The sequence below is a fragment of the Lissotriton helveticus genome, chromosome 7 (genome assembly GCF_964261635.1).
Source record: "Lissotriton helveticus chromosome 7, aLisHel1.1, whole genome shotgun sequence".
Taxonomy (NCBI): Eukaryota; Metazoa; Chordata; class Amphibia; order Caudata; family Salamandridae; genus Lissotriton; species Lissotriton helveticus.
In genome coordinates this window covers 929571846-929643934 of record NC_136068.1, presented here as the reverse complement: position 1 = coordinate 929643934, position 72089 = coordinate 929571846, and the positions used below count along the sequence as shown (strand labels likewise).

Sequence of the window (72089 nt, the reverse complement as noted above, 5' to 3'; positions counted from 1 at the left end):
TAGCTTTTCAATAAGTTCATCGATTCGAGGGATCGGATACGAGTCAAAGGAGGATACCGCGTTCAGGGCCCGAAAGTCCATACAGAAACGGCTACTGCCGTCTGGTTTTGGCACCATGACTATGGGCGAGGACCACTCGCTCCGGGACGGCCTGATAACTCCCATTTTCAACATTTCTTCCACCTCTCTCCTTATGCTCTCTCTCTTGGCTGCGGGTATCCGGTAAGGTCGTTGTTTGACGGTGGTCCCAACCGGTGTTTCTATCCGGTGTTCAGCTAGGGAGGTCGTACCGGGACGGTCGGAAAAGATGGGAGCAAAGGGGCGAAGGGTCTCTTGTAACCCCGCCCGTTCGTTCACAAAGAGTTCGTCGTTCACCACCAGATCCCCCAACGTGGTTTCAGGGGTGGTCTCTGCAGGCGTCACCAGGTGGGCCGCCACCGGTTTAGGACCCAGCCATTTCTTTAATAAATTGATGTGGAAAATCTGTGTTTTCCTCCCGGCGAGTCGCAGGCGATAGGTAGTCTTCCCGACGGTCTCTAAGACTTCGTATGGACCCTGCCATTCGTTCCGGAATTTCTTCGCCGTTGAGGGCAATAGTACCAGGGCCCAGTCGCCCACCAGTAGCGTTCTCCACTTCTTCCCTTTGTTATATTGCACCTGTTGACGGATTTGGCTGTTCTCAAGGTTACTGAAAGCGAGTTCCCTTATTTTACCTAGTTGGTTCTTTAGGGTCGTGCTATATTCCAACAGGGTTCGGGATTCCCCCGTCTGTTCCATCTCCCACACTTCTTTTGTCATATCAAGGAGACTCCTGGGTTGTCTTCCGTATAACATCTCGAATGCAGAACAACCCAAGCTGCTTTGTCTTTGACCGCGAATGACGTAGAGGGCTAGAGGCAACAGGGAGTCCCAATCCGTGTTGTTCACGGCCAACATTCTCTTTAACACGGCTTTTAGGGTACCGTTATAACGTTCTACCAGACCGTCGGTCTGGGGATGGTACACCGAGGTTTTGATTTGATGAAGTCCTAGCAGCTGGCATACCTCCTTCATCACCTTGGACATGAATGGGGTTCCCTGGTCCGTGAGTATTTCCTTGGGAAACCCCACTCGAGAGAACAACTCCATGAATTTCTCCGCTATGTTACGAGAGGTGGGAGTTTTCAAGGGAAACGCCTCCGGGAAACGAGTGGCGTAGTCCACTATGACCAGGGCATATTTATGTCCTCTTTTGGTCGGTTGTAGCGGACCGATCAGGTCCATCCCCACCCTTTCGAAAGGGGTTCCTATTATAGGTAGGGGTTGCAGCGGAACCGCTGGAGGTCTCTGTGTGTTTTTCCTTTGGCACAGGTCACACGTCTGGCAGTGCACTTTGATGTCTTGATATATCCCTGGCCAATAAAAGTTCCGTAGCACGTTTTGGGTTGTTTTTTCACTCCCGATATGCCCAGCTAGCAAGTGGGTATGGGCATAAAACATGATCTGTTCCCGGAAACAGGACGGTACCAGCAGCTGTAAGGGGTCTTCCGGCTTGGCTAGTCGGTATAGGAGGTCGTCTTTTATTACAAAGCGCGGGTATGTTTCCGGCGTGGTGTCCGTCTCGCTATGGGCCTGTTCCCAGGCATTGAACAGTGAGGTATCGTTTGCCTGGGCAAAGCGGAAACTCCGATCCCCCTCCCAAGGTCCGGCAGCCACTAGGGCGGGGACAGACGCTTTGTCTCTACCCTCGCGTTGTGTCTGGTCTTTGAAGAGATCCAGGAAATGGGGATTGTCGGTACCCAGGATCAGGGGTTCAGGGAGCGTGTTCAGGACCCCCACTTTCACCACCAACGTGTCTTTTCCCTCCACTTCAAGGGGAAGAAACGCCACCGGGTAGTCCTTCACATCCCCATGCACACATTTTATGAACACCACCGCCCCCTGCATTACCTGAAGGGGCTTCACGTAGCAACCCCTAATGACGGACTGTTTACACCCCGAGTCCAGGAGTGCCCTCACTACCATCCCGTTGACAGTAACACTCACGTGGTAGGCTCCTCCTAGTTCAGCGGAATACATGACGCTCTTGGGTAAGTAGTGGATGTCCATGGGCTCTTCCGGGGCCCGTTTCTGTGGGCATAGCCGAGCAATATGCCCCCACATTCCGCAGTCAAAACACTGAGGGCCTCGGAAGGGGGGTTGTTCTGGTGCAGACGGTCTAAGGTGAGGGAGGGGGAGCCCCGGTGGAGCTCTCATCCGTCGTTCTGGCCTAGGTGGAGGCTTGTGAGGTTTCTCCGGCTCGGGATTGTGGAGACGGGGCTGTGCCCGGGCGTATGTGGATGCCATTTCCATGGCTTGGGCGGTGGACAGGTTTGAGTGTTGCCTAAGCCATCGTTGTGTTCCATAGGGGAGAGCCTCGAGATATTGCTCCAGGTAAATCCTATCCATGATCTGTTCCTTGGAGCTGGTTGCTGGGGCAAGCCATTTGTCTGCTGCTGCTTTGAGGCGAAAAAACAGGGTCTTCGGGTTGTCGCCTGCCTGCCCCCTTTCCTTGCGGAATCGCACTCGGTATGCTTCCGCGTCCAGGCCCAGATGATCCAGTATTATAGTCTTAATCTGTCCGTAAGGGGTCTGGCCGTTTCCGTTGGCCACTTGATAGGCCGCCTGAGCCTCCCCGCACAACAAGGGAGCCAAAAAGAACGGCCATTTCTCTACGGGCCACCCACACGCCAAGGCCACCCTCTCAAAATTAGTCAGGAACGCATCTGGGTCCTCACCGGCTACGTATTTCTGCAGGGAGATGCCCGGTGGTGTTGGAGAGGGTCGGGGGTCACGCACTTGCACACCGGCTTGGTCGCCCGTAACGCGCATACCCTCCAGCTGTGTAACCAATGTATTGCGAAAGGTGTCCCGGTCCAATTGGGCGGCGGCGAGTTGCTGTTCCACCGCCCAGGCTAGCTGTTCTTGTCCCTTTACAAGCGCCTGTATCATCTCGTCCATCTTTGTGTCCTGGATGGATCCTGTTAGATTGCCCGCATTCTCCACCACTTGTGGGGGTTCCACTGGTGTATCGAAAAGGTTGACAGACACGGGGGCTCGTGGTAAGGATGCTTTTATTTTTGTACACAAACGCCGTTTCTGTACAGGCACTCTGTAGAATGGGAGCGGGGTTTCAGGTTTCTCCGACGTGGTGGCTCCCGCTCCGGACCGCCGTTCCCACTGCCTCCTGGGTGTCGTAGGCCGTCTCTCCGCCGTCTCGATGAGTCTCGGTACCGGCAAATGAAATGAAAACAAGTGTCAGGCAATCTGTCCTCAACCTCGGACTTGGTACAGGGGAAAAGGGGTGAGGAAGCACACGTGCACACAACTACCCCTGGCCAGTGGTGGGGTTTCGGTGAGGGTGGGGCTTTAAGTGCTTAGGATGAGGTAGGGTATGTGTGCTCAGGACGACTTGTTCCGCCTAGTGCCCGCCCACCCGCTGAATCTTGACCGTACCTGGTCAAGCCACACTTCGCGGGAAGCGTGGCTGGGCGGTGAGTTGTCCCGTTGGCCTCCCGGCTTGTTGGTGTTGCCGCCGTCTCTGTCTCCCGCCTTCGCTGGCCTCGGTGTCTCCGCCCTCGGATCAGCTGCACTCCGCTCCTCCTCAGGATACTTTTCCGCTGCTCTCCCCTCCTCTCGCCTGTCCTCTTCCTCCGTCCTCCTCCAGTCTTCCTCCGTCCTCCGCTGTTCTTCCTCCGTCCTCCGCTGTTCTTCCTCCGTCCTCCGCTGTTCTTCCTCCGTCCTCCGCTGTTCTTCCTCCGTCCTCCGCTGTTCTTCCTCCTCTCTCGTACTCCACTCCTCTTCGCTTCCGCTCCAATCTCGCCACCAGTCTCCTTCGCCTCCTCCGGGTGTCTCGCACACCTGTGTGCTTTCTGGGACGGGTTTTACCGTGTTGCAGGGGGTGTGTCCCAGGACAGGTGCCGCCCAGTTAAAGGTGCAGGGTCGCAGCGCGGACTCCTCCGGCCGGCCGCTGATGACGTCAGGGGTTTTCCATGCCTCCGTATGCTGGGAAGAAAAAGGGGACACATTACTAGGTAGGCCAGGGGGGCCCGCATCCGGGTCCCCATCGTCACAAGAGTCTTACAGCCACTGGCACCGTGCTCTCATGATTACCTCCCTTCACAATCATATCCATCAGCTCCATCAATAGCCATGCTTTCAAACCACTGTTCCTTCCCAATGGCTCCTTGGCTCATCTCTGCCAAAAAAATCCAAACTTGCAAAAGCACTCTCTTTGTCAACAGCCTCAACCTTTATTTTGTCCACTTCTTGCAAAGTTAGGGGCAATCTAGAGAACACGTCCGCCTGTGCATTCTTCCTTCCTGAAATGTATTCAACTTTGTACTTATATTCCTGTAAGCAGGCTGCTAGCCAGGCCTTTCCTGCCCCACCTGGAGAAAGAATCTTCAACAATGGTTTATGGTCCGTACGTAACATGAAAGGAAACACCCCACAGATACATTTTGAAATACTCTGTTGCTCATGCAGCAGTGAATGCCTCCCTCTCTATCACGGAATAATTCCTATCTAATTCGTTTAAAGAGAGGGAGGCAAAAGCCACTGTCTTTTTGGGCTCCTTATGCACCTGCACCAGGACAGCCCTCACTCCCACTGCACTGGAATCCACAGTCATAATGGATGTCGCCTTGTGTCAAACCGTTTGCAGCACAAATTTCATTTTTTATATTTTCAAATGACTCTTGTTGATCCTTCACCCAAATATATTTATACCCTTTCCTCAACAGTTTTTTGATTTGTTCTGTCATTTCTGCACCCCTCATACAAAGGCCAGAAGACAACTGACCACAGAGAGAATCCAACCCTGTCACAGTACAGCAGCACCCTATAACATGAGTGACATAACATTCTGTGTTAAAGATGCACATCATTTATACACTTAACCATCACCATATAGTGCAAGATGTATTAGTCTAATACATAAATACAACATGATGTTTGTACTAATTAAATATTAAACACATATCCCAAATAACATGATGCATTCAAACCCAAACTTCTTTGTTGAATGCCACACATTTTACTACACATATAAGTGCAATACAAATGTTGTGTTTTTTTATTATTTAAATAATGAAGCTTGAACAATATTTGTGAGTAAATTTAGGTATATTTGTAACTGTGGTTTGGCATAAATTGGTTAATTAATTTTTGTGACTGCTCCATTACAAAAGAGTGATGAGCAGGCTTCGAAGGTTTAATTATACGTATATCAGAATTATTAATTTGTGGATGGTTTTTGGATCAAGTTCCTTGAATTCTCTGAGATTATATTTGAAAATAAAGCACATCTCGTTGGACAATGGTCTACTGCAGAGGAAGAATGTTCTCCCTTCCTTCATATGAAAGGATGTGTGCAGTGGGTTTGCCTTATGAGAGATCAGGGATAGGTCCTGCAGTCTGCTTCCACTGTGCATGGCAAAAGGCCACCTGCAGCGGAAGATGGCAATGAAGAAGGGATTAGGCACAGACACTGACTTAAAGGGAGGTTGTCATGACAAAAGCTGTTTTTTTCTCTGCAAATGAGGTAGATGCAGTATAATATTTTAAAAAACACTGGAAAAAAACATGGTCCTGCCTATTGTACATTAACGCATGTTCAAAAAATCTCAGAAATGTGCTTAAAATACTCCTAAAATCAAAACAGAGTTACAAAAAAATGAAAACCCTGAATTTACTCAGTTATGGAAAGGGCTACTGGAACTATGTGGCATGGGAGGGTCAAATTATGCAGCAGAGTTGAGTAAATCCTGTGGCAGGAAAAGTCAATGTATTTGGCATTATGCAGCACATTTTGTGATAGTATTACTAACACTGTCTGGGCATTGCTTGCACCTCATTAGTACCAGTTTAACACACAAACATAGCATTAAGCTACATAAAGCTGACCAGTCAACCTTTGCAAAGGACCTTACATTGCGTGGCAGCACAATCTGCTTCATTTTTACTAACTTATGAACTGTATGAGCTAGAATTTCTTTTGAGGGGTGGTTTAAAATCTGCAGATTATGTGGCAGATAAATGATATGCCACATGCGGCAAATATACAATGATGTGAAAATTGGTACGCCACACAATCGCAAAATTCCAGTGGCTCTGGTTATGGCTAACTATTTAAATGGTAATGCCACACTACAATATCACTGTTGTAGCTACAGATGCAGGAACCTCGCCCGTAGAAGAAATTTCTGATGGCATCTCAAATTTCATCATCAATGACATCACTGCTGACATATTGAATGACACTATTGATTAATTTCTTAAGGAGATCACACACGACCCTCTAACATTGTTAGTAAGGCATCATGTATATATTATTTAATTGGCAAACACTATACAAAGGGTTGACAAAATGTTATGTATTCATAGGATCTATGCAGTACATTGGTTTTCAGTCAATAAATAATATTGTTTTTATTAACTACTTTCAAGAGAAAACATACATTTGCCCCAAAAATTAAAGTCATAAATCAAACAACAATTTCAAATTAAGTTTAGTATTTACTAGTTGATAGAACTGGAATTACGGCTTACCGTCTCCATTTGGTTGCTACTAGGGGGCCCAGCAGGAGTATCTTGTCCTATTCCAGAGTCATCAGCAGAAACAAGGAGATCGGTTGGGACTTCTTGGCATGGCTTAAGACAATTCTGAGAATTCAAAGCAACTTCATAAGAGTATGGCAATTGCAAGGTCCCATTTTGGTAGTTGGAAATAAACCTTTGGTCTAGGTAAGGGTGGTTGGCAGTGTACAGAGACTCAACAACTTTTTCATTATGGGCATTTCGACATTTAATAATGATCAGAAATACCACCGTAAAAAGAAATAGGAAAGAAATCAAGGATAGCGCTATCACAAGATACACTTCCAATTCAGTTTGACTCTTTGAGTCAAGAGACTTGTTAACTAATGCTGGAAGTGCCTCCTGAAGGTTTTCTGTAAAGATTACATTCAATGTAACTGTGGCTGACAAAGGTGGTTTCCCACTGTCCTTCACTGCGATGATTAATTTCTGCTTCACTAGGTCTTTTTCCTGCAATACTCTTGATGTCCTGATTTCTCCAGTGTGGAGGCCAATTTTAAAAAGAGAGGAATCCGGTGCCTGGAGGTGGTAGGATAACCATGCATTATGTCCAGAATCTGCATCCACAGCCACCACCTTTGTGATCAGGGAACCCGGTTCAGATGAAGGCGGAACCATCTCAAACAAGGTGGAATCATCAGACTCTGGGGCTGGGTAGAGGATTTCTGGTTGGTTATCATTCTGATCCACAATAAACACCCTCAGGGTGACATTACTACTGAGAGGAGGAGATCCAGAGTCCTGAGCTCTTACCTGGAACTGAAACTCCCTCAGTTGTTCATAGTCATAGGAGCGCTGGGCGTATATCACACCTGTCTGCGAGTTAATTGAGACATAGGATAACACTGGTACGCCGTTAAATATGCTGTTTATTAAAGTATATGCAATTTGAGAGTTCAGGTTCAAATCGGGGTCAGTTGCCTTTGCTTTATACAAGAAGGCTCCTGATGGGTTATTCTCTGGAACATGCACAAGGTACGATGATCCTTGGAAAACGGGAGGGTTGTCATTTATATCAGATATTGTTAAATGAATAGTTTGTCTCGTGGACAGTGGCGAGATTCCTGCATCTGTAGCTACAACAGAGATATTGTAGTTTGAGACCACCTCCCTGTCTAGGGGTGCTGCTGTCAGGAGTTTGTAATAGGTACCAGAAGACGAGATCAACTGGAAATTAAGAGCATCCTCAACATGGCACGTGACCTCGCCATTTTTTCCTGAATCTCGATCATTGACATTGATTAGAGCTATCACAGTTCCAAGCGGAGAGTCTTCTGGAACAGAACTTGAAGCGGATGTTAGGGTTATATCGGGGGCGTTGTCGTTTTCGTCAATAATTTGAACATTTACTGTGCAGTGAGCAAAGAGCCCACCACCATCTTTGGCTTCAACGACCATAGTATAACTCGGAGTCTCCTCAAAATCAACAAGCCCCTTAATTGTTATTTCTCCACTGGTTGGATCTATATTAAAAATACCACGAGCATTATTTGGGATGCTGCTGAAAGAGTATGTAATCCGTGCGTTTGAGCCTTCGTCGTCATCACTTGCTTCCAGACGAACCACCGTGGAGTTATAAGGCGCCCCTTCTCTGAGGCTGACTTTGTAGCTCTTCTGGCTAAACTGAGGTACATTGTCATTGGCATCAGACACGCGGATATTAATGCGAGCGGTGCTCGATCTGGTCGGAACTCCCCCGTCATAGGCTGTCAGAATTAGATGAAGGTTGTTCTCCTTTTCGCGATCCAGGGGCTTCTCCAAAACCAGTTCGGCGTGTCTATTTCCGTCGGTGTTTTCATTTTCTTCCAGAATAAAATATGCATTGCTGCTCAGTTCGTAGTTCTTCAGCGCGTTCGGTCCAAGGTCGGGGTCCAGTGCATTTCCCAGCGCAAACCGTGCCCCCGGCATCGTGAACTCGGCGATTTCAAGACCGATGTTATTTTTAAGGAAACTCGGAGGGTTGTCATTAATGTCCTCGACATCCACTTTCACGTGGTAGACATGCAGTGGGTTTTCCGCAACGATCTCGAAGCTGATGACGCAGCGGGGTGCTCCTCCGCACATCGCCTCTCGGTCAATCCTGTCATTCACTCGCAAGTTCCCGTTTGCTAAATCCACAGAGAAGTACAGATTTTTGGTACCAAAAACTTCACGGAGCTTCCGAGCGGGCAGATTTTTCACAAGCAGCCCCATATCCTGAGCAATATTCCCAACAACCGAGCCAATCTTCATTTCCTCAGCGACAGAGTAGCTGATCTGTCCCTTGGCTGCGCCATAGAGGCAGCTCAACAACAACAGTACCTGCCGCCTGATGCCGTCTGCCGATGCTCTTGTGCCCGGCTCTCTTGCAGCTGTCATTTCTAGACGTGTCTGGTCCTTTGTATACAGCCTCGTGGTAAAGTTAGTCGAACTAAAAAGAATGCCACGAAAACGAACTCCAAACAATGCAGATGGATAATCCCCAGAAAAGTCAGTCTTCTCCAGCTCTATGCACTGAAAACCTCGCCCTGCGATGTCTTCTTGATTGTGAGCAAGACCGCAGTCAGATTGCAGAAGTATGCGATAGATGCACAGCGAGGCTGCCATTATTACAAGGCAACACTGCCCTCTTGTGTCTTGATTTAAGAACAGGACAAACTATAATTTCTCCGTTGCGTTTCTTTATTACCAACTTTAAATTCTCCCCATCCCTGGCTTTGATTAAATATTTCATTTCGTATACACCCAATAATTTATGATATAAGAGTATATAAAATACATCGATTGTATATGTTGTGTTGTACACTTGTTTGAATTGCTTATTGCGTACATAAGTACGTTCTATAGGCAATTTAAAATACACAAATAGAAATAGAAACTGGCAAACGAAATGAATCGTGACAGGTGCAATATCACGCCATTAAAAGTTAGAGGTGTCTTCGCCCCTTCTGAACGGGGCAAAAACATAGGCAAGAAACCATCTGCAACCAGACTATATAACCTGATGCACGGATCAAACACGTAAATGTAAAACAACGTGCTGAGGGGTGAACAGTTTGTGGTGACTACTCATAATACGTTGAGGTCTGAGAACCCCACAAATAAATGGCGTGGATAGCAGTATGTTTGAAGACTAATCGTGGAATGTGCATCACCCCATGATGATCGGGACCAACAAGCATGTTCCCCATACGAAAAGCGATACCTCTGATAGGTAAAGCAACTCGATTTGCCCATTTATATTCCCGAGTAGGCAAGTGCCTGAGTTTGTGGGTGAAGGAAGGAACTCGTATAATTTGCACTGAAGATGAATTTGCCCCTTTAATGCTTAGGGTAAGGAAATGATTTCGGATATCTAGTTTTCAAGAAAATGCATTTATTTCTGTATCCCAAGCCATCATTGCAGTGCTGTAAAGGAGATGCTATGAAATACTGGATTAAATAGACCATTAGGATTATATTCAGCATATACTGGTTAACAAATGTATTTTAAAAATCTTACATAACAGTTAGTAGGGGTAGTAAACTACCTTTGAGTGTCTTACAAGTTAGTCTTTCATTCAGTCACATATAACATTTTGTAGGGTGGAGCATGGGAGAGCATGCACTAGACTAGCGTATGCATCTTGCATGCGAGACACTATTGTACAGGGTCAGATTGGAACACAATTAGGCCTGGGCACCGAATCAAAAAGAGACGCACATTTGTGAATAATGATGTTTCATGAACCGTTGCTTAGTATCAGGAGTAATCTGTGATAAATTAAGCATTCTAAACTCGTGGGATCAGTAGTATTGGCCACACCTAGACGAACAACTAGACACACCATTATTGCACTGCAACTCACCTACAGATATCCTCACCTGATCTTCAGACCTATACATTTCTCTACTTTGGGTGCCTGAATGTGTTAGTCACCTATTGGTCCCTTAGTTTGTACTCTCCAGCCCCCAAAGATCCCTGCATATTCTGTATTATGTCAGGCCATGAGTCAGAGAACCACGTGCATCCTATGTGTCTGGAGGCTTCTGTTCACCCTCAAGAACCAGAGGTCTTCCTCTTTTGGTTGTCACTCAGGAGTCCCTAGCCAAACATCTCTTTGGAGATTGCATACAACTTTGTACTTGATATCCTTTGTATGTTAAGTAGAAAATTGATTTGAATCTGGAAAAGCTGCAGGAATTCACTCCAAATGCCTTTCACTCTCTCTGTCTCTATACCCCTTTCTCACTTGCTGTGCTGTGCTCTCTCGTTCTCCCTATCATTTTCTGCCCCTCCTAGTCCTCCCACTTTCTCTCTTACTCTACTTCTTTTCCTCTCCTTGGTGTCTGTCATTCTACCTATGTTCTTCGGTCTCTCCCATTTCACCTCTCTCTTTTCCTATATTTCTCTCTGTCCACACATTCCCCTCTCTCTCCCACTCTTGTTCACCTGTGGGCTATTTATTCAGTTATTGGTATATCTCTTGTGCCCTTATTCCCTTAGTCATTTTCTATCTCTTCTTGTCTATGTATTGCAAAACTTCCCTTTTTCCCCCATCTTCTTCTCTCTTGTCAGTCTCTTTCACAACCCTCTGTCCCTTGAATTTATGTGTATAATGCCTAAAGTTATATTATTGTGCGTCCCCTTTATTGCCTTGCTGCGTACTACTGGAACGTCCGCTTGGGCCTGAAGGCAGGGTTTAAACCAAAGGAGAACCCACAGGTGTAATTTCCTTTACCATTCCATCAATGGGATTAAGGACATTTCTCTGGTGGATTTTTAATCTACATTTAGCACTACCTCATGGAATGCCAGCAACCTCTAAACTAAGCCCTAGACTGAGGGAGAGACTTAGGGTAGTGCATGTGACTTAGTAACCATCTTCCATTTTTCATAGACCTGAAAATGTTTGACACCCTCTACTGCATTCTGCTCCTCTCCATCATTTCCTTTGTCATTCACTTTTATTTTTGGAGTTGTATAAAAATCAAGCTATATCCAATTGTATTAGAGCACTTTACATGGACACTAGAATCGGAGGATGTTGAGTCAACACTGAGACTCAAACCTAGTTCCCACTCATCAGCTCTGGCTGTTAGGCCACATCCCAGGCGCGCAACACCCATTGGGCTCATGGGGCTTCAGCCCCCCCGTCGTGTGTGTCAGCCCAGGGGGAGGCAGCTTCGCAGGCTGGCGAGCATCAAATTGCAGCCGCACCTGAGTACTTAACAGGTCTTTAAAAGATCATTTAATTGTAAATGAGGCTTTTGTTGTGTGTTCACCCCTTCTTAAGAAGCGATACAAAAGGGGATGATGGACGGAGCGTTTGAGCAAATCAAAAACACTCACCCCCAGTCAACTGATCTGGGTTTTATCCATCACCATTCTTTAGCCCACTCAGCCACCCCATTTCAGACATGGCTATATGCAAATCAGTCTGACCCTGTGCCTCATGGGAACAGTCCAGCCCGAACTGCCAAGCCATGTCTTCCATGGACCGGAAACAAGCATCCTGGGACCGGTTTCGGATTCATAATGTTCGCACTAAGTGTGGCAGGGTATGCTCAGACGTGAGTCCCTTGCTCACTTGGCCACTGGATTCAAGATAGCCTGGCTGATGAGGATTATGAATCCGAAACCAGTCCCAGGATGCTTGTTTCCGGTCCAGGGAAGACATGGCATGGTAGTTCGAGCTGGACTGTTCCCATGAGGCAACAGGGTCAGACTGATTTGCATATTGCCATGTCTGAACTGGGGTGGCCGAGTGAGCTAAAGAATGGTGATGGATTAAACCCAGATCAGTTGATTGGGGGTGAGTGTTTGATTTGCTCAAGCGCTCCGTCCATCATCCCCTTTTGTATCACCCCTTCTTACAGCCACTTTGTCTGTGGTTGGAAGAATTAGCCCCCCCGAAATATTTTCCAGCCCCCCCGAAATTTGGCTCCAGTTGACCGCCTGCCACATCCTGTAATAATTTCCTGTCTCCCTCTTCTCCACTTTCTCTTTCCAGCATTCTCTCTATCTTTAACAACTTCACATCAATGTATTCCATCACTTCTCCCTAATCTCTTCCTCTCCCTCTATATGTCTGCCTCTCTAGCAAGCTTATTCTCCCACCTCTACCTTTCCTTTCTTCCTCACTTGATTTCTTTTTCCTCTTCACATATTTTTGTCATTCTTCTCCACTCAGCTGTCTCACTGCTCCTTTTGTCTCTCTCCACATTGCTCTCCCCGCTCAATCCATTTTGTTACTGACCTCTCATGTCTATTTTCCCTTCTCTTTGTCACTGTAGCCCAAAATAAACGTTTTTCACAGTAATGATTTAAAAAAAATGTTTTGTATGGTCAAAAACATTTTTCTTTTTGCTCATTTGTTTTTTCCGTTCAGTGGTGAACAGGAGTCCCCTCATAGTTATGTAATCCGTCTCCCTGTACAGCCCCTTTCACCCCACCCCCAGGTAACATTACTGCTAGCTGTGATGCTGAAATAGAGCACAACCACTCCCAGTGGCCTAACTGTCATGCTGAGAGACTGGGACAGAAGGAGACCCACCACATGCTGTGCCTGCTCAGTTTGGTTCATTGCCCTACTGCATAAGACAATGAGCCAGACATTATCTGCACTTAGTTGAAATGGGCTCCGATCTTCCCTCTAAGGCTGCAGCAGCTCGCAGGAAGGCAAATGTGATGTTATCTCCATGTGATAAACCAGACCACCAGCTGGCCTTGACCTCAGGCCCCTCGGGCAATGCCTGATTGCCCGCCTTGCCAATCCGACAAAGCTATTGTATACAAAAAGTGCCTGGAGCTAACCATTGGTTGGCATCCCTTTCATTCTTTACATTTTCCATAATTGTCCAATGCAGGCCAAACGTCACTTGCGATCATTTCTGTGGAGCATGGACCAACTACTGATTGATTCATCTTAATCTGTGCCTCTCCACTGCTCCCAACTTGATCAAGGTACTATTTCTCCCCCCTCTCTCCCATGTTGCTCTGACTTCAAGACATATCGTACTGTACAGCTGCTTGCGCTTCTATTCAACATGTTTAAATAACATTGATAACGCTTCAATGAAATGACCTGGCAACCCTATGGACGCCCACCCAAGAGACGAGCACAGTTGGTTGACTTCGATCAGGCTCTTGCGCTTCCACCAGCAAAGCGGATTTGCGATTTTTCGCGGAGACTTTTTTCCCCCAAATGAATTAGTTTGCCCAATCATTTACTTCTACAAGTTGGAGTCGAGAGACGCCAGCGCACCGAGAGACGCCAGCACACTGATAAACCTATTAGGAAAATTGGGACGCTCCAGGTTGTTGTTGCCAAGTCACTTCTGTTTTTGGGAGAATCAGTTTATTTTCAGAATTGTGTGATTTCTCTCTTGCAGCTAAAATATTTCCATGCTAGCAAAATCTTAGTTATGTGAAGCATTTTTGCCGATATTTAAACATTGTTTGTAGCACTCACTGCTGTACAATTTCAACGCGCCTTATCACTAAGTATATGTTCTCTTTATTAGTTGCTCATAACTCACTTTAAAAGTTTAACGTGAATCAGATACAGCCTCCTATTATTGCCAGTCAAAGGGGCACTGAATAGAAGGCTGCCTCTTCATCAGTGTTGCAGTTCAGACACCTTTCAAAGAAGGTCGTGAAAACAGTGTCCAGGGTACGGTGGGCCATATTGACGGGTTTAGAGGAGCCCATTCACAATAAGGAAGACCGTTATCCCCTCACAAGTTACACATCAGGCTCCTTGCTAGCCGTTGTGGAGAATAAAACAACTTTGCCCGCCTCTCCTGCAAAACTGGAGTTTTTAGGGTAGCAAATGCTATTTTGTGGTAAGGTGCAAATTCGCCCCCTAAATAAACGGCCTCAGAATGCCGGACTCACGTGTGGGTTGGTGGGTTTAAGCATGCTACTCATGCGAGAGGGTCTTAAGGGGCTGGGGGGGCGGGAGGGGGAGGGGGAAGCAGCTACAGGACAGCCTAAGAGCCAGGTCTTGAGGCTGAAGGTTCTTCTACTAATATTTCATTGTGCAACTCAAGAGTTTCATGCAAAACATCACATGAACTATTGGTGGAGGAGTGCCATGACAAACAAACTAGCAACATAAACAGTGTATATATATAAACAAAGAATAAATATTGTTGTAGCGAAACACACTACTGCATAATTAATGGTTTGAAGGATTTTTAAGGGGGGTCAGACAGCAGGTGGGGCATGAAACAGTTTGACATCATGAAGTGAGAACTATTTTGTCCCCCCAAAAAATCCTCTACATTTAAATAAAGAAAATCCGCATATTGGTATGATGGCTCCAATTATAATTCAAGTTTTACTATAATGTTTCAAATTAGAATATATACACAATGTGAAGAAATGCATGTTTTACCTGTCTGTCAGAGGCTAGGAGGTTATGTTTTTGTTTTAAGATAGTAAATCGAGTGAATCTGTTTTCTTATCTACTCTGCAGCATGCTTGGATGTTGAAGAACTTAAATATATGCACTTTATCTTTTTAAGCGTATTGTGCTGGTGGATCTTGTGGAGAGAGCTTCAGCACGTAGACAGTAACCTGCAAGAAAAGTTCTCAACGATACAAGGAATATCATGTTCTGTTTCATTGGGACCTTTTCAGATGACAAATAATCATGTGCAGAACTTCTTTAGGATTCCAGCCCCAACAGGGGAGCATGACTGTAAATACAAGGGCTAAAACAACATTAACAGGAATAAATGCCTGCCATTTGAAGATGAGGAGAAGAAAGTAATGGAAGCTGGAGAACCCTGAGATGGAGTTGAATGGGCAGTATCGCACCTCGAGCTGTTTCACTTTCGGAGTGTGAGTTACTACTTCATTTGGAGTGGCAGGGAGGGGGCAAGGATGGAGTCAATACTAGACTAATTCTTATGATGTGATCGCTGCTTGGGGGAAATGTGCAGTAAGGTGTAGACACAACTGTCTAATAGAGTATTGATTGTGGGACCCTTGGAACTAGTACAATGCACAATTGTTGGATGTTCTGGGTGGGTATAGTTCTTCTGCGCACCACTCTACTCTACGCCATTCTACTCCATGTCACTCTACTCTATACCACTCAACTCTATGCCACTCTGCTCTACACCACTCAACTCTACGCCACAGTCCATTCTAACTAACTGCACTCTAAACCACACTTTACACAATTCCACTCAACTTCTCCCAACTATACGCTACACTACTCTGCACCACTCTACTCGATAGAAACCAACTCAACACCACAATCTATTCTATGCCACTCTACACCACACAGTGCCACTCAATGGCACTCCACTCTACGCCATCCACTCTACACCACACTCTACTCTAGTCCACATTAATCTCCTCAGCATTCTACACCTCTCCACGCCACTCGGCTCTATGCCGCTCTGCCACTCCACTCCTCCAATGAGTGCCACTCTGTCTCTCAATTCCACCCTACTCTAAGCCACTCTACACCACTCTACTTGACTCTAATCTACTCCACTATATACTTTTCTACACATCTCCACACTACGCCACTCCACTTTACACCACTCTACTCCACTTTCCTCTAAGCCACTCTACTCTATGTCACACCACTAACTGTTAGCCATACTGAACAGCAGCCATACTGCTGTACTACATGACTAAAAGACATTGGGAATGCCAATAGCTGTCATATAGGCAAGACCTATTGGCTTTGCCAATGCTTGTATAAAATGCATACAAACGTAGATTTAGGAAAATAAGAAAGAAAATTGCACCTTGTTCAAAATAAAATCCTAAATTGGATATGGATATGCTATGAACGAGTTTCTCAAAAAAATATTGCTAACCTGTACACTAGTTTCTTAACTGCTTCGGTGCGTCTGACGGCCCCCGGCCGTCTGACATCACAGTGGGCATGAGCAGAGGACTGCCGGGGGCCATCCAAACCCACGCACGCGTGGAATTCCGGCCGCAGTGAAGGAGTTAAATAATCATCACTGATGTTTTCTATGGAGCAGACGTGTGTTTGTCAGAAGGAGCCATTATCGGAAGGAGTGATGAACCCAGGGAAAATAGATTTGTAAATAGAGAAAATATAGCGACCCCTGACCTCTGGGTAGGTCGCCCCCCCCATCCGCGCAGCGCCACCTGTGTGTCCAGCTCCCTGCTGCTGCTGAATCTGAGGCCCTCCTACACCCGCAGGCTACCACCTGCGCCTCATCCCTGGTGGCCAGTGGTAGGCAGTAGGTAGGTCCTTGTCATTGTGAGCATCACTGTTACTGTCTTGCCCCTCTGTATTTGTGCCCCCACTGTTCTCCACTGTTTTTGCCCTTCCATTCTGTGCCCCCACTGCTGTGCACTGTTTTTCGTTCTGTGCCCCTTCTGATTTCTGTACCCCTTCGTCCTCCCGTTTCCCGCCGCTGTGTCTCCAGTGGCCCCGCCCCCTCGCTGACCATTCGCTGCCCCTGCCTCCTGCCTCCGAGCTGCTCCTCCCTCCCACCTCCCCATTTATGGCGGCCGCTGCGCAGTGAGGTGTGCGACCCCTGACCTCTGGGTAGGTCACCCCCCCAACTGCGCAGTGCCACCTGCGCGTCCAGCTCCTTGCTGCTGCTGAATCTGAGGCCCTCCTACTCCCGCAGGCTACCACCTGCGTCTCATCCCTGGTCGCCAGTGGTAGGCCGTAGGTAGGGTCTAGTCGTTGTGAGCATCACTGTTACTGTCTTGCCCCTCTGTTTTTGTGCCCCCACTGTTCTCCACTGTTTTTGCCCTTCCGTTCTGTGCCCCCTCTGCTGTTTACTGTTTTTGCCCTTCCGTTCCCCCACTGCTGCTTACTGTTCGCGTTCTGTGCCCCCACTGTTTTCCACTGCTTTTGCCCTTCCATTCTGTGCCTCCCCTGCTGCTTACTGTTTTCGTTCTGTGCCCCCACTGTTTTCCACAGTTTTTGCTCTTCCGTTCTGTGCCCCCACTGCTGTGCACTGTTTTTGTTCTGTGCCCCCACTGTTTTCCGACTGTTGTTGCCCTTCCATTCTGTGCCCCAATGCTGTGCACTGTTTTTCGTTCTGTGCCCCCCTGTGCCCCTTCTGATTTCTGTACCCCTTCACCCTCCCGTTTCCCGCCGCTGTGTCCCCTGCAGCCCCGCCCCCCTCGCTGACATTCACTGCCCCTGCCTCCCACCTCCCAGCTGCTCCTCTCTCCCACCTCCCCATATATGGCAGCCGCTGCGCCTGGACCGCGCCCAGCGCCAGAACCCCCGGCCCCCGCATCCGCCACGAAGACCGCCTCATTTACGACGCCAGCACCCTCATCGCTCTCAACCCAGGACGGACTTCCACCTGCTTCAAAGCCACCCCAAAACGCACCATTGGTCCCTTCACCTGCCGGAACAGCAGCTTCACCTGCCTCGGAGACCCCGAGACTCCCGCCAAGAAGGACCTCAACCATTTCCGGTGCATCCTACTAAACACCCGCTCCGCACGCAAACACGCCGTTGAGCTCTAGGACCTACTCGACACCTCATCACTAGACGTCACCTTCCTGACAGAGTCCTGGATGAACGAATCCTCTGCACCCGACATCGCCATAGCCATCCCCGACAGCTACAAGATCATCCGCAGAGACCGCACCAACGGAATCGGGGGAGGAATAGCCATCGTCCACAAAGACACCATCAGGGTCTCGACCAGCACCGACGACACTCTCAGCACCATCAAACACATGCACTTCCAGATTCACACGGATCCCAACACCACCGTAAGAGGCACCCTCATCTACAGACCCTCCGGACCCCGACCCCAGTTCAGCGCCGACTTCATCAGCACGCACGCCCTGACCTCCACTGACTACATCCTCCTCAGAGCCCTGAACTTTCACTTGGAGGACAACAACGACAGCAACTCCTCCACCCTGATCGACAACCTCGACAACCTCGGACTGAAACAGCTCGACGTGACACGGACCCACATCGCCGGACACAAGCACGACGCCATCTTCTCCTCAAGCTCCCACGTCTCCTTCAGCCACACTTCTGAACTCACCTGGACTGACCGCCACTGCATCCACTTCACCTTTCGGAAACCCGCCCCACACCACAGCACCCTACAGATCCCCCGTAGATGCTGGAGCAAAGCCACCGTAGACCAACTCCAGACAAACCTCGCACTCAGCCCACCCACCAACTGCTTCAACACCGCCGCCGCCGCCCGCAATCTCAGACGATTAATGGACGACTGCGCCAACACCTTATCCCCACTGAAAAAAACAACCTACAAAAACACCAGCAAGAGAGCCAGCTGGTTCACCCCCAAGCGCACCTGCCGGAAACTGGAGAACAAATGGTACAGCGAGAAGACGCCTGACAGCTGCACAGCCCACAAAGACACTATCCGCAACCACCATCACCTCAACAGGTCCGCCAAGAGGACCTCCTTCAAAGACCACCTCGACAACAACGCACACAACAGCAAGGAGCTCTTCAGCAACGTGAAGGAACTCTCCAACCCCAGCTCCAATGCCAACAACATCCTGCCGACGCAAGCCCTGTGTGATTCCCTCGCCACCTTCCTCCACCGCAAGATCGCCGACATGCACGACAGCTTCGAATCACGGATGAACCCAACAGGCCCGACACATCAGAAACTGTACCCCATCGACCACGACCCTCTGACAGCCTGGGTCAACGTGAACACCAAGGACACAATCAAGACCATGGGCACAATCGACTCCGGGTCCCCATCACACCGTTTTCCAGATCACATCTTCAACAATGCCGGCAGCTCCATCGCACCCTACCTGCACAACGCCATCAACCTCTCCTTCGAGACAGCGACCTTCCCAGAGAGCTGGAAACACACAGAGAACAACGACCTACTCAAAAAACCCAAGGCGGACCCGAGCGACCTCAAGAACTTCCGGCCCATCTACCTGCTTCCTTTCCCAGCTAAGGTCATCGAGAGGATCATCAACAGACAGCTCACCTGCTACCTCAAAGATAACAGCATCCTGGACCCCTCCCAGTCAGGATTCCACTGCAACCACAGCACCAAGACCGCCCTCATCGCTGCCACAGACGACATCAGGATCCTGCTGGACAACGGCGAGAGGGCGGCCCTCATCCTCCTGGACCTCTCCGCCGCCTTCGACACTGTCTGCCACCGCACACTACAAACACGCCTCCACGACGCATGGATCCGAGACAAGGCCTTGGATTGGACCACCTCCTTCCTCTCCGGCAGAACCCAGAGCGTCCGCCTCCCCCATTCCGATCCGAAGCCTTCGAGATCATCCTCGGTGTACCCCAGGGATCTTCCCTCAGCCCAACACTGTTCAACATCTACATGGCTCCACTCGCACGCATCGCCCGACAGCACAACCTCAACATAATCTCCTATGCCGACGACACTCAACTGATCCTCTCCGTCACCAAGGACCCCCTCACCGCCAAATCCAACCTCCATGAAGGAATGAAAGCTGTCGCCGACTGGATGAAGTGCAGCCGACTTAAGCAGAACACAGACAAGACGGAGATCCTCATCCTCGGCTCCAACCCATCAGCCTGGGACGACTCCTGGTGGCCCTCGTCACTAGGGACACCCCCGACACCAACCGTCCACGCACTCAACCTGGGAGTCATCCTCTACTCAACGCTCACCATGACCAAGCAAGTCAACACAGACTCCTCCTCCTGCTTCAACACCCTCCGCATGCTCCGCAAGATCTACAGGTGGATCCCGACAGACACGAGAAGAACAGTCACCCAGGCCCTCATCAGCAGCAGACTCGACTATGAGAACGCCCTCTAAGCAGGAGCCCCGACCAAGCTCATCAAACAACTGCAAAGAATCCATAACGCCTCTGCACGCCTGATCCTCGACATTTCCTGCCACAGTCACATCACCCCGACCTGAAAAACCTGCACTGGCTCCCCGTCGACAAGAGAATCTCTTTCAACCTCCTGATCCACACACACAAGGCACTCCACAAGACCGGCCCAGCCTACCTCAACAGTCGAATCTCCTTCTACGTTCCCAACCCTCACCTCCTCTCCGCAGACCTCTCCCTGGCCACCGTCTCGTGCATCCGGAGACCCACCACCGGAGGCAGATCCTTCTCCCACAGCGCCCCCAAGAACTGGAACACCCTTCCCCTCAACCTACGACAGACACAAGACCTGCTGACCTTCAGGAGACGACTCAAGACCTGGCTATTCGACCAGTAGCGGCTTCCCCCCTCCTCTCCCTCAGCGCCTTGAGACCCTCGCGGGTAAGTAGTGCGCTTTACAAATCTTGTGATTGATTGATTTAATAGATGCGGGATAATAATCAGTAACATTAATCAGGACTTTTCGTTCCTAAAAAAATGTGGGATTTGATTAAAAACCGTTTTAAACATATGTCCCTTTAAGCACTCAAAGAGCTTGTTTTACAATTTTAAAAATACCCCCAATGCTCAGAGTACCAAGCTGAAAAATTCCATGCCTCTTTCAAACGTGTGGATGGAATTGGTTTATCTTGAACACTTGTTAGGGTAAGGGGCGAGAAGGCTCTGCAGCGGAATAAAATAAGAGGCCCATAGAATAAAGTAGTGTAAATAAATAGCTGATATAAGATACTTCAAATAAACAGCCTATTAAAATGGTATTCCGTCTTGCTAAATAAAACTAGAGAAACTCACCACAAATCAATAGGCTTGCGTGTGTTGATTGTTTAGGCAGCCTGGATTTAAAATGTATTTTAATAACACGTTAATATACATTTTACTTTCAGATAGTATAGTTTCACTTTGTTTCACGTGGGACTCATTTAGACAGAACTAAGTTTTCGTGAATCTCCTTTTTATAATTGTATTTCACTCTTTCCCCACAAGACAGCATAAAACATCATTCTGATAATGTATAGGGTTTCAGTCAAATTATAGCCAACCTTTAAGTTAACAAACGTCTTCCTGAACTAATGGAACTCATTAATCTTTATTGTAGACATTTCTCCACTTTAGTATCATAATAATCTTGTATTACATCAAAAACACTCTATTACAACATACCTTTTTCTAAACATAATTTGTTTGCTTTAATAATAACATTTTAAACAAATGTATAGAATAGTAATTTGATTAAAAACATTTAAAACACTAACCACAAAAATACAGACACATTAAAAGATAACTATGCACTTCTTGCTTAAGAAATTCTAAAGTCTATCAGTATATACATTTTGTAATTCACTAATGTAGTCAGTTAAATATTACATAGAATTATAGAAGGTTAACAAAGAAATAACTGAGATCATTTTCACAGAAGTGTTCTAAGTGACATCAAATTGACATTGAGAGCGAAGGTCAAGTTGTCTCTCACGTCACTCAGAACTCTGAGGCAAAAGAATATTCATTATACACTGATACCCATGTACAATTGTAACTTATATATGGTCACCATAAAGAATCTGTACATGCGTACAACATCCATGCAGCAGAAGAGAAGTCTTGGGGGAGCCACATAAAACATGGATTCACCTGCCTCAGCAACGTGTCTTCTGCCACTTAAACTCACTATCCTCTGCCACTGTTCCTGCCCGCCCAAAAAACAAAATGGGCATCCTTCCACCCTCCCACACCATCCCCCACCAATATTACACAGTGTACCAGAAGTCCTCTCATTCATCCCCATCAGCCCTTGTTTTTACTAACTCCTCCTGCCAAATTGAAAGCAAAAAAACTCATAACCTCAGGTCCTGCCCCTTTATTTAATCAACTCCTCTGTGCCCAAATATCTCAAATTAATACCTGATCTCCTGCCACCCACTAAAACCACCCTTTGTGTCATCCCTCCTCTTCCAAGACTGAATCGGTGCTGTCAGCTCTCCATCGGAGTACAGAGCTAGCACCACATTGATAGGCTCTCTGGGACCCATGCCAGAGCGGCCTGCAATACTTTTATTACATAGCAATCATGGGAACAACCTTTGTTTCCCACTGTTGCTACAACACAGCAGTGACTAATTAATCAGCTCAAGAATATGGTATTCACTACAGTAAGAGCCATGCATAACAAGTCCTTTCATCACAGAGCACCACAAGTTGTAGGAGGATATTGTAGGAAATTGGGTTACTGGTTAAGGGCATAGGAACTATACTCGAGCAGCATTCACGGTGAAACACAAGCAAACCCAAAATTAATCCATGCTCAACCCTCTGATAGGTAGACACAAAAACAGGCATGCTTAACTTAGAAGCAATGCTTAAAGTATTTATACAGTGCTTCAAATAGTAAGAAAATAAAAATACAACACAAGAAAAATCCACCATCAATCTAGAATAAAAGAGTAACATTTAATACATTTTTGAGACCAAAGCAACAAAAATCCAATTAGAAGAACCAGAGATATTCCATTTTAAAGATCGAAGTAAAATAGTTCATAAAAAGCACAAAGCAAAAACTGAGGGCACCAGACCTTGACAAAGTCAAAAGTTTAGGCTGATGGCAATGAAGCGCGGGACGGATACCGGTACCAATTGAGGACCCCAGAACAAAGTACCTTAGATCCTGCTGCAAAGTCTGCACAGCATCGCTTTGTGTCATCCAGCGTCAGTTCTGAGGAGCTGTGAGGTCCATGATGTGAGGTCCTGCAACAAGTTGCATTGGACTGCATCGATTCCGGTGAAGCTGTGTGGCATGGATTACGAGGCTTCTTTTAGAGACACGTCCGTTCTGATGTACTGACATCTGGGTATTGAGGCTTGGCGAGGTTTTGTGTCACTTGGCGTCAATTCTGTTGAGGCTGTCAGCTGGTCTGTGGGGCTCTGCTTCCTTCAGTGCCCGTTCTGATGATGTTTGCAGCTGCGGGGCGAGGCTGCGGCCTTCGAATCGGTTTTGATGAGCACCACAGCTGGGTTGGCAAGGCAACTCTATCCCCACTTTCAAGGGTCAAGGAATGGAAGGGCCCAACTTGGGCAAGTTCGGACTCATGACTGGCAAAGTCCAGGTGCAGGGTGCAAGAGAATTAGAGCCTTTTCTGTTGCCAAGGCTCTGATCAAGAAACAAGCCAACTAGCCCTTGGAGTCACTGTGGTGGTCCTGGGTTAAAGATATAGGTCCAGAACTTCTCACTCAGGCATCAGGGCAGCCTGGTAGCAGACTGGTTTGCAGCAGAACAGCGCAGCAGTCCTTCTGCTTAGACTTCCACAGGTCCACTTGTGAACTGAATAGTTATGTCTGGGGGTCTACTGTTTATACCTGGTGCCCACTTTGAAGTAGGAGAAATTTCTGGAGGCTTCCAGCCTTAGAGGTGCTTGGAATTTCCTGCCTCCATGCCCTTGGCCCATCTTGTCTGGGGACACAAAAGACTAGTGTCAAACCCTTTGTGAGTGTACTTGGGCAGAGGCTTGGTGATGCACAAGTGTGGTAGGTGACAGCCCCCCATCAAGTCAGAGATGGCCCATCCTGCCGATTTCTATTCCCATTTGTCCCACTACCTAGGAGCAATACACAAAGATCAACTTACAGCTACACCTAATCATGTGACCCAGGATACAGGCACCAAATGGTTAGGAAAAGAAAATGCCAACTTTCTAAAAGTTTCATTTTCAGAACTGTGACTTAAAATCTGACGTTACCATTAAACAGGGTTTAAATTAAAAATGTTTAGACACTAAAGTCAGCATTTCTATCTGCTCCCAATTGAAAGTTATCATTGTTTATGTAAAAAGGGAACCCAATGGTATTCCATGGGACAGGCAGGCCTCATTTTAGTGAAAACCAAATCTTAAAGTTTTTCACTACCAGAACATGTTAAAAGTTAAAAGTACAAGTCTAACTGTTTAAATACACCTCACCATGCCCTTCTGGCCGGGCCTATCCTAGGAGTGCCATTTATGTATTATGAGATTTTGGCCTGGCAAGAGGTTTATTTTGCCAATGGCAGTTTAAAATTCTACACACAGGTTGTATTGACAGGCCTGAGGCATGTTAAAAGGGGCACTTAAGTGGTTGACACATTAAGTGTTTCAGGCCCACTAGTAGCATTTACCCTGCAGGCCCTGGGTACAAGAAGTACCACTTTACTAGTAACTTACAAGTAAATTAATTAGGCCAATTTGGTGTAAGCCAAGTTTACCAAGTTAAAAGGAAAGAGCACAAGCAATTTGGCTCTGGTTGGCAGTGGTAAAGTATGCAGAGTCCTATGGCCAGCAAAAATAAACTGCCAGCAAACACAGGAGGAGTGAAGGCAAAAAGTGGGGACAATTGTGTCAAGGATGTCAGGCCCAATAGATATAGTGAGAGATTTCTTTGCTAGAAAGGAAAAGCCGGCTTCAGCATTGAAACAGACAAATACTCATGCCAAAAACATACAATACAGATTGGAGAAATATAGTAAAAATTAAACAGAATGAAACATCTCCTCAACTGTGGGCCCACTGAGTATCTGCTGCGTCTTAATACAACAAATGGGAGAGGCATTGTCATGAAAACACAAGATCATTGGGTACAAATCCCACAAATAATATACAAAAACTATGACAGAAATGTTGAGTCTTTCACTTTTGAGTTTTGTAGAATCTTGTATTCTTTATACAACATAACACAACCAACGCGTTTCACCCATTCGGGCTTCTTTAGGGCAAAGACATAAAAAAACATGTATTCGGCGATTTGTAGTCCATATGGTGTAGGTTCAGATCAAAAGCGGCATTTTCTCAATAAAGTATACATTTTGCCGCAAAGTACAAGTGCGCTCATTCCATATGCAAAGGTCCTCACTCACTGTCCCATTCTGGGATCAACTGCATTCGATATTATGCGCTCAATCGCCAGCCTCCTTTCACGACCATCCACTGCAAACGTCTCACTTCTGAGGTCTCCCATTTTTTGTATTGCTATGTTATGTTTGAAACCATGTTGGTGGCTGGTTTTGGGAGGTAGGCATTGGCGGTTAGATAGTACACAGAATAAGACGTGTAGTTTGTGCACCAAGATATACCCTGCTGCCGTTTGTTGTATGAAGTAAATCTGTTGCATCTTGTCAAGCAGTGCACGCTTAGCTGAGGTCTATACAATGTAATGCTTCTTAGACTTTGAGTAATGTCCTGAAACAGCCTAGTGCATGGCCGGTTTCTTAATGGCACCTTTTAATTTTATTTCTAGTTTTTAGACTCTGCACACTGGGATACAGCAGTCCAGTGCCCAATGTATGCGCTCTGGCCCCTAAAATATGTAGAAATTGGCTTTGGCTAATCCTTGATTGGTGTATTTCAATCTTCTATAAGGCCAAAGTGTATAGTATGGAAACTGCACGTGTGGCATGGAAAGTTAAAACATCACCTGTGGAGTGCAGCACTTATTGTGCCATCCACTAGTATGACTGGAAAACATGGTTTCAGTACTACCATTGTATTGTGACTCCTGCAGTTTAAACCTGCAGTGCGACTTGTTACAATAACCCTTTTGACAGGTAAAAATCTCCATTTTAAAAAGAGTAAGTCAACCATATTCAGGCCTTGTAGCCCCTAAGGTGGGGTGGATGTCACTTAAAAGTGGGACATGTAGAAAATTGATGTTACCGTATCCCTACTGTAACAAGGCCCAACAAGCTATTTCCAGTAGCAGGCCTAGCTGTCCTATGTAGAAAACCAGAGTGCAGATTAAAATGCTAATACTGCTAACTCAGGAAAGAGACCAGCTGGAAAAATAATAAATTCACTATTTAAATAGCTGTTACAAATCTAACTCAATGATGAAATCTGATTTTTAATAAATATTTAAAGATTTTTTTTTTTTTAGAAAGTTACTATTTACCTGCCTGAGCTTTCCTAGTCTAATTTGCATTAGCTCTACTTCTGCTCCCAGCCAGTGCCCAGCTGAAAAAAGTGTTAAATTCCTCTGAGGTGCAAATAATAGGCTGACCTAGATGAGCTGAGATGGCTTTTCTGAGCTCAATAAAATATGTAGGGTGGAGGCTGTGACCCTCCAGTTGACACCCAAGTGCCAACTCTTGCATGACAGGTATGTCAGAAGGGCAGGAACATGTTTTGCACCCATCAAAAGGCACAAACAGGATGCTAGAACAAATATTGAGTATCACCAGTCTGGTTGCCGAAGGACCCTGCTTCTGTCTTACCATACATCTGTCTCTGGATTTGATTTGGGTGCAGTGCATGCTTCAAGCTGGATTTTAGTGTTAGATGTGGATGGGCACTAGGAATACCATAGTACACTCCCCCACACACTGACCCCTCCTTCCTCAATACACTGATGGACTTGTAAAGGGATACAGGCAGACTGAACTTGATGCAAGTGGCCACAGTGACCTGCAAGAAAGACCCAAGGAGGTTGTCCCCCCTTGTACTTGAAGTCCATGGACAGAAAGACCTTCAAGGATCATAAGGTTAATCCCTTGGTTGGCTCCAGCAATGTAAAAAATATGAAGAAGACATTCCTGTAAAGATTTCCAGCTGACCAGTGACCAGTGGCAGATGGACCTGGACTGAACTTAAATGTCCCTCAATGTCTGACACTTTGTGAGTCTCCTAGTGCTCTACTTGGTTAGCTGGGGGCCTTGCCAGTATACTCCTGTGGTTGTTTGGGCACCAAGTGAAGTTTGTAAATGTTTTCAAAAGGTTTTGCTCCAGAGCTTCAAGGGGACTGACTAAGAAAAGTATCCAAAAGGCAGTTCCATGGCATTGAATTTAATTTCAGGTTTGTTCAGTGTGGAAAATAGGGGTGTGGGCTTGGCGTAATTTAATTCAGTGGAAATACATTAAAATTCTGTGGATCTCTGCTGTGGAGTGGGCATTTGGCACTACTATGTTAGCGCAAAATGTGACCTTGTGTCCAAAAATGGATGCGAGGATGCATTTTGCGCAAAGAAAATAATGCTGCCAAATGCGACTCAGCGCCCTTACATACTCTGCAGTGATTACTGCGGACTATGTAAAGGTGCCGCTGCCAGAAAGTATGCAGTGGTGGCATACTCCTCAGCACCCTAACATACTCCACAGTAATTACAGTGATTCTTAAACATAGAGGGACTGCTCCCTCTTCCAGCCCTTTTAGAAAAAAATTCATGACTTCAGATTAATTCCGTCAGCAGAGCAGCAGAATTCATAAGTAATTCTGCATTACAATAGTAATGAGGAATGATCAAACTCCTCTGATTCCGCTTGTGGAATTAATCATTCCACTCAGGCATATGAAGAAGAGTTTTTCTGCAGAAAAACATAGTTCCATTTTAGATTGGGACTTAGAGACTTTTTCAAATGTCCCTTCTTCCAGGCCCGAGTTGGGACAATGTATTTGGTGGATCAAGCCCGAGTTGCATCAGGGTCAACTTCAAATTGCACCTAGGCCCCGGTCTATCGTGACCATGAACAACTATTGTGCTGCTATTTATCATTACTTTCACTTAAAAAGTTAAAAATGCATAAATCTGGTTCCCTTCGTTGAATTGTTGTTGTTTTGGAATCAGTTTGTTTATACATTTTTTCTCTCTTTATAAATTGGAATGGGATTCTTATCGTGTTGCGTTTTTAACTTTTTAACTGTTTTTGTACTTCTAAATGCTTTACAAATTTTGGTAAGTTATGCCTGTCTGCTTTGTCATACAGCTATCAGGGGTTGAGCTCAGATTTAAATTGCTGAAACCTTTCACTGGACCCAACAAGATAGTAACTGTAATACTTGTGGTGGACAGCAATCCACCCATACTAATAAACCCCTTATTTCTCGATGCCTAAGCAAAGGCTGCACAACTACGTATAGAACTTATAATTAATTAGTCAGATAAATGCTCACTCTTACATTTTAAGTGCCTTGATGGGGTCTTAGACTTAACAAGAGGTACTAATATTTAGCTATGTTCATCACACAACAAGAAGTGGTTCCAAACTTGTGAATAATTCTCCATAATGTGTGGCAAGTATATAATTCTCGTGAATTATAGGTTTATCAAAATTAAATACCGTGTATGAGTCAGAAGGATTTGCATCTGATCATGTCCTGGGCCACTGAAATTATGCAACTCTATGCATTCAGAATTTTCTGCATACTTATGAAAGCCTGCTATTGCCACATAGTTTACCACCTGTTCAATGCTTTTCAGATTTCACCTAAAAAAAACAGCTCAAACTGATAAAACATTCAGAAAATAAATGTAATGCTTATGGCACATCACAGTCCAGATAATTTACAACATTTACATGGTCACCTTTCAGTTGCTGATTCAAGTATAAATAAAACTGTTATTAATGAGAGGACACGTTTATTCACTTAGTTCTATTGTCCCCAGTTCACAAACTGGGAAATGGTTATTGCCTACAGCATGAAAGAAAACTGACATATTAAAATGTAATATAAATAGGGTGCAGAAAAACTGACTCTTTGTCAGGACTTCAGCAATTGCAAGACAACATCCGAAACATTTCTCATTATAAGATCTGATGAATTGAATCTCAAAGTATGTCCTAACTATGCCAGGGCAAATTTTAATTTACACCATTGTAATTCATGTAATTTCAGGAAGTTTGTGTTCTGCAGGTTACCCAAAATGTCTGAAATAACACCACATCATTTTATCCTGCATCAATCGTGGAAAGATTATAGTGCAGGAACTTTAAGAATTACCAGAACACAAGTGGTTGTTGTTCACGGCACCTGTATTTTTGGCACTATTCTTTAGCACAAAATGTTTCCTACGTGTTGATGCACATATTGTGCTAAATGCCAAACTTGCATTTTGCATAATTAAGCATAATTTTGAGTATATCTTCTGACATTTTACATAATTACACAGATGTAAATCGTGCACATTTTAAACGAGTGCCAGTCCAAACAGGGCACTTATATTTTAGATCAGTAATACGATTTACTGCAATGCATGGTTATCTCCCATTGGGAAAGTGTTCTTTTGGAGGTTCATTGTGTGGACAGTAAATACAACTAAAACCGAAGTCCAACTGCAAAACTTATTCAGGATTTGGAAATAAAAGAGACACATTTAATTACAAGAGGTGTGCATTTGCAAGCTTGTGTAGAGCCGAGTGCCACATTATATGCCTTGCATAGTGTTTTTCTTTGCGACTGACAGGGTAAAGGTAACAATAAAAAGGTGTTCTTCTGCTCCATGCAGATCAAAATGATTACTTGTTAGTTAATAACATTCCCAATAGAATCTAATGGACATGTACACTTTTCTTTTCTCACAAGTCCTTTGTATTTAGCATAGATTTGCCATCCATTGTGTACCACGTAGTCTTACATTAAGAGTAGACAACATTACAAGTGTTGACATGATAAACACAAGATCCAGATAACAGCAAGGTGAATGGTTTGAGCAGACATACCTTGTTTTTTTGTTCAGAAACCAATCGCTCACAGACCAAAATATACAAAATGTCACACTTAACGAATTCAAGAAATTTCAGAAAATTCACACACTGAAAAATGTGTGAGTTTTGTGAAGTTCACAAGCATAATACAAATTTAGCAATGGCCTAGCTCAAATGAGAAGCTAATGAGTAAATAATAATGATGCAACTGTGTTGTGCATTATTCTGCATAATGTGGCTTAATTTGTAGCATTATCAACCCAGCTATATACATTTGCCTTCCATTGCCCTATAATTCCGCCAGCCAACAACATAACCATGACAACTGTAGTGTCTTGCGAGTTTTAGATGGAACCCTTTTGGCTACGAATGGACTGCATAGAGCAGTGTTGTAGGTGTCATAGAGGAACTCAATGAAAGCTTGTTTTAGAATGTTGAGTTCACATTTACACGCTCCTTTGAGAAAAGATGGCCACTGTGCTGGAGCTCGCCAAAGAAGCTCTGGGGCTAGGGATCACACTTTTGTGAATATAGCTGTTTATGTCCCCCATCCTCCCTTCTACTTGACATCCCCGCTGAAAGAAATGCTTCTGCAACAAATCTACCCCTGTGACACCCCCGCAAAGAAGAGAATTTGTCAAGAATTTTGCAAGAAACCTACCTGAAGACCCTCTGTGATGACAACGCTCCCCAGGGACTGCCTCTGATTCAAGATGGGATCGGAGCTTTCTGTTTCTAGGCTGGAGCGGATGCCAAGTCCTGCTGCAGCTGCCACTGGGTGAGCCTCCTGCTTGCCTCTCACAATGCACCGCACCCGAGTCCTCATTGTTGTGGCAGTGACCTCGGGGAAAAGTAAGATGAACACCCCACTTCCACCCTCCTCGCCCCTGAGATACTTGTGTGGGGCTGACTCTATGGCTGTTGCGCCCCTGCAACATTGCTTCGGGACTCTGCACTGTGGAACCGAGTGTCTGGGCCCCTTAGGTGCTTCTTGATGAGCCTGCTGACGGGGGAGATTGCAGAGCGGCACTCCAGTTCAGTGGGGCTGGCTCGAGGAGGACGAATCGCCCATGCCGCATTTCTCCATCTTCTGGACACCGCACTGTGGAGCCGAGTGCCCAGGCCCTGTTGCTGCCCGATAAACCGTTGATGTACTGCTGACGGCAGAGATTGCCGTGCGGTGCTCCAGGTTCTGTGGGGCTGGCTTGTGGGGACTGAACCGCCCATGTCAGAACTGCAGCATGTCTTCTTGCCACCATGCTGGTTAGCTGTGTGCCCATGCCTCCTGAGGAGAGGTGGACAAGCACACTGCCAGCTGAGACTGCCGAGCATCGCTCTGCTCCTGACGGAAAAGCGGAACATGTCGAGGTCTGGTGTTTCCCCTACGGCTGGATGAAGGCTGAGGTTTGATGCACATTCCCGGGACTGACCTCCTGGGGTCCCTGATGATCCCTCCTGCTTCTGCATCACTTTTCCTGGAGTAAGTGAGGAGAGAGGTGGGCTGGGGGATACTGGTTGAGTGCTGCACTGCAGCACAATTCACTACAGCTCTGGCCTGCCTGCAGGCGCTGCCTGCTATTCCTGCCTCAGACTGTGGTTGCTAAGCGAGCCCCGTCGGTTCTGGGGAGTCTTGATGGGCTGTTTTGGTTAGGCTGGCTCGTGGGGATGTCCCTGAGCTCCAATGTGTTCATTGATGGGCGCCCATTTTGTTTGTCTTTGTTATTGCTGTTGGGCATCCATTTTTTTCTCCTGCCATGGAAACTGAAGAGGGGCGCCCTCTTCCCTGGTCTCTAAGCTCTGCCGGCCAGGGAAACAGTAATGGGCTGGCTCCACTCTCTGCATATGGTGGCCATCTTGGAGTGGTCTTTATACCTTGATTCCACACACATGGTTCAAGAAATCTCTTCTTAACATCTCTCATGTTCTACTGTTAAGGCATTCCCTTCGACCAATATGATGATTACATTCTTTTAAGTGGACCACGAGGATATTGAACACTCATGGCCTCTGACATGTCCTTCAATGACTTGCACAATATGATTGACGGTCACTACCTTCTGTAATCAAATAAAACTCACCACTGGGGGGGCCTTGCTTAGTTTGTCCCTTTACCACATAGTTCAGAGGTGGTATTGCCCTTAAGGCCGTGTGTGAAATGCCCGTATGATCTGTGTACCATATAAAGAAGGATGTAAACCCATCCCATGAACTGCCTTTAGGTTAAGTATGTAAATCCATCCCATTAACTTGTTGTATAGTATTTTAGGACCCTAGTGTAATTTTCCCGTTTCATGCCCTTATATAGGTGTAAAACACCCTATCCTTATATAGGCATAGAACTCATAACCATATTAAGACATAGTTTAAGTAGTCCTAATACGGCTTGGCTACTTCCACTAGTTCCGAAAATCTACAACGATTTCTTGGAAAAACCCACCTTCAGCAGTCAGGGACTTCCCCCTGCATGAATATTGATTTATCCAAGAACTCATGGAGTTTTCAAAGAACTAAGTCTTAGATGACGTTATCATGTCCAACCTTACGTCAAACTCGGCACCTTCAAGGTATAAATATGCCCACACTTGCCCAAACAGACACACAGTGGTTTGGAGCAGTTCGACTATCTACTTGCCTGACGCCCTGCTACAGCAAGTGCAGAAGGAAACCGACCCTCCAGCAGACGCACTGAGAGAGACAATGTCTTTTCTCCTGCCGAAAAATCTAGCTCCATTGTTTCCAAGCTACCCTTGCGGGTTGTTGGGAAATTGAGTCCTGAAAGAGAGATACCAGACCTCCTTCCTTCTAAAACCAAGGTACGGAGCTGATTAGACCCTTAGAGAATTCTTGGATTAGATTCTTGGCAAAAGAATACTGAATCTAAAGCTACACCTCACTTACTTCTTCCCTTGTACTAGACCTAGGTTAGGTACACCGGGGTAGGCGTATTTTAGAAGCACCAGTTGAGTACTTTTAGTCTTTATTTTTTTATTTTTTATTATTCTTTTTATAATCAAAGAACGTAAATCAAAGAAAAGAAATAATACAGATAACATCAGGAGAAATCATACCCTGCTCATCACATAGGCCGGTATTTACAGGTACAGAATCAAATACAAGTATAGTGTCATAATAGGATCAAGGGGAATCCATCGCTTCCAGTTCCATTCGCGGCGCTGGTGTTTCACAGATCCCTCCCTGGTAACTATTCCATGACCCCAAGACCTTTCCCCACTTCTCCGGACAGCCCCTGGCCACATACACAGACCTCTCACCAGTCTAGATCCTTGGCCCATCCAGAGACTCGAGGCGCCTGGCTTGCTCCCCAAAGCTGAGCGATATTCCGCTTTGCTACTATGTACGCCAGAGTGACCCTTTGTCTCAGGTAAGCATTCAAATCCGTGGGTTTCCATACATTCAGTAAACACCTTCGAGCCTCCGGTCGCAGTTCTTGCCTCAATACCTCTTTCAACTCGTAATGTATCTTTGTCCAAAACTGCTGCACTGCCACGCAGTGCCAGAGAATATGTATAAAGGTACCAGGTTCTCCACATTCCCTCCTACAGTCTCCACTCCCCATTCGTAACAATCGAGGTCCGGTGATATATTATCTATGCAAAATCTTTAGCTGCACAAGCCGGAGCCTCATCTGTATCGCCACTACCTTCGGGGAGGCAGTTGCCTCCACCCGGTCCTCATCATCTAATTCCAGCCCGTCAGCACTCCACTGAGTTCTGATTCATCCCAACGGATACTCCATGTTATTAATAAGTTTCCTATATATCAGGGAAATGGTTTTCTCGGGAAGATACCCATCTAACACACGATCTTCCAGAGAGGAGGACTCCGGGAGCTCAGCGCCCCTGGGTACCTGGGTAAGGAGCGCATGCCTCACTTGCAGACATCAGTAATGTTCGGTATCATGTAAGCTATATTGTTGCTTAAGAGTATCAAATGTATGTATCTTATCCTTTCCCCAAACATCCTTTATCTGGGTAATCCCTATGAGATCCCACTTGTCAAATCCCTTGAGTTTCCACAAGCTCCCGAGCCTCTCCGAGTCCAGCAGGGGGGTGGCCAAAGTCAATTTGTCTCCCCAGCCTAAACATCGGTTAGCCGCATGCCACACGCCTACTGTATGGGCTGTTGGGCCTGTCAATGCAAATCTCCCCGATTTGGCATATAAAACTCGATTAATCTCTCCACCCGGCTAGTCTTTATTTATTAATGGATGTATTATGTATTTTATGGCTTAGAAACCATATCATGCTTTTACAGTATTATTTTATAATACTCTTCGTACTGTATGCATTGTACTTTGCAACCAGTATTACGATTGAAGCAGTTCATTTCCTCTGCATGAGAAAAAAGGCTGTTCAATAAATACCCTTTTATTGAAAACGCCAGTCTCTCTATTTTCTCCTCACCTCTGGTGAAACGAAGCATGCACGATTGACTGAGTGAAATAACTATCTATTGTTTCCGCGACTCTAGAGATAGATTTCTTATTCTTGGGAAACAAAGTTGTCATGTTTATGCGGTTATCAGAAACGAATCCCTTCTTGTGAATTCAAGAAAGTTTCTAGTGATCTTTGAGCTAACTGGCACTCACAATTAAGTCTAGTATATTCGGTAGAGACCTAGTCGACCTCAGTCCTAAGTCTAAACTATAGGATATGTTATTCCAATGCACAGAGCCTATTGGGAATATAGGAACTACACTACAAACTACCTTTAAGTTATTGCAGCCCAACCTCCTGTCGTTTAGTCATAGATAGTCTAGATCTCATGGGTCTTGGTCTTCCTAAAGGAACCTGAAAATGCGCTGCTAGCAACTGTGTTGCAATGGCACACCCCAACTTCACCCCATGAATCTCTTTGTCTGCTATCACACTGATCTCCTTCGACACATGACCCTGACCTCTGCCCAGACTCTTAGCATTTTTATGCCTCCTATGGTTGGAGCAGACACCTGCCCAGTCTCTTGGCTTACCTACGCCTCCTTTGTTCGGAGACAAGATGTGTGTGGATATGGATCCTAAACCTTTGAACCTCATCTCTCCAAACCTGGAGCCAACTGGCCATAATGCTTTCTGAATCATATACCCCCTAACCTATCAAAAAATGCTGCAAAAAACTTCAAACACAGACTACTTAAAACCCATCCGAAACACTTATCTCAGACCCCTTCTTCTCCATCAGACAGGGTGTTACCATAAATGATCTCATCTTCTACACTAAACGTCATGCTCAATGGCGGAAGGCTATGTAGTCTTTGCTCAAGACCTCCACTTCCCTGAAAACTCCTCGTGGTCTTAGATTGATGGTTGCGCCCTCCTCGGCTTACAGAGCAGAAGCCACCATCTCCCTTTACAAAAGCAGAACCATCCTTATACAAGCTTCAGATGGCAATCTAGAGGTATTTGACAACTTTTTCCCCACCATCTTGAATACAGTGGCCAACTTTAACTCCGCCCCCCTTGGAGAAGCTTGCCCCAAAGCAGTCCCCTAGTCTTCGCAAAGTCTATAAACCTACCTCTCCACCACCATCCTCTGATCCTACATCTGTTCTGATGAGCCCCCTTCTAACTATCTCAACTCATAGTAACAATTCCCCCTCAATGCCCGTTGTGAATGGGCTGCGACAGCACAGTCATCACGCTAGTCTACATGCTCCCCCCTCACTGTTAGCTAGCTTAACTCCCCTAGATTCTCCCCAGTATTCCTTACCCCAGCTCAACCCGCAATCCTGACCAGCTCCCGCAGGCCTCTAGGGGTCTCTATCCATCCGTCCCCCATCCTACCCATCCCTCCGAGCATGCAGCTCCATTTCCCAGAACCCCTTCCCTCAGGACACATTCATTCACCACCTGCCCTACTTTCCCCCACCTCAACTAGCTCTCTACCACTGCAGGGTCCCCTGAACCTATCCTCCCAATCCCATTAACACACTTCATTGGAAGGCCGACTTAACGAGATAGCACTCTGCCTACAACAACTTAAGGCAGAGGTACGTAGCCTTTTACATATCACGAGGAACTGTCAGCTAACTCCAGACAAAGTTGCTCCATTATGAACAATCACCATCCCCGCTCACTCCCAGGTAGTGGGTGGCTCCCTTCCCCCCCTATACTCGACGGTCACCACCCCACATAATACACACACACCATAGTTGGGCCTCCGCTTCGCACCCTAAAAACCCTTCTCGCCCCTCTAGGTGTAGAGCCTCCCTATCTGATAAGGATATTCATTCTCTCCTACTTTCATATGATCCGGCACATCCCTCCACCATATCAAACTTGCAACAATTTGAATCCATCCCTACTGATCCCTTCAGAGAACCTAGGCCAAACACCAGAACATTAAACGAGAACAACCTCACAAGAGTCAACACCGCTCTACCTACACCAACGGACACCATCATAAGACTCAAAAGCGTGCTCCTAAACTGTAGATCGTCTGTTAAATATGCTGCTGACATTGCCGACCTCGTCCTTGCCCAGGATCTTGACCTTGTTATGTTGACAAAAACATGGCTAAATGACTCAGCTGCTCCCATCCTGGACTTTTTAATTCCACCCAATTATGATGATCTCATTAGGTTGGTCAGAACTAGTGGTCAAGGTGGAGGCATAGCATGTTTACACATCGTAGCAATCTATCAGTGAAAGTACTACATGCCGACCTCCTGCTGTCTAGTGAAGACCTTTGCATCAAAGTGACTGGTTGCAACAATCACTCATGCAAACTGCACACATTTTACCACCCCCCTTGCGACAACTTTCCCTTCACATAACAGATCATGGACATCATCTTGGCCAATGCTGATTTTCATGGCACACAGATCTTCCTGGGAGATTTCAACCTCCACTGAAACGATGAAAATAATGTGGTGGTCAATAGCCTTTAATCCTTCCTACTTGACCTCAACCTAATCCAAATCTGTGACAGCCCTACTATTATCAAAGGAGCTACCTTATATCTTGTCATTGCTAAGCCCAACTCCATCCTCCTGCATTCGATCCTCCCATGTGATTGGGTGGAACACTTTTGCATCACCTTCCTCATCTTGGAATCAGTAAGAGCAAGTAGAGCCCAGCCTAAGATCGCAAAACGGTTGAAAAGATGTCTACGGAATATCAACTCGCAAGATCTGACTGCTCTCAGCGATAACAGCCTGCCTCCTCCCTTGAACCTGTCAGATGTCCACAACCTTACAGCCCACTATAACCACTCAATGCTTAATATACTAGCATTGGTTGCACCGCTACAGCTTTAACCCCTTTGATGCTCATGACGAGCTCAGCTCGTCATGAGTTATGCCTCTCGTACACTCATGACGAGCTGAGCTCGTCATGAACCTTGGGTTTTAAAAAAACTCAGCGCACCGCGGGAATCTGCACCGGAAGCATGTGGTTAAAGAATGTCAGCTAAACTCTCCAAACCACGGTTCAATGATGGTCTTAATTCCGAAAGAAGAAATGTAAGACTTACAGAAAGGCTGTGGTGAACCCATCCCTCTCTTGAACATCTCTACCATTTGAGATCCCTGAGAAGCATATACAATAAACGCATTAGATGCTCGAAGGCCACCTTTTTTTGGAACTCAACTAGACCAAGAAAACAATCGTTCAAAAAAACTGTTCGAACTCATCAAGTCCCAAGCTAACAGTCATCCTAATCTCTTGTCACTGGATCAAGGGAAATTGCCGAACTGTGAGGAATTTGCTGATTTCTTCACGGATAAGACTATTAATATTGAAACTGAATTACGCTCTACCCATGAACACCTGTTGATCAGTCCACTGCACAACCTCCGTCACCCAAGTGTGGTTATAACTGAACCTGCGCAGCCCTACTTCCTCAAAAACAATGCATCCTGGAGCCTGTTCCAAACCTTGGATAAATGCACTATACGCAAAATACTGACAACTTTGAAACCTTTCAATCACTACAATGACCCTCTGCCATCAAACCTTCTCCCGGAAGTTAGATTCTCCTTACTAGCACTTTGGACTATGATCGTCAATGCATCACTTCGGCAAGGTGCTATTCCAGATTGCCTAAAATCGGGTCAAGTTACCCCGATTCTAAAGAAACCATCTGCTGATCCCACGGACCTTCATAACTTTTTCCCAATCTCTACATCCCCACCTTGGCAAAGCTTCTGGAGAAATGTGTGCTCACCCAACTCTGCAACCACATGGACCTTTCCCAACTCCTGGACCTATGCCAATCTGGTTTCCGCCTGGGCCATAGCACAGAGTCTGCACTAATGCACATTGACGATGATGCATTAAAAATGTTGGACCATAATGAGTCGTGCCTATTGATCCTCCTTGACCTTTCATCAGCATTCAATACTGTCAGACACAATAACCTAATCGACCTCCTGGAACACAGGATGGGGCTGTCTGGGCCTGTACTTAATTGGTTCTCTTTGTTCCTTCAGAAAAGGATCCCAAAGCTTCAAGGTGAACCAATCCCTGTCCCATCCTGCACCGGTCACTCTGGGGGTTCCACAAGGTTCAGCACTTTTTCTCACGCTCTTTAACCTGTTCATGGAGCCTCTGACAGAAATTCTGAAATCATCCAGCATTCACATCACATGTATGCAAATGATACCCAATAATACCTGAAGATCGCCTCCCCCGAAGACATTCAATCCCTCAACTCAGTACTGCTGGAAACACAAAGCTGACTGACACGTAACCACCTGAAGCTCAATGCGCTAAAACCTGAATTCCTCCTAATCTCACCCCACAAACAATCTCCAGTCATGGAACAATGGTTGAATCAGTTTACTGCTCTTAACTGTAGACCTCACCTCATTGATTCAGCCTCCTCTCTGGGTATTATATTAGACAAAAGTCTGAACATGCACAAGCACATCAGTTCCCTCACCTAAGGAGCAAACTTCCAACTCAGTATCCTAAGAAAACTCAAACCTTATCTCCCTGCTCATGACCTAAAGGTTGCATTGCAAGCATTAGTGATCTCAAAGCTGGATTATGGTAGCGCAACACTCTGTGGCTTGCCCAGAGTGAAGACGGCTCCTCTTAGAGTTGCCCTCACTTCTGCTGCTAATCTCATAACTGGCACACAAAAATTTACCCATATCTATCTAGACTTGCTGGCCCTGATTTGGCTTCCATATGAAGCACAGATACAGTTAAAAATTGCATGCATGGCACACAGTACCATACACGTCAAGACCCCACTGTACCTCGCTAAGAAACTTGAGCTCTCATGTGGTTCGAGAGCCTCCAGAAGTGCTCAAACCACAAAAATTCATGAAAAAAAGACCTACAATCAAGCCTTCTCAGGTGTGGCTCCGAGGATCTGAAACTCTCTTCCCCCAGGGTGAACCCTTCCACCGTCCTCTTCAAAAAAGAAGTCAAAGGGCACAAGATGAAGAAATGTTTCCTCTAGTCTGGCTTCTTCATTTGATTCCCGGGCCATAACCACTGATTTGTGGCCTGGCTGCCTGGATCACAAGAATGTCGGACATCTTAAGACTGTGAATATTTCATTTTGTTTATTCTGTTTTATTTGCTTGTACCCTTCTTGATGCATAAACTGTAAAGGGCTCTGATACCCTTGGTGGTCATGTTCGCGCTGTATAAACTTTCTAAATAAAATAAACACAAATAAAAACGTGTAACAAAAGGGTCAGTGTGTTGTGTAGTTATTGGTGGGTACCCCAGATGGGAAAGACGCAACAACTGGTGATCAGATAGGGCATAAGTAACCTGAAGAATGATGTGCTCTCCCAGAGAGTTTGCTGTGGTCCAAGCAGACTGCTCATGCGTGTTTGTGTCACTGTCAAAGAACAGAATTGACGCTTCATGCATGCAGAGTCTAAGCGCAGCTCCAGCTGCTGTAAAGCAGTTGAAGACAATGAAAGCATTTCAAAGAATCTACACGTTGATGCTCGAGAACCTGCTGGTCAGGCCATACATAAAAGTACTGTGCTGTTAAGCAAGATAAAGTTATGCATTATACAGAGTGTTAACACTGAAGGCAGATTTACCAAAGTTTATGAATCATAACTTGCAAATTAACGCCACAAACAGAAACTTTGTCTGGCAAAATAAGTACACAAGAAGTACATTATCAGTGCACTTACCAGGGCCTTGATAAGCGTAAGCTCTACGACCTCAAAATTGCCCGAGGAGACCCAAGAAAAAGCATGAGGGCTGTACTTACTAAGCTGTTCGATACCTGAAGTGGCACACCACCAAAGCTGTCAGGTGATGGCTCAGAGCCACTCTAGAGGTCTCCAACAAGTTAACAGGCGCAAACGAAGGCCAAGGAGGAGGTCACAGTTCCCCCAATTGTCCATGACGTCCATCACAAGGCTTCAGAAATACAGCGAATGACACAGGCTCATATTGACAGTTAACGGGTGCAGAAAGATCTCCACCCTCGGTGTCATACACTCTCATAACTAGTTACCATGCTGCCACCTTCCTGAAACCACCGCCACCCATTGATACAGCCAAAAAGCAAAATATTAGCAACAGATGGACTGCTTGGTTAGAGACAAATGATGATTTCATTGATGCACTTGAAGAGACTGAAAACAAAAAGATTATCAAGTATCTAAAAAATCTTGCCAGTGATGATCTGAAAGAAATCATAAAGAAAATGCTGTGAACTAACAAAGTACTCACATATTGTCAGATCAAAAAACAATGAATCTCAAGTTCAATCCAATACCAAACATTGGTTATGAAAGATACATTTTCAGTCAAGACTACCAAAAAGTTGGTGAAACTATTGATGAATTTGTAGAGTGACTTGACACACTCATCAAATACTGTAAGTTCAATGAATATAATGATGAAGAAGCTCTACATCTTAGAGTTATTGATGGATGCTTGTCAGAATCGTTCAGACGACAGATGCTAAGGGATACTTTTAGTCTGGAGTGAGTGCTGAGGACCTCCAGAGCTGAAGAGCGAGCTGAAAGAAAAGTTGCTGACATGGAGGCCGGAGGTGCCCAGAGTGAATCAGTAATGAGTAGAAAAAGTAAGCCAAAACAAAAGATTGAAATACACAAAGTGATGGCTACATGTAAAAATAAGTTATTTTTAGATGTGGATTTTCCTTTCCACATGAAAGTAAATGTCCCACCATCGGTCAGATATGTAAAGGCTGTGGGTAAGAGAACCATTTTTTGACATTGTGTAAAGTGAACAAAAAAGTAAGTGTGTCATGGCACGGGGGGGAGCCCAGAGAGGCCCTTGGGTGCCCACCCCGGGGCAGAAATTTAAGAAAATGGGGAGGGGGTTGAGTGGCCCCGTCCCCAAGCCTCAAAAGGGCCTGGGAATCCCAGGCCTGAGGGCAATTACTTGAATGCAGGGGAAGGTGCACAGGCTCCCTTCCTGAGCCAATAATGGCTCAGGGGATCCCATCTGTGGGGCCGGTTAACTCCTGGGACAAAGTGGTTTCCCTGGCCACAGCGGTGCGGGCAAGGAAACCTGTGTTTGCTCTTGCTTGACGGGGACATTTTCAAATCTCCTGCCAAAGGAGTGAACACTAAGTGCCTGATTATGATATCGGTCGGAAAGCCTCCGACCGACAGTCGGATTTCCCTAGACCGTGTCGGAACCCATCATAATCGGTCGGTCTGAATTGTTTCCGACCGATCACTATGCGTACGGTCGGAGGGGAAACCGTTCGGTCATTCCGTATCGCTTCCGAGCGGCATTCCGAAAATACGAGTTGGTCGGAGCTGATTTGTACAGCTCTACGGACAGTGCTTCCGACTGATTGATCACAATGCAGGATTCTAACAGTCTTTCCAATTCCGTCTGTCCAACACAAAAAGGTTGTCAGCAACTGACTTGGGGGGCCCCACTTCATCCTGAGGCCTCTGGTTTGTGGTCTAGGGGGTACTCAAGGGACCCCCCTGTAAAACCATGCACAGTGTGGCAGGCACCAAAGGGTGCCCAGGACAGGGTACAAGGTTTTCCGCGGACACTCATTTTCCCCACAGGAGCCTGCGTTGTCGATCAGAACACAGGCTGCTATTGAAGTCAATGGGAGTCCTTCCGCAGGTGTTAGGAAGCATCATAATCGGTCGAGAGAAACCGCCGACCACAAGTCAGTCGGAACTGAATCCGACAAGGAGTCAGGTGGTTTAATTTCTGACCGACATCGTAATCAGGCCCTAGGTCCGTTCCCAGTGGGCGGGAGCTTAAAAAATGATACTGCCTGCTGTGAGTGGACATTTCATCTGTTTGCCTGCCCGCACTAAAGCAGGCAGGGAAACAGATGACAAGTTTGCTCCTGTTACAGGGAGAAGAATTATTAGCAGCATTATTAGTGGCCGAGGCCATGTGCTGTACGGGGGGTCTTGGCTGGGGGCCTAACCGCAGACACTGCAATTAGAGTGTATTTTGTTCTACATAGGAGCCAAGTAGCATGGACGAATTGGGAACAATTCTAGCAACAATATTTCACACTATTTATCTTGGCCTGACCTGCTGCTAGCAATATGCTCCTGTGACCCGTCTCGTTTTGATGGATAGCTGCTTTCGGAAAGAGCATCTATTAGCCTACGGATGTTAACACAGATAATGAAAATGGCAAAATTCTTCTGGAGAAGTCTAAGATGCTTTAATGGCTTCAATTGTAAGCCAGGCTCACTCTAATTAGAGCATCATATCCAAATCATTTTCTTAGCAAACTCAGAATATTTTCTTTACTCTTGAATTGCCTTTTTTAATTGCACCTACCAAACTTAGACCCCACCTCTAATCTGCAGACGTTGTCAATTAGGAGTAATTCATAAGCTCTTTTACACATAGGTACCTCATAAGCAAGGATGTGATGTTGCAAAATGTAGATTCACAGGTATATTTTCTTTTCACATTTCATTTTATGATAATATCTAGTTTATATGTTGTTTTGTACAAAGCTCACACAGTTAGGGCCCGATTACAACTTTAGCGGTGCAGCGCCGGCTCCACCTCGCTGCTGCACTGCCAAAGTCATGGTCGGGCCTCCTGTCTGGCAGGCTCTTTTTGGCATTCCCACAGCAGTGCCTCAAAAAATGGGCACTGCAATGGGAAAGCCAAAAACAGTTCCTGCACGGCATGGACTGAAAAGTCTATGTAGTGGAGGAACTGGGGTGCATGCATACAGGGGGGCACATGATGTTCCCCCCTACATGCACCCCAAGGTTCAGAGGCACAAGGTGGCCATGTACGGCCCCCTTTGTTTCGTCTCCGCCAGAGCTTTCATGGTTTTACAAGTTGTGCCCCCCTGTATTTTTGCACCCCCCGTTCCTGCATGGTAAGGAATGCACAACATGGTGCATTTCTTCCCATGTAGGAACGTGCACTGGCGGTTCTGCGGCGGTGGAGTTTAAGGCTCACTATGAGCCTTTAAACTGCACCGTTGCAGGATCATCATGCCCAACGGACCACAAAAATACTTGCAATCTAGCGGGCGGCAGTGAGTTTTGGCTGTGCGGGATCATGGCAGTGACATGCCACCCGCTCCCGGACCACCAAAACTCATAATCAGTCCCTTAGTCTTTATGATTTGCTCTGTAAATAAACTCCTTGTTGACATTTCTGCACTAATCTATATGTTCACTCTCTCTCTTTCCCTTTTTCTCTCTCTCTTCTCTTGCTCTCGCTTTCTCTCTGAGTATTTTTCAATTACTTCATTTAGACTGAAAACTACCTTCATATGCTCAGCTACATCTCAGGCCGCCTTTTTATGTTAAGTACTATTAATGTGGTTTCAAAACAATACTTCTCAAACTACTGAATGAATTGCAAGCTGTTTGCAGGCTGTGATGTCAGGGATGGATACTCCATATAAATATTCACTGAAATAGAGGAAAGGGTTGACAACTGTTTGCTATCTCTGGGAGTAGCTAGTCGTGTATTTATATTAAATGAAGGAATAGGGCACCTGTGAGCAGCCATGTCCGTTTTTTTGTTTTCTTTTTTTCTTGATAACCCGCAGTTCAGATATCTCTTACACATATGCATTTTTAGATCACTATACATGAAACCGAGGGGGATATTTACAAGAAAATGCTATAGCGTTGTATTATGCCAAATTTGGCAATGCAGCACTCTGACATTTTCAAAACGCAGGGATGCGCCGTATTTACAAACATGCGGCTCCCCCCCCCCCCGTCGTTTCCCCTAGCGCTGGCTCTAAAACAGCTGCTTGCACCAATGCAGAAACTCTTGTGCCATGTTGCGAAGGCGCCTGCACTGCAGGGGTGATTGTTTATGTGCAGGAAGGGACACCTTCCTATACATAAAGAATCAATAATGGTGATTTGCTCTTCTTTCTATGTGTGCTGCCGAAAGCAGCACACATAGAAAGAGCAAAAAACAATGAGAAAATAATAATTTCTCCTCCTTTTGCCATTCTAAGACCAGGTATTACCTGGCCTTAGGTCTTAGCACCACCCCAGCCTTGTAAATCTGGGGCAGCATCAAAAAGCAATGGGTGTTGCGGTGGAACGCCCACAGCAGCACCCATTGTCCACCCCTATGCCGCAGCTAACTGCTGCGGTAAGGGGCATATTTAGAAGGTGGCGTTAAGCCATGTTAAGTGGCTTAGTGCCACCTTGTAAATATGGAGAATGACAAAACATACCCGAAGTGTCAAAAAAGTGACCCCCGGTGGTGTAAGGGGCTTGTAAACATGCCCTAAGAATCGTATGTTTAAATTCAGAATATAGACTGGCCCATTTCTATTTACATTGAGATCACTTTTTTTAATGTAGATTTCTTTGTATTTTCCTGAAAAACGACTAAAAACAGAAATTTGGCGATGCGTGTTTATTGATTACATTGTTCTCCTCTGTGAACTATGTCACGCCATTTATTGGCCAGGTCAGAAGAAGCATAGAATGCAGCTGCCTTGCTTGTCGTTTACAGCTCCAGTTTGGAATAACCATGTTTCATTTGTCTGTCTGTCCATCTGAAGTGAAGAGACAGATAAAACAACTTCAATCATTACTTTCACAGCAGTCCTAACTCGGGTATATCTATAAACATGACAGCCTGATTGTCCCTAGGCTACAGATCAGCGCCCCCTAGAAAACTGAAGAGTCTCAGAATCACTAACAGCCTTATTCATCAACGGCCCGTTTTGCGAGCCCCTAATAGCGATTCATAGCGAATCGCTATTAAGGACTCGCAAAACGGTATTCATGTAGGAATTGCTAAATAAATAGCGATTCCTACACATTCCTTATTTGCGAGTAGCAAATTGCTAATCGCAAATAAGGAATAACTCCCCATTCATTCCTATGGGCCAAAAGGCCCATAGGAATGAATGGGGAGTATTCCTTATTTGCGATTAGCAATTAGCTAATCGCAAATAAGATAGCGATTGAAAGGGTGCCAGGGGTGTCCAAAGGACACCCTGTAGCACCCCTGAAATGCAAATTGAAACAGGTGTTGCGCACACACATGTCCAAGGGACATGTGTGTGTGCAACATGCAACTTAGAAAAATGCTTTTAAAAGCGTTTTTCTAAGTTTTTGCTATTTACCGAGAGGTCTAAATAGCGGCCCAAAATTGCATTTTCGCAATTTTAAAATGCTTCATGAATTGCATTTAAGGAATCTCAAATAGAGATTCCTTAAATGTAATTCCTCGCAATTTAGCGAATTAGCAATTACCGATTTTTGCAATTGGGATGATGAATCCCAAATGCAAATTTTGCTCTCGCAAAGGGCCAGATTCTCAGAATCTGGCCCTTTGCGAGCGCAATTCGGCTTGATGAATCAGGCTGTATGTTCACTGAGATTAGTATGGCATCAGGCTCCAGAGCTATAAATCTCCAAGAGTAAGGATATTTAGTCCCACTACAGGTCTGACAAATTGATTACGAACTAGTTGCTATGCAAACTCCGGCTTCTTACAGTTAACTGCTCTGAGTGTACCTGTGGTCTTCAACATTAGAGTTAGATGGGTCCCGCACCAACACACTAAGGTTGACTGGAGAAAATAGACACTGAGTATTTCGATATGTCATTTATCATCAATGTCCCAGCCACGCGACTTCACGCTGCCACAGGAGGTCATACATGTTATGATAGGGTACCAACTCACATGCACTTCGACTACTAAAATGGTCTCCGAGTGCTCAGTGAGACCGTTACTAAACAGTTTAAGAAGAAATCAATGAACGTAATTGGTGCAAGCGAAGGTTTGTTGTAACAGAGAGCTTTTTTTTAATAGGAAGATTGAAGAGTTTTAAGTATATTTTGGGGGTAATGGGCAGTGTGTTCCACAGTTTTGCTGCACAAACAGAGAAAGCACTTCCACCCTATGTCGACTCAGTATATTAACTTTACTCTCCATAATACAAGAGCTTGAGAGTTTGAAGGCAAGAATGTAAGGCACTTTCATGAAATAATTATGAACAATTTCCTACAATAATTATGCGCAATACAAAAAATACCCTCCCAATTAAAAATGTGCCTAGTATCCTCCATTTCCATAGCCAAACTTGAATTTCTAGGAGCTCTTCTAACATGAAATATGAAAATACATAAAACACGGGTAAACAAATATGGCAAAAATCATATTTCTCAGTACATACACCACCTTCTATATTCTATGGTTGTGCAAAATTGTATATTTATGTGAAAGGTTGGGAATCCCATAAAATGCTTAATTTGATATAAAGAGTAAAATTTGGTTTGTATCTCATATTACTTTTTCCACTTTGAGTAAAAATGTCTTCTGAGTTATGGTCAGGAGAATGCTTGACACAGAAAATGTCCCTTATGAAACATTGTTTGTGCAAACAAGCCTCTAGTGTGCAAAAATTACACTAAATTGGGTAGTGCAATGCAAATGCCAAGAACAATATCACGACTATCTTGTACCATGAAATTTGGAAATGATGTGAATTTCCCCAGCTTAATTACATTTTGACCAGACTTGGGGGTCAATTAGGATGGCGGACGAATCGCCACCGCCATGCAGGCAGTGGCGATCCGTCCGCCATCCCTGCCCGTCCGCCACCTTTCTTCCCCCCGCCATATTACGATGGCGGGGGGGGGGACAGTGGCGGAGGGGAAGACCATCCGCCGCTTTTCCGCCGCGATCGCCTTGCGACCGCGGCGGAAAAGCTCTAATATGGTGGCGGACACCGCCAGCCATATTAGGATGTGCTGGGGGATATGCCTTTCCGTGGCGGCAATGCTGCCACGAAAAGACATACGGTCCTTGCATTGGGGGCCCGTTGCGGGCCCCCAGGGTGAAGGGGGTGGTGGGTGGTGCACATGGGGGGTACCTATGGTACCCCCCTGCAGTTGCATGCACAATGCGGCAGGCACCGCGCGGTGCCTGCCGCTTTGTGCATGCAAATGCACAGCATGCATTTTTAACTTTGCGGCGGGTGCTGCTTAAAGCAGCACCCGCCGCAATGTTAAATATACGGGATGTGACCGCCAGGGTAGCGGTCACATCCTAATTCCAACAGAGGGACCGCCGCTGCCCCTGTGGACGGTCCCTCCACCTCGGGGGTGGCGGAAGGACGCAGGTCCGTCCGCCATCATAATCGACCCCTTGACGTAAACATAACCCCATCTTGGCCTTTTTTTTGAAATAAACAATCCATGAAAATTATGTGGCATTACTAATAAAGAGATACCAAATGGGATGATGGACGGAGCGTTTGAGCAAATCAAACACTCACCCCCAGTCAACTGATCTGGTTTTTATCCATCACCATTCTTTAGCTCACTCCACCACCCCAGTTCAGACATGGCCATATGCAAATCAGTCTGACCCTGTGCCTCATGGGAACAGTCCAGCCTGAACTGCCAAGCCAAGTCTTCCCTGAACCGGAAACAAGCATCCTGGGACCGGTTTCGGATTCCTAATCCTCATCAGCCAGGCTATCTTGAATCCAGTGGTAGAGTGAGCATAGCCTGGCTGATGAGGGAAAACATGGATTGGCAGTTCGGGTTTGACTGTTCCCATGAGGCACAAGGTCAGACTGATTTGCATAGGGGCATGTTTGAACTGGGGTGGTGGAGTGAGGTAAAGAATGATGATGGATTAAACCCAGATCAGTTGACTGGGGGTGAGTGTTTGATTTGCTCAAACGCTCCGTCCATCATCCCCTTTGGTATTACTAATAAAGAAGCTTGCATTAGGTTAGAAAACGTCAACATTGAAAGAACGTTTCTCTCTCTCTCTCTCAATCTCTCTCTCTCCATTTTTGAGACACAAAAAACACAATGGTGAGGAGAGTAAGACCTTCTCTACAATAGATAATCATTATCACATATTTTAGTCATTGTTAAAACATTTTGGATGAAAACTAGCAACTTTGTCCCTGGCTGGACATAAAGGCACATCCAAAAACCAACTGAGATGAAGTGAAGCATATCAATATCTACCCTTTGCCTTGTTTCTTATGAACTGCCACCAGTTCTCTCGTACAATCTCCTATCCTGAACTTCAGCAGCTTTACTGAAAAAGCCTTTGCCTTGTGAATTTTGACTTTATGACTTGTCTTACTCTCTCTGCGGACACATATCAATGAACTCTGGCTACACTTTAGGCTGCACAATGGCATATATGACATCCCTCCTTGATAGCTACATTCCTGGGCCACTTTCAAAATGCCATTTTTCGAGAACCTATTTACACACAAAAATAAATTACTTATATCAAATTATCTACAACGTTTGGACACTGAATATGTGCAAACCTTTTCTATTTACCTCTCTGATTATTCACACTTTAATGTGTGCCATAGGTAGAACCATGCAGATTTCCTTCCTACGATTTTTAAATACTGCGGTTTTTTTTATCCCAAGAGGAATCATGATTTAGTCACATATTTAAAGAAGATCAAAGGAAAAGAGGGGGTTCCAAGGGGTGGGTGTAGAGGGGGACTACATACAAAGACAAGGGAACACTCTTGATAAAACCTCTGTTGGTCTACCCTGCACTTTATAAGCCAATAGCACTATTATAGTACTAATAATACTATTTTAGCTAATCGTTATATGAACCAGGAGCTCGAGAAAGCTTAGTGTCATTTACTGAATGGATGTAAGTCAAACCCATGACAACATCCATATATGAGCCAGTAAACTTTCAGAGTGCATCATCATGAAAGGCTGGGTCTAGTAACAATCACAAGTAAAATGTACATGTTTTTCTGATATACAACGCCCTCTTTTCAGTTTCTGCTGGTCTCATCCATGCCTAATAATCACCAGTCACCCTCTTACTCAAGCTCTATCAGGTTGTGCAGCTAAACATGATATTACAAAGATGTAACCCTTTTGTCTTTTGCTGCAACTTAAAAATAGAGTAAAAAATAGACAGCTTACCTGAATGAATGATCCCTCCTCTGTATTTGTTATTAAGGGTTCGTCAATTAGGAGAGGTCCATGTGCATTTAAATTCTGAGCACATGAAAGGGAATTTGAGCATTGGGAATCCGGAAATGTAATAGGATTTTTATTTGAAACTGTGGTTAAATACAAATCTGAAGAGTATGCCTGAAGAAAAGCCCGCACACCATCTATTCCAACCAACTGGGAGGAGGGGACGGCATTGAAATTAACACAGGATGAGTCCAAGAACCTAGCCTGTCTCCACTGGCGGACTCTAAGAGTGAGTACCAATATTAATGCAAAAAGGAACAGGAAGGAAACAGCAGTGATTGTGATCACCAAGTACAGGGTGAGGTCGGACTCCACCTCTTTAGGAGCAGAAACATTGCTTAGATCGGAAAGTATTTCAGGAATACTATCTGCTACCAATATGGTGACCGTAACCGAGGAACAGAGGGGAGTCTGCCCATTGTCCTTCACTAAGACCACCAGAAATTGTTTGATGGCGTCTTTTTCCATAATAGGTCGGGCTGTTCTGACTTCTCCTGTGTGAAGACCTACAGTAAACAGCCCCTGGTCTGTGGACCTCAGAAGCTGGTAGGAGAGCCAGGCATTCTGCCCTGAGTCAGCATCGATTGCCACGACCTTCGTAATCAGATAACCTGGTTCTGAAGCGCGAGGGGCCATCTCCACCCCAGACGACCCATCTGTGGGGGTTGATGGATACAATATTTCAGGTGCATTGTCGTTTTGATCAAGTATAAAGAAAGAAACAGTAACATTACTGGATAGAGCTGGAGAGCCACTATCTTGTGCAGTCACCACAGCATGTAGTTCTTGAAGCTGTTCAAAGTCAAACGATCTAAGAGCATACATGATGCCAGACTCTGAGTTTATTGAGATGTACGAAGACAGGGGCACTTCTTCACTGTGCACTCCGTCAGTAATAGAGTAGGTAACTCTTGCATTTTCTTTTGAATCTAGATCATTTGCCTTCACTGAAAAGATGGAGGCACCTGGAGATGTGTTTTCAATTATATATGTTGTATATGACTGCTGCTCAAATACTGGTGAATTGTCATTAATATCTGAAATGGTCAGATACATGGTTTCTGTTTTGGACAGAGGTGGAGTCCCGTGATCTGTAGCTGTGATTGTTATACTATATTGTGGAGATTCCTCCCTATCCAAAATTCTGTCAGTAACCAGACTGTAATAGTTTTCCATTGACTTCTTTAATGCAAATGGAAGATTGTGAGGGATTGTGCATGTCAGCTGGCCGTGCTCACCAGAATCTCGATCATAGACATGTAAAAGAGCAACTACTGTGCCTGGCGGGCTATTTTCTTCAAGCGTGGTAGTCTGAGATTTCATAACAATTACGGGATTGTTATCATTCACGTTGACAACTTCAAGCAAAACTTTACACCTGGAAGACAGCCCCCCGTTGTCTTTTGCTTGCACTTGAAATTCATAATTTTCGGTTTCTTCAAAGTCCAAACTGCCGATCACAGATAATTCTCCAGTTTTAGGATCGACGTGGAACAATTCAGAAATGATGTTCAATGAATAGGTTACCTCTGCGTTTGTTCCTTGATCTCTGTCAGTTGCTCTTAAGGTAGTCACAACTGTACCATTCGGCGAGTTCTCCAACACACTAACTTTATACACAGGCTGGCTACAAATGGGCGCATTGTCATTAATATCAAGGACATTGACTGTAATTATAGCTGTGCCCGATCTGACAGGGTCTCCGCCGTCAGTGGCTGTTAGGATTAGTTGATAAACTTCCTGAGCTTCTCTGTCTGGAGATTTTTCAAGGACCAGTTCAGAAAATGTCCCACCATCGGGCCCTGTTTTTATGTCCAGAGAGAAGTGTGCATTCTTGCTGAGCTGATAGTCCTGCAGCGAGTTAATTCCTACGTCGGCGTCTTGAGCTTGAGGAAGGACAAAGCGCGCCCCCGGCGCTGTATTCTCGTTCACGTGTAAAACCGATTCTTTGGAAATAAAAACGGGCGAATTATCATTGATATCCAAAACTTCAATGTCGACAGTGTACAGCTTCATAATGTCCTCCACCAGTATCTCTACGTGCAACAGGCACCGGATGCTCTGTCTGCATGCGCGTTCTCTGTCTATCCGTTCGCTGATGTACAAATGGCCGTTGTTTACATTGAGAGTAAAATGTTGCGTCCTACCTTTAGAAACAAGGCTGACCCTGCGGTGCGACAGCTCCTTCACATCCAGGCCCAGGTCGAAGGCAACATTTCCGACTACTGAGCCCTTCTCCATTTCCTCGGGGATTGAATAGTGAATCTGCCCAAAAACCGCTTCCCAGACCGTTAGCAAAATCAGAAAGAGAAGCATCTGTCGTGCTTTTAAATCGCAGGGTTTGAGACTCGGAGCCATATTTCCTCCACGAATATGTGCAAAATCCAGTTTCAGAAAAGATTTATTTAATCTGCTACGCATGCAAAGAGGAAATTAACGAAATGGGGTATTTCTGGGTAGAGCTCTGAGTCGAAGTTATTTCGCCGGTTTGTCAGAATGACAATTCTCGGTTTTCCTGCTCATCAACGGTTTGGAGCACCGCCTGCTGAATATATCTTTTGTTGTCAAACAGCGCCGTTTAGTGGCAATATTTATAATTGCTTCAGTCGAAAAAGATCCAATTTGTATTAGCAGAGGTGAATCTAGCTAGCTGGTTTACATAAACTCTTTCTCCAGTCTTAGCTTAGCACTGCAGCACTAGGGTCTCGAGTTAGTCCCAGCCGTCCATTGTCTGTTATGTGTCTGCTCTTGATAATATTGATGAGGTGCAAGACCAGAAACAATCATCCCGGCAACGTCCCCAAAACATGAAATATTCTTAATTTTCAGATTTGTCTTTTTCATTATTTTCAGATCTTAACGTCTGGATTGAAGATGTGCCTGCTGTACACTGCTCTAACCGTCTACACCTCACTACACGGTTTCGTCGTGGTTTATTAAGCTCTATTCTTCCTTTATTTTATATCACTGATCACATAGCATGCCTACCTGAAAGTCTGTTGTCAATATGTAGTTCTTGAGATTTACTCTTTCTTCTGCACTTTGATAGTATTTCCCTTCATACCTCAAAATATTGTAATTATAACTGTTCTTCTTCCCTTGGCCCAGTATCACTGCAACCTCATGTGCAACCCCTAGCACAATGTGATACTGTACACACACAAACACACACATATATGTATATATATATATATATATTAGTGCAACAATTGTACTACAGGAGTTCTAATGAGCACACATGTGCTCTTGTGTAATATAATTTTCCAATTCTAGGCATCACACATTCTCAAGTTGTATTTACTGTGTTCATGTTTTCATACCCAAAGTATCGTTCCTTCCAACACAGCTGCTCTAGCTTGCCCTCTCCAGTATCCTGCTGACATCCGACCTCCTCTGCTTGCCATTTCGTTTTGCCTCACCTCCAGCTGCTATATCCACGTTTAATAAATTAACACACCTAGATTCTCCGAATAACTCCAGTCTTCACCTCCACTTATGATTCATATGTGTCCACGCCCTCAATTTCAAGCCTTATCTTGCTGTAAAATATTTCTCTTGCTGGGCTCTTCACTCGAGTTGTTTATCAAACATTGTATCGAGGCGCTGCTTCAAATCATGTAATCGTGTCTGTGAACACACGCTATGAGTTACAGTGTTGTTAGTGCGGATGTAATTGTATTCTCAAGAGGACAGTGAGAATGAGGTCAGAAGGAGTGTCGACAATTATCTCATGTTGCAATATTGTGTGTTCCTATGTGACCTTACGTTTTTTTACGTTGCCTTATATTATGTTGTGATGCATTATGTGTTGCCAAGTTACATCCATTGGGATAGCACAACTTACTTTCATTTAAAAGAAACAATAGCAAACAATAGTGACTCTTTAAAAGCAGCACTTGCCACGTGGAGCAAGTGCCAACTAAGAGATCTTAATCTTATGTATCGGATGTAACAGCGAAGTCAAATCTGTGTGTCAGTCTCAGGGAAAATCACAAGCAATCAGCATCTTAAGTCGAACAGATAACATCGTATATTCCATTGCAACGGATGTATCTGGAGATGTACTGCTTTAGAAAACTATAAAGCCACTATTTCCAGCAGACCTGAGAAGAAAAAACATAGCACACCTGTGCTAACATTGGTTTTAATAGGCACATCCTTTTTTATCTTTAAATTATCTATGTGTGGCTCAGCTCCGTGGGCTGACTGGCATCTCTGAACTTGTTGTCCTGCGGTAACAGTTTCGTGGATGTGTCCCGAGGACCGGCAAGGCCCAGGACTCTACCCTGCAGACAGCTGCAAGCCATGCTCCTACATGCAGGTAACTGAGAACAGGGTATGGTGTGTGCCCAGTGCCCACTGGGCACAGTCATGCCCAGCAAAGACTGCAGTAAATGGTATTGGATACTGGTCAGGTCTGAACAGTGGCGTAACGAAACTTGAGGGGGGCCCCCTGCAAAGTACATGGAGGGGGGCCCCCACGCTCTGGACCCATTCAGGAGCTCTCAGGGCGTGGCCAGCCACTCCTGCACAGTGCTGGAGGAAAGAAAACTGACCATGAGGTTGATCACTGGTCCCTGCAGCGGATGACTTCATCCACTGAGCTACCAAACCCGGCATACACACATCTCTCTCTCGCTCTCTTTCTCTCTCTCTCTCTCTCTCTCTCTCCCCCTCCCTCCCTCCCTCTCCCTCTCTCTCTCCCTCCGCCTCCTTCACTCTGTCTCCCTCACTCTGTCTCCCTTTCCCTCACTCGCCCTCCCTCTCCCTTTCCCTCCCACCCTCTCCATCTGTCTCCCTTTCCCTCCCTCACTCTCCTTGTCTCTCTTTCCCTCCCTCACTCTCCCTCCCTCTCCCTTTACCTCCCGCTCCATCTGTCTCCCTTTCCCTCCCTCACTCTCCCTCTGTCTCCCTTTCCCTCCCTCACTCTTCCTCAGTCTCCCTTTCCCTTCCTCACTCTCCCTCTGTCTCTCTTTCCCTCCCTCACTCTCCCTCTGTCTCCCTTTCCCTCCCTCACTCTCCCTCTGTCTCCCTTTCCCTCCCTCACTCTTCCTCAGTCTCCCTTTCCCTCCCTCACTCTCCCTGTCTCCCTTTCCCCCCTCACTCTCCCTCCCTCTCCCTTCTCCCTCCCTCTCCATCTGTCTCCCTTTCCCTCCCCCACTCTCCCTCTGTCTCCCTTTCCCTCCCTCTGCCTCCCTTTCCCTCTCTCCCCCCCTCCCTCCTCTCTCTCCCTCCCTTTCCCTCCCACCCTCTCCCTCTGTCTCCCTTTCCCTCCCTCCCTCCCTCTCCCTCTCTCTCTCTCCCTCCCTCCCCCTCTCTCTCCCTCCCTTTCCCTCTGTCTCCCTTTCCCTCCCTCCCTCCCTCCCTCTCCCTCTCTCTCTCTCCCTCCCCCTCCCTCTCCCTCCCTCCCTTTACCTCCCTCCCTCTCCCTCTGTCTCCCTTTCCTTCCCCCCTCCCTCCCTTTCCCTCCTTCCCTCTCCGTCTGTCTCCCTCCATTTCCCTCACTCACTCTCCTGTATTATATTTCATTATCTCGCTGCTGTTTCGTAATTCATGAACATTTGCGTCGTCAACATATAAACTATAAAAAATAGCAGTGTACGGAGCTCCCATCTGAACCACCCCAAATTGACTACATAAATGAAATAAAAACTCAGTAGTTATTATTAACATGCTGCAGTTCGAGGAGCTGTCACGAGTGAAGTATGCGGCCACGCATTTTACTAAAAAAGTACCAGTTTCCAGCTATAGAATTAAGTACAAGGCGTTTTATTTTCAGAGGGTCATCATCATCACAACTATGACAGATTGGGAACTACAACATTACGAAAGGACTTGAACTGGAGTTTGGAGATGGATTTTACTCACTGAATAAATACCCCTGTCATGTGTAGGCACACAGTTACCCCCTCCCCAGGCCTTATCCACAGTTAGATCACATATATGTCATTTTGGGGAAGGGGAAGGGCTTGCATGGCCGTCCTTTGACCTTCACCCTGTCAAGCTGCAGTACTCGGCTGTATACTGGCCTTTCATTTTGGAACAAACCTGGAGCTGCCTGGACACCCAGGCAGACACATACCTCATAAGATAGGTCCTGAAGTCCTTGCTCCTCATGCCGTCAATAGCTTTGCGGGCCAGTACTCTCGGCAGCAGTTAGGTGTTCAAGGGCAACGCAATCAGCCGGAAGAGGGACTAGCTAAGACACTGCACCCGCCCCGCAGACTCAGCTCAACAAGTCATGCCCCCGCCTCTGCGTCATCACTTTATGGCACCCTTGCACAGGGCCCCTAGGGCTACGTCAGCATTACTTGAAGCACGGCAAAATAGTAAATTATGCCCGGAGGCTGCAATGTGAAATATAGTTGTTCTCAACAGTCTCTGGCGTGGCTGGGTCCTGGGATGTCTCACTGGTCATGCGCACATTTGATTGCAATGCGCATGACAATGACATTACCAGCCCCACCCTCTATGCTCCACCCTGAAGACTGCGCAGACAACTGCGCGCCACGCACATACCCAACTTTTAATTAAATGAAGAGCCCAGAGGCCCTGCTGGCCGAGGCTGTGAGGCCCTGGCCAGGCCTGCGCACCAATGACTAATTAAGAGGCCAGGGCCTGGGCGTACACCCCTTAATCAATCAAGAAGATGCCGGTGCGTGCCGTGCACACACCGTTTAGGCTTGCTGGCTCCTCTGAGAGTGAGGGGGCCCCTGAAGCATGAGGCCCCCCCCGCAACGCGGGGGCTGCGGGGGCCTGAGTTACGCCCCTGGGTCTGAAGTGCATTAGTTATGAATTAGTTGCCGCTGTAGCACCATGGCAAGACTATCTGGCAACATCGGCGCTTTTTAGGGTTGGATTGTACCCATAGCAACCATCCAGAAGTGCCTTCAAAGCCTGTATTTCCCGGGAGTGATGTTATAGCCACGAAGAAGTCAAACAATTTGGGACATGGGCACACGACTTTAGGACATTGTACACTTAATCCAGAGGAACCAACACATTGTTAATAGGCTTCAAAAGGATTCTACAAATTGGCCCCTTTGTGGCCCCTTTGTGGAGGCTGCATCATTCGTTCCCTATAACACAGGAACCCCACAAAGAGAGCAGGACCCCTTGAATATTTATCCGTTAACCCCCGAGGCCCAGGGCTGAGGAGTCCTAGCTGTCCCTGGACCACACTTGCTTATCACGTACAGCTCTATAGAAAGCCACAATAACTAAAATGTCTTGTCGTATTCGCGCCGAGAAGTGACATGTAATGACAAATCATTGCAGTACTAAAAAATGTAATGAATTCATAATTTGTAGAAATGATACTGTCCATGTCAAATATGGATTCTAGCGAACTAGGAACCTAGCATTTAAAAAATATGCAACAGTGTACATGAGTATTGGTTAGCACTGCTTGTTTTTTAAAACATGTAAAACAAAAAAGAAATAGATAATAAGCACTTGAGATTTAACCAAACTAAATAATAATAATAATAACAGTTCACAAGCTAATGGTTAATTATTTCTCTCTAAAACACCTCAAGGGCATAAGGATCAGAATACATACTTATAATATATTTGTCCTCCCTATATAGTTATATGTCATTATTATTTGGTTTAAATAACACCACTCTAATACTATGTTTCATTTTACATGGGAAATTCGAATTCTTTTTACTGAAATATTTGTCTAAAGTTCACAATTTTTTTCACTAACCCAATAGAGTGCACAATAAGGGTCTTTGAAGTTCCCATTAATTCAGATAAGTCCTTTGTAGATCCCATAACTGGCCCCGCCAGAGCTCACGTTGGTTCCTGTTTTTCCTACATCTGTACAAACTGGCGATATAACCTAGGTAGTGCTTCGAACTGGCACAGGCTGATAACTGGGGGACCTGGTTCTCCTGCATCTGTTACATGTGTGGAGAAAGGAGGAAACTGGAATAGGCTCTCTATTTTATTCAAACTTGTTGAAAGATTTTTATGTATAAAACTTCGGATTTGTACAACAGGTCCCCTCTATTCATTCCATTGCCCACAAATTCACAAAATCGATACTCACTTAAGTTTAGACTGAACATAACTGATATTTACCCAGCTGTATAATCCAGAAAGCATATGTCACTGTGGGTGTTGAAAGAATAGGGTATTGTTGCAGCGCCTGCATGTTGTGTCACGTGCCGTACTGGTCGTTACCATGTTTTCCTGTAGCAGGTCAATCTACAGCGGCCTAGCCAAAGGCTCACCGGACCTAACACAAGAAAGGACAATGACCCTCACCACCAGTTTGGTATTGAAATTAAATTATATTGGGACGCATGCGGAAAGGAAGTTTTAGACCACTGCTTCCTGGTGCCACTGCCCCACAGCAACATTGATAACCGTGCCTCAGTTTTCTTACAGGACTCTTCCGTAAACAAGCATTGGCAACGGCTGCAATTCTCACCCTTTAGATCTATGCCACTGTTGCATCATTTCATAAACTCGCTACGACTTATGTGTGTACATGCGTCACCACACCTCTGCCCCAGGGGATTGGACAGCAACAGAAAAGTAGGTGGGGGAAGAAACAGCGAGTGTGGAGGGAATAAAATGAAACTAAAGCCTGTTGAGGGGTGGAAGTGGAAGGCAAAATCAGCACAAGAGAAAGAGAGCAGCGTGCATGGGGAGGGGACGTTGGAAGAAAGGGAAGCACGAGACAGCGAAGAGTACCAGGGAAAGAGCTACACAGGGTGCAGGGTTTGCATTAGGCAGAGAGTGGGTGAGTATTTGTTGGAGAGAAGCAGGCGAACGAGAAAAAGATGTACTCTCATGGAGTGATTAAAGAAAAAGTAGTTTTATACATGTGAGCAGTGGAAGTCTAGAAGTCTTCCAATGAAAAGGGGGGTACTGAGCCTGTGCTCGAAGGAGGAATTAGCAGGGGGAAAAAGGACAGACAAGAAGGAATCAAAAAGAAGTAAAAAAGATTGACAACAAATACAGTCAATGCTTAAACAGACTATTAGGCCACTATGTCTTGTCATTAGACAACATGCTCACAATATTGTGTAACGTCTGCAAGGCAGGGAGCCCAGTGTCCTTGACAAGGTTTGTTACTAAAGAAAATGTCCCCAGTAACCAGCATGGGCCCAAAGGCTGGGCCCAAGACTACCATTAGAATCACACAGCCCACAGCCTTGCTTCCAAACCTCGGATTTCTATCTGTGCTTTTCTTAAATAAAACCTGAGGGTTCGTGCTTGTCTGGCCCCGTTAGCTTTCACACTGATGCATAGCCTAATGGTAACAGACATTCTAATCGTCATTTCAGTTCTACAAATCATTTGGAACGGTTTATTGATGATGAAAGAAATGTGTTTATGATGACAGGCATGTATGATGTGTCAGTAAAATTACTCAGCACTCTTATTTCATTTCTGTCACTTATGGTGAACAGCGCCACTCAATGACTGAGGCGGCCATTCCAACCAAGGAAATAATATAGTCAACTGATTTTGAATATCAATTACAATTATGCCTTCCGCTCATAACACAATTCCACTTAGTGCAGGAGTATATGTGATGACTGTTAACAGACATTCTGTCTACTAGCTCGGACTGCAATCTCCACTACCAAAATAATACCAACAACAATAATAATAATAATTGTGCTTGTGTGGCGCTTAAGGTGTAAAATGTATCTTCACAGCGCTGTAAATACCATTACTCAACTCAGTTCTATGAATGCTACTGGAGTGTTTTTAAATGTGTAATTAAAATCACAATTGGTGAATTTAACGTATCTCTCTTGTTTATCTGCCCTTCCTTCCATATAAACTTTATTCTGGTGGTGCAAAGACCGTGTTGGTTTCCACTTTGTTACAAGCTTAGCGGACCTCAATCTGTCTGTCCCAAGTGACCCAGGAGCTGGTTTCTTCTATGCTCCATCCTTTATACTGAGGAGTAGCTGCAAGCTGGTGGTATCAAGGGGGTCACACATTCTGCAGTCGTGCTGCCATTAAGGAAATATGTCACTCAAAAGATGCATGATATCTTAAGTAATGGAACATAACTGAATGAAAACACATAGAGTTAGGTAACAAATGATCTAGTTTAGTAGAAATGTTACCCCGGTGCTGGAAAGATAAGTGGGTGTTATTATCAGGTTCATCTGCTCTGTGATCTATTCATAAAATTTGTGTATTGTAGGTGAAGGGTCACGGAGACACATATCTGCCATCATCACTAACCAAAGGTACATTTGGTCATGGATGTGTTCGTGAACGCCGTTGAATGCAACACAACACATTATTTAGTACATTAAACCACTTTGAAACTTGATTTGAATATTTTAATGCTCCCAGAACAGGAATCAGCCATATAAAGAGACCGTTTAAAAACTTCTTCCTATATAAAGTAGCCATATATTATTTTCGAAAATTCCCTCTTACCAGTCAAGTTCACAATCGTGCTGCAGAGGACATTAAATCATTGCCACACACCAGTAATGCAATGTATGTTACCAAATAGAACTGTATTATTAAATGTCTGTCAACTGTATCAATGAACGTGTCTCAAATAACACTTGTCAGCAGTGTGCTTATTATACTGCTTGGTCACGGTACCCACTCAGTTTGCTATAAACAGGGAATGACGATTTAGTACAGTATGCTGGCACTGTAAAACAGTTCTACAAATTAAACATGTATGATGGAAATCAAACTTGAAGAGGGAAGGCAAAGAGTTAACACAGTGGTTCCCAAACTTTTTCGACCTGTGGCTCCCTTGACCAAATTGGGAGTTGGCCATGGCTCCCCATCATGTTACTTTTTTTAACCGGTGGGGGGATGTAAGCCCGACCTCAGAAGTACTTCCAGTTTCCTCCCTGAAATTATTTCGGATGAAGGCGATGAGTATTCCAAATAAGTGAAGTACAAAGATCAAGGTGATGGTTGGATTGCTTGAATTAATCCCAACCACTGGCAATTACTCAGGCCGTATCCCAATCCATCGTTTTTTTTTTACCACCATGCCACCTCAGTAATAACTGAAGTAAGCACTGTCATGCAAAGTGCTGCTGCCAGTGAAGAAGCAAACCCTGGGCATATGCAGCGAGGCCAGCGATTGCCAAAGCCAGGTTTTGCAGCCCAATTTTAAACCTCTAAAACTCAGAGCTGTCAGAACCAAGCAGCCACCTAATCATCAATGCTGCTTCCTCTATAATGGTACATGAATTAAAATGCAGGCTGCAACACTTGGCTTTTTGGCTGCCCACCCTAATCCTCTCAGACTCCGAGTCACCTATTAACTCTCGCTTGCCATGATTTGTGAGATGATACCCATATTGTAACAAAGACAAACTACAAGCCCTATAATGCACTACTAAACACTAAAATAGAGCCAAAGAGCAGCTATGGGCGTGCCTGTTCTTTTCATTAAAGGAAGCATGCATTGTTGCAAACCCTACTGTATCTGTATATGGTCAGTTAATGATGCTTTGTGAAACTTTCAATTATGAAAAAGCTAAAGCGTCTTCTAGTCCCTCATCCCTTTTCGTTTCTCTACCTTTTGTTGCTGCCTTTCCTCTTCATACATTCTATTTCTCCCCTCTCTCTGCCTTTATGTCCTGCTTTCCTTCTCTTCCCCTTTGATTCTTTCACATATTGTTTTACCCCCCAGGTATTCCTTCTTCCACCTGCTGATTGCCCTTGTTTTCTCAGAATGAAAGTCTTGCTGTCACTTTTAGTTTCTACATTTCTCTCATCACTCTGCTGCACTCCTCTTCCCAGATATAAAACATAGGTGACCCAGTCTGGGGTGAATTAACAGCGTGCAATCCATGAATTCCAGGTACTTCTCTGTTTATATTTCCTAAGTGAAAATGTGAGCAGAAACACACTTTGTTTGATTGTTTTAAACTCCACAATCAGTAAAGATGCTAATTGTGCAGCAGTAATTAACCCAAATTAAAGCAGAAATAACCACATCAGACCGCTCAGAATGAGCTCCAAAAAAGAAGGAGGAACTGCTTTCACTGAGCCTGAGGAAGAAACTCGTTATTTATTACATTCGTCCTGCCTGGCCTTGGCTGAGGGTCAGACGAAGGCCAGAAAACTAATCCAGGCTGCAAGGTGGCCTAGTTCCACAGCGAGTTTGCCCACTGGAATTTCAACCTAATAAATTCCGGCACAATGTTTCTTCACAGAACAATGTGCAGGAACAGCAGCCAACAAACACACTGGCTTGGGGGTCACAAGTTTGTTCATGCCCCCCTTCTGTGCAGTTAACCTTAAAGCAAGAAGTATTCTAGTGTGCAAACAACCTACTTGTAAGTTAGGGAAAGGGTCCTCAGAGGCACAGCTGAACTCGAGCTCGACAGTCTGTTGGCTGCTGCCTATGCGGAGGCTACGAGAAAACACATCCTACGCGTGTAAATCGGACGTGCCCTCGGGCGAAATCATGATTCCGGATTAGAAAGGTAGCATTTGTAACTCCCCTATGTGATGAGCTGCAGCTGAGTGTAATTTAAATGAGCTTCACTTGCTGCGTTCAGGCTGAGATGTAGTTAATTGTTCACAGTCTCACAACTACATAATTAGCTTCCTGAGCACACGCTATCTTTCCCAAATTGTGCGTGGCGCCCCTGGCTACCTCTAACCGCGCACCGGGTGCCGTGGCGCACAGTTTGGGAACCACAGAGTTAACATACAACCCAGCTGTGGAAAAAAGTAACAGCTAAACAGACAAACATCAAATGCTTTCTTTTCCTTTCAAGATCAAATATTTATATCATTATTGTAGCATGCTCTTATCAATAATTTCTTACTATGGATATCATGTTCACTTTCAAGATATATAGGGCACAGTTTGCTTTAATAGTGGCCAATTCTGTGACACTTCAACATATACTTTACTCCTTATTCAATAAACTATTGTGCTTTGGAGAAATATTTTCTTCCAATAAACCATTCAAATCAAAGACATATACAAACGTCTCTTATGACTATTGTTGTATATGCTGTGTGCTGAGAAACCCTGTATTATGTCAGTAGAAACATTCCCACTGATTTGATTGTGTGTACAACCATGCAAAGGTCCAATCTTACAATCGACACCCAATAACATACTTTGACTCTCATGTTGTTTCAAGAGAGAAAACAATGTCGATAATTTGCCTTTCCTGGCATGATGGCAATTTTTAAACTTGATTAAAACTCAGAACCGTTAATCGTTGGCTCCATGAGCAATTAGCAACAACTCACCAGAATGAAAGAGCTGTCTTCAGGTCCGGTTAGCAGAGGTTCTTCTATTAGCAAAGATCCGCGATTCTCCAGATTTTGGTTGCAAGAAAGTGCATTTGTGCACACTGGATAAGAGCATTTTAACTGACTTTTCCCGGAGTCCGTGGTCAAATCGTGGCAGTAGGTATGCAGAAAAGCTCTCACACCATCAATTCCAATAAACTGTGCAGATGACAGGGCGTTAAAATTTGCAGCAGAAGACTCCAAAAAACGAGATTGTCTCCATTGGTGTACTCTGATAATCAACACCATTATTAAAGCAAAAAGGAAAAGAAAAGAAACAGCAGCAAGAGCTATCACCAGGTATAGGGTGTTGTCAGAGTTTTCTTCACTCTGAAAAGAAGGCTCCCTTAAATCCGATAAAATTTCAGGAATGCTATCCGCCACCACTATGGTCACTGTAACAGATGAAGAGAGATTAGGTTGGCCATTGTCTTTTACTAAAACTACTAGAAACTGCTTCAATAAATCTTTTTCCAGAAATGGGCGGGCCATCCTGATTTCTCCATTGTGAAGTCCTACAGTAAATAGTCCTTGGTCTGTGGACCTCAGGAGCTGGTAGGAGAGCCAAGCATTTTGCCCCGAGTCTGAATCAACAGCCACCACTTTTGTGATCAAATACCCAGGTTCAGAGGAGCGAGGAGCAACCTCGACACCAGAGGATCCATCGGTGGCCGTAGAAGGGTAGAGTATTTCAGGGGTGTTGTCATTCTGGTCAAGCACGTAGAAAATAACAGTGGCATTAGAAGCTAGGGCAGGAGTGCCGCCATCATGAGCCATCACTTGAACAGTAATTTCCTTTAGTGTTTCAAAGTTGAACGATTTAAGTGCATAAAAGACACCAGAATGTGAGTTCATAGAGATGAGAGATGACAGAGACACTTCTCCATCATGCCTCTCTCCTGTGATAGAATAAGTTATTTGGCCATTGTGTTCCCAATCCAGATCTGCCCCAATTACTGAAAAAATAGATGCTCCTGGAGACATATTTTCCATTACATATGCTTTGTATAATTGTTGTGCGAACATAGGTGGGTTGTCGTTTTTATCTGAAATTTGAATAATAATGGTTTTATTTGTGGTCAGAGGTGGAGTCCCTCTGTCTGTGGCCGTGATGGTGATGCTATATTCTGAAGTCTCTTCCCTATCCAGGGCTTTCTCCGTCACTAAACTGTAGTAGTTGCCAAATGATTTCTTTAGCTCAAATGGAAGAGTGACACTGATGGCACATGACAGCTGACCATATTCACCAGCATCTCTGTCGTATATATGTAGGAACGCAAGCACCAAACCAGCTGGACAGTTTTCTTCAACTGTGTTGTTGAGAGATTTAATTACAATTTCTGGACTGTTATCATTGACATTAATTATGTCAACCAACACTTTACATTTTGATGACCTTCCACCACTGTCCATTCCCTGCATCTCGAGTTCATAATGCTCAGATTCTTCAAAGTCCAAACTTCCAAACACCGATAGTTCTCCTGATTGTGAATTCAAGTGAAATATGTCAGCAAATGTGCTCAATGAGTAGGTTACTTCAGCGTTGGCGCCCTGGTCCTTGTCACTGGCTGTAATGCTGGACAACACTGTTCCAGTTGGCGCATTCTCCATTACAGCAATTCTGTAAACCGACTGATTAAAAACGGGTGCATTGTCATTAACATCGAGAACCGTCACCGTGATGAGGGCTGTGCCAGTTCTGGCGGGGTCGCCACCATCTGTGGCAGTGAGGATCAGTCTGTGCTCGTCTTTGAGCTCCCTGTCCAGGGATTTCTGGAGAACAAGTTCAGCAGACTTCGCACTGTTACCTTCACTCTGCACATCCAATATAAAGTATTCGTCTGTGGCCAGCTGGTAGTCCAGCAATGAGTTAACGCCCAGATCTGCATCTTGTGCTTGAGGTATTATAAACCGCGCCCCTGGTGTCGTGTTCTCGAGGACCTGCAAGGTTGCTTCATTATTCTTAACCCTTTAGGTGCTGCCGTCGGCCAACGGTCGTCACGGGCACTACCTCCCCAGTGCTGCGTGCGACCGCTGGACGTCCAGTTCAGCACTGGATAATGGACAGCGCAGCACTGGGGAGGTTTGTTTACGAAGCTCCTAAGGTGTTAAAAACTGGGGCGTTGTCATTGATATCTAGGATTTCGATTTCTACTGCGTGAGCTTTCATTGTGTCTTCAAGAAGAATGTCTAAGTGCAGCACACACTGCGGCGCTTGCCTGCACAGCAGTTCCCTGTCGGTGCGTTCTCGGATGTACAAATGGCCGTTGTTTACATTGAAATCGAAATGCTGCGTCTTACCTTTAGAAACAAGGCTGACTCTGCGGTGCGGTAACTGCTTCACATCCAGCCCCAGGTCCACAGCAACATTTCCAACGAAATAACCCTTTCTCATTTCTTCCGGAATGGAATAGCGGATTTGGCCAAAGACGGTATCAAAGAAGGCCACCGCGATCACAGAGAGAAGCATCCATGCTTTAAAATACCAGCGACGTTGTAGCCAAGCCATGCCAGGTTTAGTCTACGGTTTACTTTGAGCTTACCTTGCTAATTTGTTTTTTTTGGACGGCAAGGTGAAAGGTCCGTCCTGAAATGGCCGTCCTGTGTGATGTCCTGTAAAGGTCTCGTTTCGTTTTACCTGATAGTAATGTGTTCTGTCTCCCAGTCTTGTGCGTTTTCCTTTAAAGCACCACTGCTCCATGGATTACGCTTTCTCCGACTTCTTGACAAACAGCTCCTCTCGCTGGCCAAAATAAATAATGCAGTCTATGAAGTAAAAGCACGGGCTCGCGGTAGGAAGACACTTTTAACAACTGTATGACGAAATTTTATTTTTGACATGCTTAGGGAATTAATTGCTCTGCCATCACGAACATACATTAAATTTAAGTCAGTTCTGTTACAATCTTTCAAACATAACCGATCACCACCCTCAATCTGTCTCACTTTTACTGTATTACATTTCTTTCTGGAAGGCAAGTTATACGCAAACAAGCACATCGCATGTGTATTCTAATTTTGAAATCAATATAAGATAATACTCAATAATGCCTACGTTTCTTGTTTGAGATTTGACGGAATAACTTCGTTCTGGAACGCAAACATTGTCTATACTGATATCAGATTTTCTGTATCTGTTCCACTTGTATCTCACTTGTAACTCACTCAAGACTTCAATCTTTCTTTTCAAATTCCCAGGTGCACATTTTCACTCAGAGGTTTCATCATATTGTTTCCTCCAGATCTCTCCCTAGTAGCGCCTCCCGTAACCCTCTGACTCAAACGCAGTGGAACGCGAACGTCATGTGTTCCTGTCACCAGGGCTTTAAGCGGGCCGGGTCTCACCGGGTCTTAGCACCGGTAGTTTTTTAAAGGGGACCTTCAAACGGGTCTCTATCGGGCTCTGTTTTGTGTCTTGGCACAGGTGGTCCGTTTTTCCTTGGATTACAGTGACAGCAGGCACATCGATGTACACGGCTCACTTCTCACTAGTAGAGAAGTTGTGGCATGAGGCGATGCCAGGTAAGCGTTGCAAGGGAAGGGAAATCCTTTAAAGAGAGTAATTTTCTCTCTTGATTTCCCTTCTCTTTTTGAAACCCAGGAGCAGCAACATTGTCGTGGTGTCACCAGGGCTTTAAATGAAAGCTTTTTCAATATTATATACAAGCCAAAGCCAATATTCCCGACTTGTCATATATCTGGATGCAATGACAGAAACAGCAAAATACAAGTCGGATGTCACATTATGCTAAGCACTGGTTTTTAGATTATGTTTTTAAGTCACGCCCTTAATTACATTGGCCACGCCCCTTTGAGAGGACACCCCCCAGTTTTTTCATCGCACTTAAAGCCCTGCCATCACTCATTTCCATGCTGTTCCACCGGGATTTGCTCCTAACGGGCACTACGCAATCGATCATACAGCAACCCCCGATCACCCTTTTTCTTTATCAGCTCCTGTAATATGAGATATTTCCCCCCCCCCCCCCAGCTTGTTTAGACTTGTGGCTTCATACAGCACGGGAGATGGAGTTTGACAGCGAGCGAGAAGATACACAGCTCAATACAGTCTCAACAAAATCACAATGTACAAACACATCGGAAGTCAACCTGGACTCTCAGAAGCAGAACGCGCTTTTGAACGAAGTTGATGACTTTTTCTACGATTATAAAGAAAAATAGTCATAACAGTTAAATATCAGTTAATAGAGTGATTTATTAAAACCATTGCAATGCATCTGCAACAAATTCAATTAATAACAACACACATTTTAACTGAACTGAACCCAACATCTTATGATCTTTTCTAGTCAATAATGTCGAGGTTGAATGTATCACAACCTACTTCGCAGCGTTCCGAGGGATGTGCATCGACGCTGTCTGATACTTTAAATGAATATATGGCCCCATGCCACGCGTTTTAAAAAGCACGGATAGCCTGGACTGTGTCCAATAAAGTTTGTTCATACTCTTTGAGACAAGCGTTTAAACTAGAGCCCTTGACAACAGCCACAACGTTTGTAAATAAAGAGATATGTGGTTTATTAAACACTTCAAACCATTGCAGAGAAGACTGAAGTAATCAGCAGCACACCCAATGTATATCTACCAAAAACTGCACAAAACCAAGGACAGAGTATCTCGGAATCTGACACCCTTCCTCAGTGGTAGAAGTGGGCGGGGACGGAAGGGCATGGCGTGCCCCTACTTCTAGAAATTATTCCAGTCCGTTCCCCTACTTTTTGCTTTCAAAAAAGCATCCCGGGACGGCAAGAATAGTTCTACCTAATAAAAACGAGAACTTTTTTTTTCTTTCAGCTTTCAGGGGATGCTCGCACTTCTCTGTTGTACTCCAGAGGCTGCAGCAGCCCCTCCCTGAGCTCTCACAGGCTGATGGCAGGCCCATTGTCATTGCGATTGAGACTGATTACCTCCTTTAGAATGACAATGCGCCCGCCATCTGCCTTTAGCATGTCATGTGCCACTGAGATTGGAGTTAGTGATTACAGAGGAGCTTTCCCTGAAAGAGCGCTTCGACGCCTCGTTGGGGGTAGTAAGCACTATATAAATGCAATTACAATACAATGATTGTGTCATGTTATGGGAGAAGGCCTGAAAAAAATGCCTTTTCTGTGTATAGGGTTAATCACATTTTTTTTCACTGATGCACTGACATTTTTTGCACTGTTCCTCAGGAAGGCAACCCAGTACAATCTAAAGAGACTGAGAAAAACTATGGGGCAGATGTATCAAGATTCCATTTTGCGATTCCTAAATAGCGATTTTTAAGGAATCGCTATTTAGAAATCGCAAAATGGAATGTATGTAAAAAAATCCCTATTTTTTAGCGATTCCTTAATCTTCCTTATTTGCGAATTCGCATTTTGTGAATTCGCAAATAAGGAATAATTTTCCATGCATTCCTATGGGCCAGGTAGCCCATAGGAATGATTGTGAAGTCATTCTCAAATTGCGAATTCGCAATTTGCTAATCGCAATTTGAGAATTATTTCAAGGGTGCAGGGGTGTCTCAAAGACACCCTGCTGCACCCATGAAATGTACATGTGTGTGCATATGGCGCACATACATGCCCTATGGGCATGTGTGTGCATCACATGCCACCTTCAAAAATGCCAAATTGTGCATTTTTTAAAGACTTCGCAAATTACCATCAACTACAAGTTGGTGGTAATTTGCGATTTCTTAACCAAAAATCGTAATTCAAAAATGCTACATACGTAGCATTTAAGGAATCGCACAATTGCGATTCCTTAAATGCTATGGCAAAATAAGGCATCGCAAATATTTGCGATTCCTTAATTTGCGAATTTTTGATGCATGCCAAAACATGCAAAAATACCGTTTGCGATTCGCAAAAAGCTTGATACATCTAGGCCTATTTGTCTCAAACTCCTCGTAAAGGGCCTATGTGCTGGGGAATCTCTTGTTGTGACGCTACAGTGGCTCTGACAATATGATCCCCCTTGACACCCATACAACCAACTTTTCATGACCTTCCATCACTCACAGCACAATTGGGGCAGGGCTTTAAGTGGGATGAAAAAACTGGGAGGCTCTCAAAGGGACGTGGCCAATATAATTAAGGATGTGGCTTAAAACATTTATGCTAAAAATATGTGCCCAGCGTAATGTGCTGCCCGACTTGTATTTTACTGCTTCTGTTATTGCTTCCACATATATAATACAACAAGTAACATTACACCTACAACAAGCCAGGACTATTGGCTTTGTCAAAGGTTGTTGGTTGGAAAAGATAAATATACTACATTCATACAACTATGGCTTTGTTGTATATAATATTGAAAATGCTTTAGTTTCCGATTGAAAATGCTTCAGTTTCCGATTGAGGCTGATTACCCCCTTTCGAAAAACAATGCCCCCGCAGTCTGCCTTTAGCATGTCATGTGCCAGTGAGATTGGAGTTAGTGATTACAGAGGAGCTTTCCCCAAACAGAGTACTGTGGGTAACTTGCCACCTTGTGTATCTTGTCAATGTTGTACACAAAGTGAACTGGGCAGGAGCAGTGACGGGACAGAAGAGGCGACAGGAAAGGAGAGGTAATAGGGCAGGAGAGGTGACTGGGCAGGAGAAGTAACGGGCAGGAGAAGTGACAGGGCAGGAGAAGTGACAGGCAGGAGAAGTGACAGGCAGGAGAAGTGGCGGGGCAGGAGAGGTGACGTGTCAGGAGAAGTGATGGGACAGGAGAGGTGACAAGAAAGGAGAGGTGACGGAGCAGGAGAAGTGATGGGGCAGGAGAAGTGAAGGGGCAGGAGCGGTGATTAGGAATGGGCAGAAGCAGTGAACGGATAGGGGCAGTGAACGGACAAGAGCAGTGAACGGGGCAGGAATAGTGATGGGACAAGAGAAGTGATGGGGCTGGAGCGGTGATCGGGCAGGAGTGCTGACCGGACAGGAGCAGTGAACGAGCAGGAGCAGTGAATGGGCAGGAGCAGTGAATGGGCAGGAGCGGTGATGGCGCAGGAAATGTGACGAGTCAGAAAAGTGACAGGCCAGGAGCAGTGACGGGGCACAAGAGGCAACAGGAAAGGAGAGGTGACTGGGCAGGAGAGGTAACTGGGCAGGAGAAGTGACAGGACAGGAGAGGTGACGGGGCAGGAGAGGTGACGGGGTAGGAGCGTTGAAAGGACAGGAGCAGTGAACGGGGCAGGAGCATTGACGGGGCAGGAGCAGTGAAGGGACAGCAGCAGTGATGGGGCAGGTGTAGTGAACGGGGTAGGAGTAGTGAACGGGGCAGTCTGAGAAGTTGGCCTGATATATGATGTCCACTATTCTAGTGGGCACCTTGCACCAGTCCAAACAACCCTTATGGTGATGGTTGTAAAGTCAACCTTATAGACCAGCTATCCTAGTGGTAGCATGGACAAAGCAGTTTTAGGCTAAAACTTCAGAGAGCATGTGAAGCCAGCTGTTTTACCATATATAATCCCTTGAATACCAAATGAAAGGACACCACACACGGTATATATCAAATATATATGTATTTATTACTAACACAACCCCTCTGCACTCTTTATGAGGTCAGAGTTCGAGATACAGCACAAGTTACTCAATAAGCATACTATAAGTTGCACAAATACAATTCTGCCCTAGGGGCCTCACGAACCATATACTGAATAAGTGGTATAAGAACCACTTCAGGAAAGGTGAGTAGGTCTAGGGCCTAGGAAATCGCTGGGGCTACACTGAGCAACCAAGGGATTTGAAGTAGGAGGCCCACGGGAAGCGTGTGCAGTGTATAAACACACACGCAGGTTACCATAGAGTTTCAATGGGAACGTAAAAGTTACGAAGTAGTAGATTTTGGACACTTCCGGATGGACTACGTGAAAACCCTGTTAAACTAGGACACTTGGATAGTTAATACCCACGGGAGCACCGGAGTACTCGAGTTACCTCACCCAGGGAAGCCGGGTGCCTAGGTGTTCTTTCGTGTCGGGTTTCGTCGCTGTTTCCTATGGAGAGCTGCAAGAAAGTGCTGCAGGCGACCAGGAGAAAAGTGTCCGGGTGGATCCAAGGGTAGATCGGAGTCGAGCAGAACCTGAAAGCAGAGGGGACAGAGTCTGGGTCACTAGCCAGTGACCAGGAAGGGACCAGGAAGGAACCAGGCGATGTCGAGATGCAATCAGGTGAAGAGGTGAAGCTTGTCTCTGCAGCGACGAGGACCAGGAGGCGTCAACGATGACCAGGAGCTGGAGTCGAGCTGTCCCATGACGGATCTAGCTGTTGGCGGTGTCGGTATCCAGATTGGACCCAACAAACCTTGGCAAATGCAATCCACGCAGGATGGGAAGATTGGCTTCAGTTCAGACCAGCAAGTCTGGGGAGCTTCTCCTTCACAGAGAAGCTGGAGCAAGCCCGGAGCAACCAGGCAAGCAGTGTAGTTTTACAAAGATGTCTTCAGAGGGCCTATTAGCCAATGGGCTAGCAACCGCGAAGACGCATTGAGCTGAAATACAGGCACAGGCCCCACGCGGCACTCGTGGAGGGCTGAGCTTTGGTGCAAATACTGCTCGGGTCTGGGGCTTCTCAAACCCTAATGCACAACTTCAAGGGTACCTCAGAAGCTGCACAGGTAGCAAAAAGCAGGTAGTCCAGGATATCCGGTCCCACGTCTCTCGTGTCCACCACGGGTCTCAGTTTTGCTGTGGATGTGGGTCGGAGTCAGAGAAGTCTAGAAGTCCAGTTCCTGCGTCGCTAAGTCTTCGGGTTCTAGCGGGCGCGTCGACAAAGCAAACCGGCAAGTTACTGTTGGTGCCTGTTTGCACAGGGTGGTCACTCCTTGGCCACAAGGGAGATGTCTTCAGTCTTCCAGTCGATATGGAACGTCGAAGGTCCAAGAGTTTCATTTCAGAGTTTCTTTCCAGGATAAATCTAAAGTCTCTAGACACAGCTCCTAACTTTATACTAAACTAAGGGGCTGGATTACCTGCTAGGTCCCTCCTATGGGTGGAACCTGGGAAGGGGGTGGTTACACCCCTTTCCGTTTGTCCAATTTCGCGCCAGAGCTGGGGCTGGAGTGCCCCAGCAACTGGTTTGAACCGGGCTATGCATGGAGCACCTTGTGTGCCGACGGCAGCAACGAAAGGGTTAAGGTAACATGTTGTTCCTGCTTATATTTCACACGCTTTACATAAACCTGTATTGCCTATAAGTGTTTGCTTTTTCCTGAATTAAACATGTTTATCCATAGTTTTAATTAAATAACGTTATAAGCTGTAACTGGTCAGTGAAATGCTAAACGTACTAAAAATTGGTATGTTTTGCTATTTCTAGCCACACCCCTGACTCCGCCCACTGATTCAATCTTTGGTTATTCCTGCCCCCTGATTCTCCACCCACAGTTCCCCTACTTTTTATTTCCCACTTTGACCACTGCCCTTCCTGCATCTTTGTGGGAGACAGATGTGGGCAATCATGGCCTCGCTAGTCAGACCCTCGCCCTGCCCTACAGACGCCGATCGATAACCACGAGCCAC

General features: G+C 45.4%; 2 pseudogenes; both read right to left on the bottom strand.

The window, feature by feature from the left end:
• Nucleotides 1-15103: 15103 nt before the first annotated feature.
• Nucleotides 15104-51610, bottom strand: LOC144769342 (protocadherin gamma-A5 pseudogene; annotated as a pseudogene).
• Nucleotides 51611-62512: 10902 nt separating this feature from the next.
• LOC144769341 (protocadherin gamma-A11 pseudogene) lies at nt 62513-65202 on the bottom strand (annotated as a pseudogene).
• Between the last annotated feature and the right edge of the window lie 6887 nt (nt 65203-72089).